Below are 72,089 nucleotides of genomic sequence, written 5' to 3' on the forward strand. Positions count from 1 at the left end.
GTGGGACTCCATCCTGGGTCTCCAGGATCACACCCTGGGCCAAAGGTGGCGCTAAACCGCTGAGCCACCAGGGCTGCACCCCCACGGCTGTTTTTAAGATACTTTTTTCCATTGTTACCTTTTGCTCAGGAGAAATGAAACTAGTCAGGAAAGACACTCTTACCAGGAAAGAAGCAGGAGATGGTCTTTGGACCTGAGCAGGAAGAAGCAATGTGTGGACATTATGAAAAACCTGCTTGCACACTCACTGGACAATAAGCAAATGCATAATCGATCTCCTCTATCCACTATTCTGAATATTTATAGATAAATCATAACACCTCTCATGAGCTCATGAATTTTGTAATACATTTCAATTAAATTGTTTCTTTAAACAGAAGTTCTGCCAAAAAAAAAAAAAAAACAGATTTCCAGGATCTGTCAGACCTAGTAGCAAGTCTTTACAAGACCAAATATTTATTAGTCAGTAATTACACAGGTTCATTTCGGTTGAAGATAACAATTGTGTTCATTTATTTAATAGCTATTTATGCATATTTAATATGAAAAACAATAAATGCTACTCTGTATTGTAGTAGTAATATTTATAAGTTTTAGTCATGTGTAGATTTAATAAATTCCTCTTCTCTTGTATGAGTTTCATTATGTCCCCAGGTTGAAGTCCTAACCCTCAGCCTTCAGAATGTGACCTCACTTAGAAATAGACTCATAGAAAATGAAATAGATAAAATGAAATCATTAGGATGGGTTGAAATCTCACTAATCTATAAGACTGGTGTCTTTATAAATAAGGAAAATTTGAATTTAATGACAAATACAAAGAGAAGACTATGTGAAGACACAGAGGAAAGGTGGCCATGTGACTAAAGTGATGTATCTAGAAGCCAAAGAATGCCAAGGATTACCAGCTATCATGAGAGACCAGAGGGGCAAGAGAGGATTCTCCCCTGGAGCAGTCTGAGAGAGCACGACACAACAGACACTTTGATCTTGGAATTCTAGTCTCCAGAACTGTGAGAAAATAAAATTCTGTTGTTTTAAGCCACTCAGTTTTTGGTACTTTGCTATGGTGGCCCTAGCAATCTGATACATTGTATTAGCAAGATCAGCTTGCTTCCATTTTTCTGTTCCATCTTTCTCTGATACAAGCCTGAGCTGGAATGTCCCTTCCTTGTTTCAGTCTTTCTTTAAATGAAGGAAAATGTGTCCTCCGAGCATCTCAGTCTAGTCACATCTTGTTTTATCTACCACTCCACAAAATGCACACAAGCAGCTCTCACCAAGTAATGCCAGTCTGTGTTTGCATACCCAGCGAACGAGCTTCAGTTAACGTTTCACATGTTGTCTCAAGCAGAATTTAAAATTATGTTTCTATTTCTTCTTTATATACTATCTTCTAAGTATTCTGTGATACCCTATTCCCCTGGGATTCCTCCTTGCTCCTGACCTCTCCTCATTTCAATTTCTTTTTTTTTTAAGATTTTATTTATTTATTCATGAGAGGCACCTAGAGAGAGGCAGAGACATAGCCAGAGGGAGAAACAGGCTCCCTCTGGGGAGCTTGATGTGGGACTTGATCCTAGGACCCCAGGATCACAACCTAGGCCGAAGACAGATGCTCAACCCCTGAGCCACCCAAGCATCCCTCCTCTTTTCAATTTCAGTACACACTCTCTGTTCCTGTCATATTATTCCATCTTCCTGCAGCTTTAGGCCTTTCTCTTCTCTCTTCGCACTCCTTCTTAGGGAATTGCCTTCATACATTTAGGATCAACATCTACTCTAAGAGATCCTATACTGACATATTCAACATCAATACCTTCTCTAAATTCCAGATTATCTAACTACCTATTCCATGTCAACATCTCAATTATATCCTTTCTTTCTTCCAAATTTTTACTTAAACTCTAGTTAGTCAACCTATAGTGTAATATGGGTTTCAGGAGTAGAATTTGGTGATTCATCACTTACATACAACACCTAGTGCTCATGACAAATGCTCTCCTTAATCCCATCCCCCATTGAGCTCATCGCCCTGCCCACATCCTTCCATCAACCCTCAGTTTGTTCTCTGTAGTTAGGAGTTTCTTGTGGTTTGCCTCTAAATATATCTACAGTTTATAATCTTTCCCTCAAAATATGGCCCTTCTCAGCACACCATCCAACTGAGTGCATAAAAACAGAAACCTGAGGGTGTCTGGGTGGCTCAGTCAGTTAAGCGGCTGCATTAAACTCAGGTGGTGATCTTGGGGTCCTAAGATTAAGTCCCCCATTTGGCTCCCTCTTCAACGGGGAACCTGCTTTTTGCTCTCCCTCTGCCTGCTGCTCCTCCATGCTTGTGCACTCTCTCTCTCTTTCTGTGTCAAATAAATAAATAAAATCTTTAAAAATAAAAAACAACCCAGAAACCTGGTTTGGCCTTAAGATTGGTTTTGTTCCTCATCTACCATTTTTAGTCCATTTAGTAGGAATAAACAGAAAAACTCAGCAGGTAACTGGCCAGCAGAACTCTATGCTGCGTGTATATTGCAGTCAATGTATTGTGCTTAGGGATCTAGAGAGCAAGGAAAAGTGTGAACCTAAGAGATGAAAAATCTTGGAATAAAGAGATAGTTGAAGAAGTAAAAGGAAGAAGTACATTCTCAAAACCGAAGCACTAATTAAAATAGTACACCCTTATTTTAAGAAAGTCTGATTGTTACTATTCATGATAAATCCCATTCACGTGTTTATTTCAATACACTTCCTTCCTGAAGCTTGAGTACTAGTCTATCATCTGTTGCCTTGCCCGTCCCTAAATTAGCTCACAACTCAAATACTTCCTTTTCCTTTTCCTCTTCCCATACTGTAGCCTAGGGTAATGGCTCCAAAACTCAAAATTTACCAGGTTACTCTGGGAACTCTAGCATTTTATTGGCTTTCAACTGCTGTTGAAATTTAAAGTGGAAATGCTTCCATGACGTTTAAGACATCTTATTTTCCAGCCTATTTTATACCCAGTCTATCCTTCCTTGGCCTCCAGTAACACTGTCTTCACATGTTTTAAAAACATAGCATGCTCACAAATCCAAAAGGTTTTCCCCCTTACCTATTAGCATTTTATCTAGGACTTCCTGGAAGGTTTCTCTTTCTCATGAATTCCACTTACTTTACATCTCAATTCGTGTGCCTTATGTTTAAAGCTGCATTAGCTAAATTAAGGAACAACATCGGATCCCCTCTACTTTATTGTATTATAAGTAACATACAACTCTCCACAGCCGTTTGTCAAATTTTGTCCAGTCGATATTTATTGAGCATCTATTATGTATCAGACATTGCTTTAAATCATAGGAATACAATAAGAATCCAAACAAGGAAAAACCCTTGTGCATGGGGCTTCAATTAAAGATGAGGAGACAGAAAACAAAATATAACATTTTAAAAGATACAAAGAAAAGCAAATCATTTGGACCAAGGAAAAAATGTTTTTTATATTTGTTGGTTAATTATTTTATTAGTATTTATGAATCTCACTAGAACATAAAGACCAGTTCATATACTGGCAAAAATGGTTACTGGCATTCAGCTGAGGTATTACCATAAAACAAGCAAACAACACTACAAACTAGCAAAGGATCATGGAGATCAAGGATACAAGTGTCACCTCAAAGGCAACTTTTACTACTAGGTCTGGAACAATTTGACCATCAAAGTAGAGTATACAAATCGAACAAAATGTGAAAATGAGAGTCTACAAAGATACAAATGCAAAAATGAATAAGTTGAAATTCTGATGTAGATGGGCTATTTATAAAATCTAAAAATACCTTCTGTCAAGCAAAAATCACAGCAAAAAACTATTACACAGGTATAGGCTTTATTCAAGGTTATGGCAATGAGGGACATAAGCCAGAACTCACTCTGAACCAAAATCTTCTGAAACAGGGCAGTAGGGTTTTTGCAGAGCTGGAGTGAGAGGGAGATCATACACCATCTGTCTATTCAACAACTGTACCCAGAGGGAAATTAAACTTTTTCAGGTCCTCATGCTAGGAGAATTTTACAACTTGGAGCTAGGTGCCCACTGCAGTTAGCCTCCTACCTTTTCATAGAAACTGAAAAACAGAGGTGCTACCTTTCTTGATGATTGCATTTCAAAAGAATGACTCTCTGGTCCTTAGGAGAAACACTTCTGGGTTGTAAAGACTCAGCAGTTTGAATCTCAAAGGAGCAGAGACAGAATTTCCAATTACAAGTTTCCTGAAGGAAATGTCCAAAAATGAGGAGGTCAGGGGCTCATCAATAGGAAGAACAAAACTTGTCTAAAATTTGGACAGGCAGAAGGGAATGTTAAAGCCATCCTGGTCCCTGTTCACAAAATACTAATTTTGTGAACAAAAAATCTGTACAGTGAAGTCTGATAGATGTCACATTAAGTAGTGAACAAAGTCAATAGCATCAACAATGGAATAAAAAAAATAAATGTATTTGCTGTCTGAAAGGAGGCAGTGAAAAGAACTTCTCACTCTTTCTGCCAAGGAGCAGTTAAATATAATCATGAGAAATAATCAGACAGATTCAGACGAGATTGGGCACATTCAGGGTGGTATGGCCATAGGCGATCAGACAGATTCAAATTGAAGAACATTTTGCAGAATAACTCACTTGTAGCATTCAGAAGTGTCAAGGCTGTGAATAACAAGGAAGGCTAAAGAACTCTTCTAGATGGAGGGACCTTAAAGAGACATAATAACGAAATGTAGAAGATGATTCTGAGCTAGATATTTTACTCTAGAGAATTTATATATATATATATATATATATATATATATATATATATATATATATATATATATATAATTGGCAAATCCTAAAAGGAGTCTGAGAATTAAATGGTAGCACTGTGTCAATGCTAGTGTGTTAATTTTGATTATTTAATTGTGATTCAGTAGGTGATTTTTTAAAAAAAATATTTTATTTATTTATTCATGAGATACACAGAGAAAGGCAGAGACATAGACAGAAGGAGAAGTAGGCTCCTCCCAGGGAGCCCCATGCAGGACTCGATCCCAGGGACTGTGATCACACCCTGAGCCAAAGGCAGATGCTCAACCACTGAGCTACCCAGGCATCCCCAGTAGGGGATTTTTTTGTAGAAAATATACACAAAAGTATCCACTAATACTTGAAATTTTATAATAAAATGTATCAATCTGGCAAGTAATTCTCAGAAGTTTCAGGAGAAAGTGCTTTTCCTCTATACCTGTAATCTTCTTAGAAGTTTGATAGTTTCTAAATTTAGATTAAAATTGTATAAAATCTAAAGCAAACCACATATTTAATGCTTTTTAGTCATAATCTCCAGTTTTAAGGTTTATATCAAAGAAATAAAAGGTGCTACTTTTTAAAAAGATATTCAGAATGTTTATTGCAGCATAGTTTATAGTAGGAAAACCTGAGAACAAAGTTAATGCTCATCAACAAAGCAGTAAAAAGATGTATAAATCCACACTATAATGCAATTCAGAATTATACAAAATTTGCATAGAATATTGTTACAAATTAAACAAGCACAGTACAGAAAAGTAGATATATTTGATCACATTTGTTGTAAAATAAAAATGAGTAAAAATCCTGAGTGCAAATGTATGGACTCACACTGAATTATATTACCTCATAAAACTTTGGAAGGACGTATTTTAGATTGTTTGGATGGGGTACTCTAAGGTTAGGACCAATGTAGATAATGGAGGGAAAATGGAGAAGATATTTGCTGTTTAATTGCAGTTCTATTTTTTTGGTAGTTTTAAATTCTTACTTGTTAAGATTAATATTAGAACCTAATAGGCAAAAACTTTGATCATTGCTTATTGATTGATTGACAAATCCATTTGAAAACACTGCTGCAGGTTTCAGAATAAATTTTGTTTTCGTTGGTGGCAGCACAGCTATCCTCTTTAGCTGGCCCCTTTATGATGAATCTGTAGAAGAAAGGGTAAATATATTGTTAATCATTGTTGCTGAAGACATCCATTTGTATTTTTAGCTAATACCCTCCATTAAAAGGCCATTCAGATTTCAGGGCATTTTCAAATCCCTTGATTCATTAAACATTACAATATCTCTGTAACTTAGTATTACTTAGTATTACTGCCTGTCATTGGCACAGAATTCCAAAAGATCCTATTTAGAAATGAAAGAGCTAAGAGTAAATCTGTGTCCATACCCCATTCTAGTCTTCTTTCCATTGTTCTATATGGTATAGTTTTTAAACAAATGCACAATATTATTGTTTTCAAGTCTTTTTTGCTTTGAAAACAAGACCAAAATATTCATCATTACTCCAGTAAAACATTAAAATTAATTTTCATCCTTTCACATTCTTTAGTTTCAAGAACTATTTCAGAGTTGATTTTGGTGAACTTAGGGGGAGGTGCTTTATGAACATAAGTTCTACAATAGACAGTAAATCAGACACTGTTTTTGGAAAGACTCACATATTTGAATCTAATGAAGAACCATCCACCCAGGTCCATGTCTTCTCCAGGGATGTAAAGTTAAGTCCAATCCACACGTAGTTTGATTGTTTTAGGTTTTTCTGTATAAAAGCCTAAAAAGTGAGTAATAAGCAACTAAGTGAAGATAATATTTTAATCATTCAGACATACTAAGTAAGATTTAGAATTTTTTGACAACTAGCATCCTACATGAACATTTTTAACTAATCAATTCATAACTTATTTGTGTACACTATATATTTATTACATACATACACATACATATATACCACTTGTAAATTGAATACAAGTATTCAGCCAAGGACTAACTAGCATGAGACAAGCAAGGCACTGACATTGAGCATAAAATGCAGGAGGGTGCTAAAAAACTCAGTAATCAAGATAAATGATAATTTAATTGAAATGTGGGAAGAAATTTGAGGAAAGCCATGTTTTTAAAAGAATTTATTCATTTATTTGCGAGAGAGAGAGAGAGAGGAGGGGCAGAAGGAGAAGGAAAGAGGGAACCCCAGGCAGACTCTGTGCTAAGTGCAAACTTGATGAGGGGGGCTTGATGTCAGGACCCTGAGATCATGACCTGAGCTGAAATCAAGAATCGGATGATTAACGGACTGAGCCGCCTAGGTGCCCCTTGAGGAAAGCCATTTTTAAAAAAATTCATTTAGCATAATGTTTTTTAAAAATTCAATTAATTAATTAATTAATTTCAATTAATTAATTAATTTCAATTAATTGAATTTAAAATTCAATTAATTAATTAATAATTAGTATTATTAGTTTCAAAGGTATAGTTTTTTCATTCATCAATCGTATATAATCCCCAGTGCTCATTACATCAAGTGCCCTCCTTAATGCTCATCACCCAGTTACCCCATCCCTCCACCCACCAGCCCTCCAGCAACCCTCAGTTTGTTTCCAATAGTTAAGAGTCTCATAGTTTGTCTCCCTCTCTGATTTCATCTTATTTTATTTTTCCCTCCCATCTATGATCCTCTGTTTTGTTTCTTAAATTCCACATATGAGTGAAATCATATGATAATCATCTTCAGGAAAACTATTTTCAACTGCACAAAGACTAATGTCATAACCCTGATACTAAACCACATACCATTTCAAGTTGGTCCTGAATGATTGGTAAATGAGATTTTCTTTCCAAACAATAGCCATAACTGTCACTCCAACTTTTCATCTCATTAGAGAACCAATAACACTTTTCTTGATATTTGAGCCATTCCGATGGGCACAACCCTGGGAAATGGAGGAAACAAAGAAAATTAAGTTACATATGTATTTCTGAAAATTGAATACTTCTGTGTTGTATAAATAAAGGTAGAGCAGTACAATAAAAATCACTCACAAGAAAGTGTTTTTGCTGTGATTTACAAGATGCCCAAATTACAAATGATAATTCATGAGAACTAAGAAATTAATTTAGTAAGATGAAGCAAAATTTAGACAAAAGGAGATTTGTTTTCCATGTCCAGATTTAATATAATTACTAAAATAACATGAACCATTTAAGCTGTATATTACATTAAGATTACCTGTGAGATTAAATATTATTTGTGCCATTCCCTTGGAATTTAACCTATAAAGGTTTTGAATTTCTCTCTATTTTATGTGCATAAATCTTTCCTTTATAACTCCCTTTTGATGTTAAATAATATTGAGAATAATAGTTTTTCAGTGTCTATATAATTTCAAGTTCAAGTTATTTGATTTTCTTAAATTAAACTGGGCTCTTCAATTGAAAATATCTGAGACTTTGGCATAATAGTGAGTGAAAATTAATTGTATGTATAAATATGAATTCAGGTCAGTATAATTATTCAAACTTACAGCCATTAAAATCTCTTTTTTATTGAAGTAAAATTCATATAACATAAATTCACCATTTGAACTACTTTAAAGTGCAAATGCCATGAATTTTTAGTACATCCACAGTGTGCAAACACAACTACTATCTAATTCCAAAATCTTTTCATCACTCCAAAATTATTCATTCTCTCCATCCCATTAAGTTTTGACAAAAATGTGAGTCTTCCAAATTTTTTCTTCTTTGTCAAAATTGTTTTTGCTATTCAGGATTTCTTTCAATTTCACATGAATTTTAGGATTGCCTTGTCCATTTCTGCAAAAAAAGAAGGCCATTGGAATTTTGATAGGAATTGCTTTGAATCTGCAGATCACTTTGATTAGTATTGCCACCTTAAACAAATCATGGTTATATACAAACAGGAATGCTATTCAGTCATAAAAAGGGAATAAAATGCTGATATATAATACAACATGGATGAACCTTGAAAATATTATGCTAAGTGAAAGAAACAAGACACAGAAAGTGAAATATTGGGAATCCCTGGGTGGCTCAGCAGTTTAGCGCCTAGCCTTTGGCCCAAGGCATGATCCTGGAGTCCCAGGATGAAGTCCCGCATCAGGTTCCCCGCATGGAGCCTGCTTCTCCCTCTGCCCATGTCACTGCCTCTCTCTCTGTGTCTCTCATGAATAAATAAATAAAATCTTTTTTAAAAAAAGTGAAATATTGTATGCGTCCGTCATATGAAAATCCAAAATAGGTAAATCCACGCAGACAGAAAGATTAGTTGCTGCTAAAAACTGGAGGAGAGGGAATGAGGAATTGCTTATTGAGAATAAGATTTCTTTTTGGATAATTAAAATGTTTTGGAACTAGATAGATACAGTGGTTGCATATTCAAATGTCGTGATGCCATTGAATTGTTTTATTTTAAGTGTTAACTTCATGCTCAATATATCCTCAATTTAAAAAGAAGGAAAAAAGCAATAGGAAATCAATATCTTACAATTTGGCATACAGTATTTAGATTCACTTTCATAAACGTTTAATGGTGTCTATATGATTCCATGTTTACATATCATAGCTTTCTTGCCTCTGAAAAAGTTCTATTGTAATATCCAACATACTGATGAATTTGCCAGAGTCTAAAATATACATTAAAATTACAGTATTTCAATTCGCTTGGGACCTGCACATGTAAAGCACATACATAATCCAAAAGAAAAGAGTATCAGTAAATAAACCATAATACATATGATATTTTCATACGTGATAAAAAGGACAACACAAATTAGTGGATGGGAGAAAATCCTTTTTTCAAAGAATTTATTTATTTATTTTTTATTTTTTATTTTTTTTATTTTTTATTTTTTATAGCAGGGGGGTGGGGAGGAACAAAGAGAGAGGGAGAGAGAATCTCCAGCAGAATCCCTCCTGAATGTGGAGCCCTACTCGGGGCTTGATCCCAGGACCCCAAGATCATGACCTAAGCTGAAATCCAGAGTCCTAGACCTAACTAACTGAGCCACCCAGGAGCCACCCAGGAGAAAATTCTTTGATAAATAATTATATAATACTCTGCACATTTCTCACATATACTATAAAACAAATGTTGAAAGCTCAACAAGTCAGGTGCTTTAAAGTTAAAGTAAAACAAAATTAGAAGTAGAAGGGATAGTTTCCGAAAATTTTGTATAATTGGAAGTTCTGAACTTAAAATCACCATGGATAGGTTGTTATATATAATTACCTTCATTCATTTGGTATTTCAAAACGATAAATTAGGGACAAAAAATAGTTGTTACACATTACCTTATAATCACAACTAACTTCCCATATTTATGTGTTTCTATTTGATGTTAAATTCCTGAAGGGAAGAGCCTATTTGTTATGTTCTTTTTCATACCTCTCTTCCCACTGCAAAAAATAATAATAATAAATTATATATATGTGAAATGTTGAATGAAAAGTAGATTTACATCAAATCTTTATTTGGTGATGTAATCTACTGCATACCTGTTAAGCATGATTTTTCAAACTTAGAAAGCCAAAACTATTAAAACTAGTATAGGGCCAAAGTCTTGAGATACCTGTATGGTCTGTAGCTTTTGAACTGCAAAGGCCTGTGTCCTTATGATTTATATTTCCTCTTGTGCCACTATTCATTTCCAGGTTTCCAATATCATCATGTTGGGTGATATTTGAATTCTTTCCTTCTTGGCATTTTAGCAATACTCCCTGAGAAACTTAAAAAACAGAATTATTTTAGCATTGAGTAAATATCTTCTCTCTGTGCAGGGCTCTAGACACAAATTCTTCACAATGATTCTGATGATTGGAACAAGAAACAACTGAAGGGATAACTAGAAAGTTTCTTTCTTATTTTCATGTTTATTTAATGAAAAATAATTTCAAATATTACATAATTAATTCATTTATAGAATATGTATTTGTTGAGGATCTGTTCTATGCCAGGCATTGGGCTAAGAACTGGTGACACAGTAGTAAATAAAGCAAAATTCCCCCTCTAAGGAAAGTATACATGCTCTTTCCATGCTTTCTTAATGTCGTGTTTTGCTGAAACCTATGACACTGTGCTTAGCCTGTTCTACCATAATTATTTATTTAATATCTATTTTTTTCATTAGAGATTTCTCACCATGATTATTCTTTTTTTATTGTTTTTTTTTTTTATTTTAAGAGTTTTTTTTCTTGGTTGGGAAATTTATAGTAATGTTGGGGTATAGTATATATATATATATATATATATATATATATATATATAGTATAAACTATATATATATAGTATAAACTAAATATAAACTTTATATTTATATATATAGTATATATATATATAGTATAAACTAAATATAAACTTTATATTTATATATATAGTATATATATATATAGTATAAACTAAATATAAACTATATATATAGTATAAACTAAATATAAACTTTTTTTAAATAAAAAAAGTTTTTTAAAAAATTTTTTAAAAATAATGGAATTCTATCTATTCACAGGTTTCTAAGAAATCCAAAAATAGGGTTTCCCAATACACATCGCACAGACATACACATAGGCACACACATTTTCTTCCTGTTAGACTGCATGCCATTTGAGAACAAGATACTTACCTGATTTGACTACATATTAAATACATTAATACAGAATATAATATACAGCTTTATATTAGTAGCTTCCTATTAAGCCTTTGTTAACAAAACAAATAATAAATAAATATGAAAAGACTCATAAGAAAATAGTAAATATTTTCTAATTTTTTTTAAGATCTTTTAACTTACCCAGTAAGGACAGGGAGATCAAAGACAAGAGCAGAATGCCATTTACTGTTCCAGATATTCCCAATAAGACTTTATACCAGTGCAACATCACAGAACAATCTGCGAGATTAATCACATGACTTCTCTTAGAAAAGTACATTTTCAAGAAGTGAAAGCAACTGTGATAATAGGATTGCATATATTATTAGTTTTGAATTTCAAAGGCTATTAGGCAATCAAAAGCTTAAAATCTAAATCAATAGAAAAATGCTTATCTATTTTATTTAGTAATGGATTAGAGCTATGATGCATGTTATACTGAATCTTAAGAAATTGCTAACATTTGACATAATTGACTAGTCAGATAAAGAATTTTAATGTATACACCTAATAACTCCCCAAGCATGCATACACACACACACACACACAGGCTCATGTGTCCATGTGCACTTACAGATACACACATATATATTCACACAAATATATATTTTCTAATTAATAATTCGCTTTAATGTAATATTCACAAGTCATTCAACCCATTTCATTTACTAAGGGTGTAATACAAATCAGAACTAAATATGACTCCTGATACCTGCTATTTTAACCTAAAAAAAAAATCCTAAAATTTTTTCTAACCCATGTAATAGTGATGCTGCAGCTTCTCTTTATATGGTAAACTCTTTAAGAGTGACTACTGTTTTATTTTTCATATGCCTACACTGCTCCATTTGAGTAAAAGCTCTGTATATAATGACAGGGTTTAAATTGTCAATTAGATTCAAATTTATGTCATACCTGAAGCTTTACCAAATATTAGCAAAACATTACTATTAGTGAAGGAAACTATTGGTAAAGGATGAATATTAGTATATGCCACTTAAATAGCTAGGAGTTGCACATTTATTATTTGTAGCTTCCTGAGCTCCTTTCCTGAACCAAAACACATTTTGGCTTCAGAGTGCCATCTACAATCTGAGTGTGAAAAAAAAGTTTACACAGAAAAACCATTACATTTTGTGGTCTTTCGGGTTAATAGCTCTACTTCCCAAAACAAAATTTTCCACCTCGTAAAAAACATATTTTAAAGTTTTTGACACGGTGAATTAAAAACTAGTACTAAAGATGCTATTTTTATGAATGATACAGAGGTGGACAACTGGCACCAAGTATTCATTTCAATTTTGTTAACTATAACTGTGTATTTTTCTTGAAAATGTCCTTAGGAAATTATGTGATTCAAAATGTTACTTAAAGGCAAATAATTGTTAGCCTTCGCCTTGATAAATGAGAGACAGACAAACAGAGAGCCAGAGAGACAGAAAGACAGGACAGAGGCAGAGAAAGAGAAAAGCACCAAAAAATAAAATAGTCCAAGAACAGTAAAGAGGAGAATGTTGGTAATTACTGTCCATATTCATATTAATATTAACCCATATTAAATCCATACTCATATTAATTCACATTAATTGAAAAAAAAACCTGAATTCCATACCTTTATGTTTAAGTTGAAATATTTGGCTAGAACTCCTTTTCTTCAATTGTAAATTCAATGTCATGTAACTTTCTTCGTCTTGCATCTTCAATGAATATATATGTGTATATGTGTATGTTCCTTTTTTTAAGTATAATATGTTATAAGAAAAATAATAAATCTGCTGCTGATCAGATCTAGTCCTCAAATTGTCCACTCAGGGTACAAACAAGTGTGTAGTTTCATCTACTGTGAAAACCTCAGAGGAAATGTTTTCTTTCTCTTTTTTAAAGTTTATTTCTCATGACCTAGATAACACATAATTTCTCAACTGTCCACCACATATTGAATTTAATATCAGATGTGGTTCTTTAAAAAAAAAAATACCGATTACCTCATAAAGTCAGGGTAATGGAAATTGTGCCCGTTTTAGAGTTGAGTTACATGATACATACATCCCTTTTGGTTTAGCCAAACTATGTGAGTTTTCAATTACACTTCCTAATACAGTGATATTTGATTTAATATAATAGCTTACAATTGCCTAACAGTTAAATTTCTTGATCCTAAAACAACATTGATTACAAATCATGCTAATAATTTAATAATACAATTTGAAGAAAAAAAAACCCTGGCAATTTTTGGCATTCTAAAGACACTTTAAATACAAAAAAAAAAAAAAAATTGGTTTGGGGGATGAGAATTTAGGAAAGAAACCATAGGGATGCCTGGGTGACTCAGTTGGTTAAGGGTCGGCCTTTAGCTCAGGTCATGATCTCAGGGTCTTGGGATGGAGCCTGACATCAGGCTCCCTGCCTAGTGGGGAGCCTATTCTCCCTCTCCCTCTGCCCCTCCCCACCGCTCATGTGCTCTTTCTCTTTCTCAAATGAATAAATAAAATCTTTTAAAAAAAGGAAAGAAATTCTATTTTTCAATGACCTTTCCTGGTATTTGAAGAAAATGCCCAATATTTACAAAACAGGATAGAAATTTCAGATCTTTTTTTTTTCTCAGCTTTGGTGAGGTCTACTTTACACACCATAAAATTCACTCATTAAAAGTAAATGATTGGAAGATTTTTAGCAAATATGCAGATGTGGATGATTTTTAGCAAATACACAGATGTGTACAAACGTCACCCAAATCCAGTTTGGGAACTTTCTTATCACTCTAAAAAGTTCCCTTATGCCCACTCTAAAAAGAGTAATACAATTCTGGAAATATCAATTTCAAAAGTTGAAAATTTTGACACATAAATCCCACATCTTTGGTAATGGTAGCAAATTGAGAACAGAAACCAAAGCTTTCTACTGGGAGACTTCCCTAGTGAGGCAGAAGATTGAGGAAAGAGCTGAGTAGAGTATGTACCTCTGACTGGAGCACGGCCAGTCCTGTTCTCATATAGGGGCCCGGGACCATTAACTCTGACTCCTGTCTCATTCCTCTGCTTTCCTGCCCCAAATCAGTAAGTGGAAGCCATCCATTAGGGCAAGGTTGTCTCCACAGGTCAATCTTCCAAGGCAAAGAATGAGATGTAAAAGGTGGACAGCAGAGCTGGAAGGGCAAAATCAGCCTTTTGAATTTAGTAGTGACTTAATGTTATGATATTTTCAGTTACACTAGCACTTTTTTGGCTAAAAATTCCTGTTATGCTACTGCTATACATTTTTCACCAAGAGTCTTTGACCTTTGGTGTATTTATCAATACAAAGTGACCTATCCTGTGAATGTCAGTCTGTTTCTTTCATCAGACACCCTGGAACTTATTACTTATTAAATGGGCACCTGTAAAATGATCCAGGACAACAAGGATGGAAGCTATACGTACTCAAATAAGGCCCTCCCCCATCGTGGCTGATTTTCCTAAAACCTCTGTGGAATGCCCAACCTGTCAAAGGCAGAGACCAAAGCAGAGCAAAGTTTCTGAGGGAAACCAGTCAACCACTTGATGGCAGATCTATTGCTTAAGCTTCTTCCATCATGTCCTGATAGTGTTTTGTGTTCATAAGAATAATCACGTATTTTAGGAGCAAATTTGACTTCTTTACCTGCAGTGCTTCTGCTAGCATCACCATTCACAAAATTATGGAATGTCTTCTTTGTTATCATGATTTTCCACACAACCTTGTGTTTGACATTTTGCAGAAAAGAAAGTTTAGTAATCAGTTCATGCCTAAATAATTTACTTATCCAAAAGTAACTTGCTGGGCAGAATGCTGAAATGACCTTGTGAAGGCACACTAGTGACAACTGCTGGAGCCATAGACAGAATGTACAGGTCTGTGAATCAAAGCATGGAGCTAGGACTCAAATTCAAAGTGTCCCCTCCCATTGTTACACCTAATAATCCACATGAAGAAATTGCTTCCTTTCCCCCACATTAGGGGAGAGGGGCTTACATTTTTTCAAGTTTTTATTTCAATTCCTGCTAGTGAACATACAGTGTAATAGTTTTAGGAGTACAATACAGTGATTCAACACTTCCATATAATATCCAGTGCTCATCACAAGTACATTCCTTAATCCCCATCACCTATTTCACCCAAGATCTTGTTTTTGTTGGGTTTAAGAGCTTCTGATACCTAAAGGAAGACTGTTCTAATAAGCAACATGATCAAGTTCCTGATGAACTGGAAGCTAAGACTTCCTTTTGTGCATTTTTGGCTTCTTAATCATTGGAACAAGAGACAGAGAACAGAATCACTGCAGTTGGGTTACTGGTACACAAGGTGGTTTAGGAGAACTATGCCTCAAACTCAGGAGACTTACAGAAGGAAGTTTTATTACCATTTCCCCTGACAGTTCTGGTAAATACAATGCTGGGCTAACACAATAAAGACATCACCAAGAACTTAAATCCTACAATAATGATAATCTGGGTCATTATATGAGCCAAATATGTTGTACAATTAAGATGAGAGATCAAAGGAAACGAAACATGAAATGGATATCAATCTATACCTTGTCTCCAGCACCTGGAATCGGGATGTCTGTTGATTGAGAAAAAGACCTCAAAAACATAAAAGGGCCAGAGAATTCCATTGTGGCTTAAATAAAACATCCTGAGTGTCCAAAGTTCTGTTGTCAAATCTTCTCTCAGAATCAGTGGAGTGACAATAAAATAAGTCAAATCCATAGCATGTTGAGAACTTTCTGTTACTTCCACAAATGCTTTTTGTATTTATTTTAATAACTGGGTTTCTAAATTTAAATTAGAATCTAGTATATTAGAAAATTTGTAGGCTTTGCCTTGCCAAGCTCACCTGAATGTACAATTTCTGTAATTCCTGTTATTTATAGTCAAAGTTTATAATGAAAATGTTTTTTTCAGTATTCTAGAAATATGTAAAAGCATCTGAATTGCCACATTCTAAGTTTATAATTATATTTATTAAAAATGTTGCAAAGATCTTAGAAATAATTGGTAAAGTAGAATTCATTAAAAGTAAAAATGGCTCTACTAAAGACACTGTCAAGAGAACAGAAGGCAAGCAACAGAGTAGAACATATTTGCAAGTCACATCTGAGAAAGCACTATCCAAAATATACAAAGAACTCTTAAAACTCAACAATGAAAAACAAAAGCCTTGATTAAGAGATGAGCTAAAGACCTTAACAGACACTTCACTAAAGATAATGTACAAATTGTTAGCAAGCATATGTAAAGCTCCACATCATATGTCATCAGAACAATGCAAATTTAAACAATGAGATGCCACTACAAACCTATTTGAATAGCCAAAATCCAGAACACCGAAAACACCAAATGCTGGCCACATTAGAAACTTTCCTAGTGGCTAATAGGATTGCAAAATGGTACTTTGGGAAGCAGTTTGAAAATTCCTTGCAAAACAAAATATATTCTTACCATTTAATCTAGCAATTTGGTCCCCTGATATTTACTCAAAGGAACTGAAAAATGTGTATCTACACAAAAGCCTGCATGCAGATGGTTATAGCAGCTCTATTTTTAATTGTCAAAACTTAGAAGCAACCAAGATGCCTTTTAGTAGATGAGTGGATAAATAAACTGTGGTACATGAAGACTATGGAATATTTCAGTACAAAAAATAAATGAGTATCAAACCATGAAAGACAGAGAAACTCTAAACTCAAATTACTATAAAACAGAAGCCAATCTGAAAAGACTACATACTGTATGATTCCACTATGACATTCTGGACAAGGCAAAATTATTGAGACACTGTAAAGATCAGTAATTGCAGGAGTAGAAGGAAGGATTAATAGGCAGAGTACAAGAGGATTTTTATTCTGTATAATACTGTAATGCTGCGTACAGGTCATATACATTTATCCAAACACACAGAATGTACGGAAATAAGAGTGAACCCTAATGTAATCACATCTTGGGTAATAATGATATGTCAGTGTATGTTCATCAATTTTAACAAATGTATCACTCTGGGCAGGCATTGATAATGGGAGATGCTTGCATGCATAGGGGAGATATAGGAAATATGTGTAACTTTCTCTTGATTTTGCTATGAACCTGAAACAGCTCTAAAAATATTGTCTTTAACAATTTTTAATCTAGCTTTTTTTAAAAGATTATTTATTTATTTATTCATAGAGACACAGAGAGAGAGAGAGAGAGAGACAGAGACACAGGCAGAGGGAGAAGCAGGCTCCATGCAGACAGCCTGACAGTGGGACTCGATCCTGGGTCTCCAGGATCACGCCCTGGGCTGCAGGCAGTACTAAACCACTGCACCACTGGGGCTGCCCTAATCTAGCTTTTTAAAATTAATTTTGAATCCAAGTAACCACAAATAGTTCCAACAACAATAGAAATCCCTCCTAGTGTACTACAAAACACTCACTGATTTAACCAAGGTAAACTAGGGCATTTTACCTATTATATCTACTAATTAGATACTTTAAATCGAGTTAAATACCCATAAATGGATGTACCATCAGGTTTTGAAAGGCTCCCAATACTAAGAAAGTCATCTGTTGCTGAAGCAAACTTCTTTCAAGCATCTGTATCAATTTCGCCTTTTGGGGCCAGTGAATCAATTGTAATGTCCTTTTAGCATGATACTTATTTGAACAATTGAAAACAACACATTTCTTCCCAGCCATCCCTTTCCTGATTCTCACCACATAGTCTCAGTTATGGAGATTTGCATTGATGTTACCTAAGATTTCTTCATTACATTAGCACAATCTTATATTGAACTTGGTCACTGAATTCCCCAAGTGCTTTTTCTGGCCTCGATAAATTAAGGTAATTCTCCCCACCCTGTAACTTTTTCAGTTTAGATATTAATACAAACTTAAAAGATTCATCTTGTCAGAGTCTTCATTTTCTCTGAATTGCAGGCTGTTTGGAGTGCATAACCCTGTTGTTCAGTGTGCTAGCTATCCATGTTGCATGCCATCTACAAATTTAAGTTAATTGAAGCATTATTAAAATGTGGGGCAAAATAAGATCAAAGAGAATACACTGGAATATAGTAAGTGATCTCTCTCCCAGCAAATAATGCCTAATCTGAGTAAAACTTATTTCATGCAGATTGGTAGTATGGTAGATTTTGTCAAATATCATGACTATTTTTCAAACACATTAGGGTTCAAACTACCAAGAATATGAGGTTATCTGGTATGACTTGTCTACTTTTTCGTATCATACACATGACTGTTTACTAAGACTTAGAGGGCTACATTTTTAATAATTCACTCTGACCATTGTTGCCCAAAGATCTTAGCTCCAAAACTATCTGATCCATTTTGTCTCATCTCCCGTAGAGAACTTGTTTAAAATCTATATATTGTGAATTTTCCAGCTCTCCTTCTGCTCTTGGTTTGTAATTTCATTCCTTTGCAGTCAGAAAAGACACTTAGTATGATTTCAGTCTTAACTGTAAGATTTGTTTTGTGACCTAACATGTAATCTGCCCTGGAGAATGTCCCATTTGTGCTTGGGAAGAATGTGTGTTCTGCTGCTGAGGGGAGTGCTTTCTGTATGTCTGTTAGGTCCATTTGTTCTACAATATGTTCGAGGCTATGGTCTTCCTTATTGATATTCTGTCTCATGTTCCATCTGTTGCTGAAAGTGGGGTAGTGAAATCTCCTACTATTGTGTTGCTGTTCTGGTTCTGCTTTCTATTTGTCAATGTTTATTTTATATATTTTTAAATATATATATAAACATACATATATGTTTTATATATATATATATCTGGTGTTGGGTGCATATATATTTATAACTGTTACATGTTCTCAATTAATTGATCCTTTTATTACTATATAATGTCCTTCTTTGTCTCTTGTGACAGTTTTTGTCTTAAAGTCTATTTTATCTGATATAAATATAGCCACCTCTGCTCTCTGTTATTTACCATTTGCATGAAATAGCTTTTTCTAACTTTTTACTTTCAGCTTTTGTGTCCTTATATCTAGAGTGAATTTATTCTAGAAAGCATACAGCTGGGTCTTGTGCTTTGATCATCCATTCAAACACTCAATGTCTTTTTCATTCTGGAGTTTAATTATTTACATTTAAAATAATTATTGATAGAGAAGGATTTACTATTGCTTTTTTTTCTTTTCTGTTAGTCTTATTCTTTTATCTGTATCTTTCTCTCTTGGATGTCTGCCTTTCTGTTTGGCTGGTTTTTTGCCCTGGTATGCTTTGAATTCTTTCTCTTTGTATGTGTGTTTGTAACTTCTATACATATTTTTTGTTGTCGCTTGAGGTTAATGTAAAACAAGTTATAGTTATAATAGTCTATTTTTTATGCCAGATATTAAAATTTACTGGAAAACTACATAAATTAAAGCATTATAGTATTGTGTAAGGATGATAGACCAATAGAAGAGAAAAAGGTCCCAGAAACAGGTGCACAGATATACAGACAATTATGACAAAAGTGGCTCTGCAGATCAGGAAAGGAAAGGCTGACTTTTCAACAAATGATGTTTGCACATTTGGTTATTCATATGTGAAGAAATGAGGGGAGGCAGATGAGGTAATTGGTGGAATAGATAAGAGGGACTAAGAGTGCATTTATTTTGATGAGCGCTGAAATGTATATAGATTGTTGAATCATTATGTTGTACACTTGAAACTAATATACACTTATGTTAATTATACTTGAATAAAAAACATCTATACAAATGCATAATATCAAACTACTTTATCTTTTTAAAGATTTTACTTATTCATGAGAGACAAAGAGAGAGAGAGAGAGAGAGAATGGCAGAGACACAGGCAGAGGGAGAAGCAGGCTCCATGCAGGAGCCCAGTGTGGGACTGGATCCCAGGACACCAAGATCATGCCCTGGCCAAAGGCAGGCGCTAAACCACTGAGCCACCCAGAGATCTCATCAAACTATTCTAAATTGAACTATTTTATTAAATATTCAAGAGAATCTATAAAATAACATTTTGAGTCATAAAGCTCTTTAAATTATTTGATACTGTATTTCACAGCTAAAATATGCAGCTAAAAAAAAGCTACTTCCTGATTTCCTGTAGCTTTTATTTATTTACTTTTGAAACCTTAGTGGAGGTTTCACTTACGGAACTGATTCATGCAAAGAACCACATTATGTCTTGAAGTTTTCCTACTGATCTTTTCAGATACAGGAATTGAATCAGGGATTTTGTTATGATTGAACTCAAATACATTCGTTAACCATACTGTAAATGTCCATTTACCTATTGATGGATATATCAATATACAGTCTATGTATCTATTTGACTTATATTAGAAATATAAGCAATATGCCTTAATATGTCTCTTCAAGCGTCATTTCCTCAAGATCTTCCTTAACAATGCAACCTAGAGTCACTCTGTTATTGTTACTTTCTTGATAGAATTTATATAAATACATTTATAGCAAAAGTGTCTTAAAATACAAGACTGTAGACTATCACAGAACTATCTTTTAAAAAAAAGTATGGGGGGCATCCCTGGGTGGCTCAGTGGTTTGGCTCTTGCCTTCAATCCAGGGCGTGATCCTGGGGCCCCAGGATTGAGTCCCACATCCGGCTCCCTGAGTGGAGCCTGCTTCTCCCTCTGCATCTCTGTCTCTCTCTGTCTCTGTCTCTCATGAATAAATAAATAAAATCTTAAAAAAATAAAAATAAAAATAAAAAAGTATGGGAACTTTTGCTGTAGATTTTATCATCTGTTTTTGCTTACATATCCTCAATGAATATATACCCTGTATTTATTTATTCGTGGTCTAATTATTTAAAAGAATAGTAAGCACATATTTTTTATTAGATAATTGTGATAGGTATTGCTAGGTACTGGGGAGTGAAGATATTGATTAAAGCTGGAACTGCCTCAAAGTATTCCCTATTTACAATACTGGCTAAGTTTAAGACTAGTGGAAAGGCATATAACTGAAAGTCTTGGAAGGCTATAAAAGTACATCTGATTTTACATGGGGGTACAAAAGATTGAATCAGTCTGAGGATTAAGAAGTTTTCCTGAGTATTGTCCACAATAGCAGTAATTCAAATACGAAGTGATTTTTAAATGTGATCCCCATGTACTATGCCATTAGAACTTATCACACTTTTGTGTCAGCTTAGGTTCATTTATTATTTTAGATTGTTATCTCATTTTAAAACTGAGGAAAAGGAACATACGAGAGATTAAGTTATTTTCCCAAGATAACCCAGGGAGGGTGAAAAATCCGAGGCTAGAACTCAGAGGCCTCAGGTTTGGTCTTTCCCCCTACACTTGCTTTCCCTGCAGTAACAAGTAATGCAATTGATACTACATTCTCTTAAACCCTACATCATAGTTCTCCAAGGCCACAAATGCACTGCTCTACAAATCAAATAACTGCCTAAATTCTACGTAAACAATGACCTCCAAAATGAAGAAATTTGTGCCTAATATTTGTACCTGTCTGGTATTACATAATAAAGGGCAATAGATGATATTACCTTTGAAAATCTTTGAAAAACTTCACATAATACAAAACTGAAAATCATATATGATAATGTAGTAAAACCTTATGGTTGAGCACTCACATAAAGTGGGAAAAAAATGTATTTCAGAAAAGAAAGCATGTTCTCTCTTTCTTGTTTCACTAGTATATCCAAGCCTTTTCTCTTTGTCAATAAACTCTGCATAGACTGTTTTCCCTGAAACAGCTTCTACTCTGCATGCATTCATTCGTTCAGTGTTAATTTAATAGCTAGAATGTTACAGATCTTAACAGTACAATAACTTAAGAATAATGACTAATAATTAAAGAAATACTAAAGAAAAAAAAGAAATACTAAAGATCAGTGATAGAGTTTCTACTGAGCTAATCTCTACTTTTTTTTTTTTTTTTTTTTTTTTTTTTTGCAGACCATAATAATTTATAAAACACATGAATTCGGAAAGAGTCCATGACTTTTACGTTTGTATTGCCAGCATCCACAAGTCACTGTCCTACTAGCTTGTGTCTAATAAGTGTCTGGCTACTGACTGGATAGGAAGGTAGGATTTGGGGATGGTACTCAGTTTGGGGATAGAAGCTGTTTGTAAGAAGAGCTGCACAAGAGGTCTGCACTTCTTCTCCACAGAGATTTTCTTCTGATCACATGTAGCAGGTCTTATTTAAAGCCTCGCACAGCCACTAGAGAGCACCAGTTGCCTAGCAGAACTGAAGGTCTGCCAGTGAGAATCCTTGATAGAATACTGAAAAAGATAGCCTGATGGCAGCCTTTCATAAGCAGTCTGCAGATCTCAAGCCTAGACAGTCATTTGGAACACAAACTCATTACGTGGTGTGGTCTCACTCACTGACTCATGCTTTCTTTTAATAAATCTATTATTTTAAAGCATACAAAAACAATCAAGTTACATTTGCTTAATATTTAATAATTATCTATATTGCTCTGGATGGTCATAGCACTCTGCACTGCCACATGCTATTTATTAAGATCTGCTTTCATTCACCTTGGCTGTTAGACTGGCATAATGAATTATTCTTTTAAAATTTAGTTATTAGGATTAACTTTCCACCAAAAAATTAAAATTCTGAATATTAAAGAAATTTAGATTTAGGATTTTTCTGTATTAAAATTGAATACTTCATGAGATATCTGAATACACATTTCAAGTTTATGAAAATAGTAACATCTAAAAATAGTAAACATCTATGCTATTGATTCATAATTCCATTAAAGTCAACTACTCTAAAACCAGTAATGAAATTGTAGTTTTTTTAAAAATTTTATTATACGAGAAATATGTATACCACCAATAAATTGTATTGGTTTATAAACATATTTACTTTCACAAATGCTAAATAATAATAGCTTAGAAAATTTTAAGTTGAAATACTCTCGGTGCCAACCTGCTTTGGACACCTTATACCAAATACCCTCCAACAGGCCTTACGACTCAAACGGTCCTATAAAATTAATTTTCTTTCTTTCTTTAAGGATTAAAAATTGGAATTAAGGAATTATATGTGAAGAATTTTGCCAAAGTCAGTCACACTAAAATCTATGTAAACCTTGGTTAAGATGTCACATTTCAAGGGCGCCAAAGTGGCTCAGGTGGTTAAGCGGCTGACTTTTGGTTTCAGCTCAGGTCATGATCTCAGAGTCCGGAGATCAAGCTTCTCATCTAGTTCCATGCTCAGTGCAGAGTCAGCTAGACAGATTCCCTCTCTATCTCTCTTTCCTCCTCTACTCCTCCCCCTTTGCAACCCCCCCCCACCCACTCATGCTCACATGCTCTCTCTCTCTCTAAAAAATAAATAAAATCTTTTTTGAAAAGTTCCATTTCAAAAATTCAAACAAATAAAAACATGTATTTTTTTTTTAATTTTCTGAGAAGTCACTGTCCTAAATGATGTTGACTTCCTGTTTTATCGTCTACTGAGAAAACAAAGTGGAACAAGCACTTTTAACATAGCTCAAGTTAACTAATGAAATTAATCTTATGGCTCATCTCATTACACCCAATTCCTTTTGCTCATGACATAATAGTCAAAAGACTGATGACCTGCCACCCACCTCCTCCATTCCCTGCCTTTGGAAACAGTGGCCTAATTGTAAACAGAAGCATTTAGGTCCACTAACCCAAACGGTGTGGTGGGAAATATTACCAAAGAAGGAAGAAAGAGAAGTTATTAGCAGAGGTCTGAAACCAGCCAACTCAGATAATATTTAAATATTTTGTATTGTTTTGAACTGAGATCAAAGGAGTAGTGAAAAAATAAACCTATGTTTAGTTCTAATTTATTCAGTATCCTGGAATTAGTCTACATTTTGTTTATTTATTGAAAAGGAAAAAGAAATTAGGACTGGAGACACATTTTGGCAATGAACTAAACACATATATGGAAGTACTTATTGGGGGAAATTAACAAAAGAAATATCACCAGCAAGTGAAATTTCAGTGCAGGCTTGTGAAAATAAGTCTACATAAATCCTTAATTGCCAAATCAGATCACTTAGGAAACTACTTATTATAGCTACAAATATGACTAAAAGAAAACCACCCAAGAAAGTCAATGTGAAACAAAGAACTTTTACACAAATTTCACATGGGAAGATTAACAGTGGTAGAATCAGGGGAAGTGCTATATGTAGTGAAGGTAGTTATTTTGATATTAATGGTATTACTAATACTAGTTCTCTAGCAGACAAAGGAAAAAAATGAGTATTGAATATAGAATATAGCAATAGATTAATAATGACTTTGACAGAAGTTCCTGCGTGGTCCAGTCAGTTAAGCACCTGCCTTGGGCTCAAGTCTTGATCTCAAGGTCCTGGGATCGAGCCTTGCATTGGGATTCTTACTCAGGGAGGAATCTACTTCTCTCTCTCCCTCTGCTCCTTCCCCATGCTTCTCTCTCTCTTTCTCTCTCTCTCTCTCTCTCCCCCCTTCCTCCCTCTCGCAAATAAGAAATCTTTGAAAAAAATAACAACCTTGGGAACATCAGAAAAAATGATTTTAGATTTATCGAGAAGAATACAGCAGAAGAGCCAAGATATCTTTCCTCCAAAGAAGCAATACTGTGGTGTGTTCAATTATTGGAATTAAATAATAAAAACAATAGCAACAATGATAAAAAAAAAAAAACATCTGGGTTTCAGCTGAATTTTAAATTTTGGAATAGTCTACGGCCATACCACCCTGAACGCGCCCGATCTCGTCTAAATTTTGGAATAATCTGACTGGATGTGAAGACAACATAGTCAGGTGGATCTACCTAAAACCCATATAAAAGGCAGTGTTATTCATCCTCACAGTATCTCAGCAGTCCACATACCACTGCCGCTTGAATTTTGCAAACTTAAATCATGATCAATGTTTGGAAGTTAACTGACACAAGACAAATCAATTTAATACAAACTGTATGAAAAATTTTGATTGCTGAGACTAGACTCCCTCTCAAGCTACTGTCAATTTCATCTGCCCAGGAAAAAAGAGGGAAGGGGAGAGCAGAATATTTTTCAGCAAGTTCAAGCTGGGTATATAATGAACCACTGAAAATGAGGTTTTTGAGAGCCACCAAGTCATGGTAACTTTCAAAGCAGAGTACAACTGAAAAGAATACATGGTGCCCAGGAGTTATAAGGCATCTGCATTTTATTTCTTGGAGCTGGTATCTGCACGCCAGCTCTGCAGTACCCGATTCTTTCCTGGGCACTTCTTTAGGTACAAATGCAAAGCCTAGAAGAAATCTGAACTATTCAGGGAAGTCCTTTCTGAATACTTTTTCTAGTATGACCATCTTCAATCTACTCACTTGTTCACTCACTATCATACACATACACCAATTTGTTCATTAATTCAACAAATAATGATTGAATGCCAATTATCTGCCTGTCAATGTTCTAGGCACTGGAAATACAGCAGTAAGCACAAGAAAACTGATACTGTCATGCCTCTTATATTCAAATAGATGGATGGTAATAAACACAATGAAACAAAACAAGTATATAACAATTTAGCAAGGTGTGTAAGTGTCCTGAAGAAAAATAGAGCAAGATCCAGGGCACCTGGGTGGTGCAGTCAGTTAAGTGAAACTCTTGGTTTCAGCTCAGGTCATGATCTCAGAGTCATGAAATTGAGCCCTGTGTCAGGCTCGATGCTCAGAAGGGACTCTACTTGAGATTCTCTCTATCCCTCTCCCTTAGCCCCTCCTCCCACTCATTCTCTCTCTCTCTCTCTCTCTCTCTCTCTCTTTCTCTCAAATAAATAAATAAATTGTTAAAAGAAAAATAGAGCAAGATACAATTATAAAAATAAAGGATTGCTTTTCAATTTCTGCAAGGGCAGAAGCAGAAAGATCCTTATTATAACTTATTATAATAGCAGACAAGAGTTTGTGTGAGCTTGAAACGTGATAGCAGTGAAAGTGAATTCTGTATGTATGATGGAAGAACCCAAGGACTTATAGATAGGTTCAATGTAGAGCTCAAGAAAAAGAAAAGAGACAGAGATAACTCAGTAGTTTTAGGCTCAGTTACTGGGATGAAAATAACACTAAATGAGATATGAAAAAAACTGGAGAATAATTTGGTATGAAGATTAGTTTTGAACATTTTAAGTTCATGGTACCTATTTGACATTGAAGTAGAGAGGATGAATAAACAGTTGATAGACATGGATGGAATGTGGCAAAGAGATCATGGCTAAAAAACATAGGTTATAGGACTATGGATAGCATTAATGCCAATGGGTTAGATGGGGTCACCTAAGAAGTTGATGTAGATAGAGTATGTGAGAAAACAAAAGGGGATAAAAAAAGTTCTGCAGAAGAGACAGAAGGGAAGTTCAGTGACCTGGGGGAGAGTTTCATGCAAGCCATAAGAGAAAATGAGAGAGAGGAAGAGAGAGCATAGGGTGTGGGGAGGGAAAGGAGTCTACGGAGGGAGGGGATAGGGAGGAAGGGAGAGGAAATGAAATCTACAAGGTTATATAACCTGTTGATAGGTTAAGTGGATGAGAACAGAATCAGTCATTGGTTTTACAAAATAAGGGTCATTAGTGATCATAACAGAGACAGTTTAAGGCGAAATACTATCAAAGCCTGTTAAAGTTGTATATACCTTTACAATGAGATGTTTCAAAATCGCTTTATGTTATTCCTTAGCTACATAGATCTATTCAGGTGCTATACAGGTATAATACAAACAGAAAAGTGTATTTAATCGTACAGGAAAAGCCAAATGGGGCACCTGGGTGGCTCAGTGGTTGAACATCTGCCTTTGGCTAAGGTCATGGTCCTGGGGTCCTGGGATCAAGTCCTGCATCGGGCTCCCTGTGGAGAGCCTGCTTCTCACTCTGCCTATGTCTCTGCCTCTCTCTCTGTGTGTCTCTCATGAATAAATAAATAAAATATTTTTTAAAAATAAATGCCCAAATGATATTAGTCAAGTCACAGAGCTGTGGCAGGGGACATCAATTTCACTAAGCCATGATGCAAAGGAGATCCTGCTGTCACTAAAAGAATTTTACAATCCCAGTTCACTTGATGTTCTTATAGACACAAACATTTCAAGAAAAATAATTTTTTTGCTTCACTGGATTTCTTAAGGTACATTGGGTTCTATATTTATACTCTGTTAATATTCTCATTTTATCTTCTTTAAAATTAATTCTTTGACATATATTTTGTGTTAGGGTTTTCTTATACTAATAAGAGTTGCAAATGATAACCTCAGTTGATCAGTTCTTTTTCTTGAACCTTAAATAAAATTATGAACTTCCAGTACCCCTAAAAAATACCCCTGAAATTTGTAACTTCTTGTTTCTAAGTAAGGAAGCTAAATTGACTTCCTATAAATTACGTAGCTTTTGTGGTGAAATAAAAGAAACATGTAAAGGAAACAGATGTGTAGGCGTTACATCCTTACTTAGTTGCAAATCAATTATGAGACTTTAATGAAAGTGAAAGGTGACTTTTCCTAAAACCTGGCCATTTGAAAAATTGTTCCAACATTGAAAGGAAGATTCTTAAACATATTATCTACAACTAGTTTCTCATTCAGCCCCTTTTCAAGGTTTATAATTAAATCTCTCCTTTTTACCATCTTATGTAATCATATCATTTTACAGTTGTATTTTTACAGGTAAAATTATTTACGTATGAGGCTTATATTTAAAATTAGGATGTAGACATCCAGGGCAAGAATCATGGCAGTCACCTTTTTCATTTATGGTTCTTATTTTTCTGTTCTTTATTGAGAAGCATGGAACACTAGAGGTTCACAGTTGAAAGTCTGGATAAAGATATCTCCTATTTTATTCATTAATTTAATATTGGATATGCTCTGTTGTACTTCTGGACACTAGGTACTCATTGATTTTGCCATTCAATCATTCAATTCAGTATACCTACCATTTAAGCCAATCAGTCATTTGGTCAAAGAAAAAAAATCATACATTTAAATAGGTATACAGCCTCAGCTATGATAGTCATAGATTTTGCCTTCACAACATCTCCCTCCCTATTCCTTTGGAAAAATCATTTGCTCACATAATATGGTCTTGGGAGATTGTCAGCCAGAGTATACCATTCCCGTGGTTAAAATGATTATTTAATAATAGACAAATGAAGCTGCAGTGAGATAAAATATGAATCTACACACTATGATCTCATTAAATAGAACCATTTTTGCTTTTCTTTGGTATGAGTCATTTTTATGTTTCTACAAATATGATAGGTTTCCTGCAAAATATTCATGTCCATGTATTTACTGAAGAGTCAAGGTATTCATTATAATCATCCCTCAAAAATGTCTGATTCAAGGAGGAGTTGAAAAAGCAGCTATTGTCAAGATATAGGTTGCAGAGAAATTCTGCATTTGCTCATTCCTTTGTAGTACTGCTCCTAGGGAGTAAAGGTTGTGTGTATCATTCAAAAAATAAACAGATCAAGGATGCAACTCTACTTTTTTGCTAAGATATATTCCTGATATTTCTTCATATTGTATTGAAGGTCCAGTTCCTCGAGAAACAGACCCTCAGATGGAGGTTTGCATACAAGATGTTAATTTGGGAGGTATTTCAAAATCAAAATCTGAGAAAGAGATACTTGTGCCTGGGCAAAGGAAAACTTTCAACTGTGACAGTCCCAACAAAAGCTTTAGCAGATCCCATAGGGAGCTGAGTGATTCCTTTAAATTTGCCCCCATAAGGGAGGAAGTCCAGGTTCTGTAGTCTCACATGAACCAGTCATTTGACTCAATCAATTCCAACAGAGAGTGTGAACTTGAGAAGGTGGTACTCTTTGGCTGAAAGCTATACCATAGAGAATTAGCTAAAGCCTTCAGATGCTAACTCTTGGGCAGCTGAAGGAATGGGTGCTTCAGTCCAGGGTAGGGATACACCGCTGCATCCGCTGCAAATGGAAAGTCACTTTCTAAATCAAAAGGTAGGGAAGACGGGCCTTTTTCTTGGCCAAACTCCTGTGTGGTATCTGGCTAGAACCATATAACCAAATGTCTATTAAAATACCTAGTTGAATATTTATTCTCCACCCTATTTAAGGCATACTGCCCAATGTTGTCTGAATCAAAACATGAGGACTACCCCTGACTCTGTCTCCCTCTCTTACCTCCTCTCCTTAAATTCTCTCATCCAGTCAATCAGATGATTTTTACTAATTGTGTCTTTAATTCCATGACTTTCCTTCATCTCTACTACCACCATACTATTCTTGATCACAATCACCTCTCTCTGGCAGTGGTTACTACAGCCACCCTCTGCTAGTCAGCCTGAGTGATCCTCCTGAAAGTGAATATCTAATCTCAGGTAGTCCTCAGTTCATAATACTTTAGAGACTTCCCACTATGGTTAGAATAACTCTAGATTATTTAACTGCATTTATCTGGTTCTTTGTTTTTTCCTTCACTCTCAAGTCCCACTTTACTCCAGACTCCTGAATTTCTATTAGTTCCTCTACTGGACTATCCTTCCTCTTATTTCTGAGACTTGCACTATTTGCTTCTATTTGAAAGCTTTTCTCCTGCCCTATTCACCTGGAAAATTTCTGCTCATTTCAACTCTTCATATTAATGTTACCTTTTACATAAAACTACCCTGGCACTAAAGCACATTCCTCAATATCTTCCTCTTTAGCTCTTTATGTTTTCTATCAAAATACAAAGCGTATGTCATCATAATTACATGTTTAATGGTCTGGCCAGACATCAGCAGGTGGAGTTAAGACCTCCAGAAAGCTACTCTTCAGGCAGCCCCAGTGGCTCAGTGGTTTAGCACCGCCTTCAGCCCAAGGCATGATCCTGGAGACCTGGATGAAGCCCCATGTAGGGCTCTCTCCATGGAGCCTGCTTCTCCCTCTGCCTGTGTCTCTGTCTTTCTCTCCGTGTGTCTCTCATGAATAAATAAATAAAAATATTTTAAAAATAAAAAAAAGAAAGCTACCTGTCACAAAATCAACACGAACATTAAGAAAAATTGTCAATAGCAACTTTCACAAGGTGCTGGAAATTAACCAAAGAGTTGCAAAAATCTAAAATAATTTATTCAAGAAATCGATGAATCTGAAAAAGAAGAGTGATGTTTGCAGCATTTTGATTTGCTCTTTTCCCATCCCCTTCTCGGTTTCACACTAATCTTGAAAACCAAGAGTCTCACAGCCACAGTAGCTGTGGAAAACAGTAGCTTAACAGTAACAGAAGGGGCAGAAAGAATTTGGAAGTTCTCAAACAAAAACTCTCAAAGTAGTCATTTGTTGAACTATCCGGCATCTTTCAGGAAATTCTTGCTTATAGGGTATGTCTTTATTTGACCTGAAATCATCAAACAGAGCTTGCTCAGTGCAAATAGATATTCTCCAAGGCAGAATTTTTCAAAATTTGTCAAAAAACATTGACCCCCGTTGCTGAACATTGTTGCTGCCCAAAGTGGCAGTAACAGTGGGGAAAGGAAAGATTGACAAAAATTATGAGGAAAATTTGGGGGATGAAGGGCTTTGAAAAGATCTAACATATTGCTAGGAATACAGAATGCTCTACACTTGTGCAGGGTAGTGTACATACCCAAGAAAGATCTAAGTAAGCCCTAAATTCTCATCTGACTGAACCTAAGTCTTTGCAAAAGCAGAGACTAAAGGCAAACATTTTAGACTAGCTGTTTCAACTATTTTCAAAGGACTAAAGCAAACATACTTAAAGATCTAAAAGGTATAGGAGAATGATGATTAGCTAGTTTCTTATTAGAAAACATGTAGGCAAGAGGACAATGGGTGACATATTCATAATCCAAAGTACTAAAAGAAATGTCCCTCAAGAATTCTATATTCATAAAAGGTATCTTTCTAAAATAAAAGAGAAAGACATTCCCAGATAAATAGAAATTAGGAGAATTTATTGCAATCAGACCTTCCCTACAAGAATGCTGAAGAGAGTCTTTCAGGTTGGAATGAAAAACGCTAGAAAGTAATTTGGATTCACATGAAAAAAATAAGACAATTGGTAAAGATAACTATATGAGTAAATATAAAAGGCAGCATAAATATATTTTTGGATCATAGACTAATTTTCTCCTGTCTTATTTTAAAGACAATTGCATAAGACAATAATAAAAGTTTGTGCTGTTGTATAATTTGTGCAGATGTTTAATGTACACAGATGTAACTTATATGATAACAATAGGACAAAGGGAAGGAGAGGGGACAGAGCTATAGAAAGGCAAAGTTTTTGTATACTACTGAAAGTAAATTTGTATTAACTGGAACTGGATTGTTATAAATTAGAATGTTAATCATAATCTTCAGGGCAAGCATTAAGAAAATAACTGAAGGGCAGCCCAGGTGGCTCAGCGGTTTGGTGCTGTCTTCGGCCCAGGGTGTGATCCTGGAGACCCAGGATCGAGTCCCACGTTGGGCTTCCTGCATGGAGCCTGCTTCTCCCTCTGCCTGGTTCTCTGCCTCTGTGTGTGTGTGTGTGTGTGTGTGTGTGTGTCTCATGAATAAATAAATAAAATTTAAAAAGAAAATAACTGAAAAAATATATAGCAAAGTGAAACAAAATTAATTGCACACTAGAAAATATTTATGTAAAACAAAAGACAAGAATGGAACAATAAAGGCACAATAAGACATACAAAAAACAAATAGCAAAATGGCAGACTGAAACCCTAATAAACCAGTTATTACATTAAATGTAACTAAATTTGGGATACCTGGGTGGCTCAGTGGTTGGGTGTCAGCCTTTGCCTCAGGGCGTGATCCCACAGTCTCGAGATCGAGTCCCACATCAGACTCCCTACATGGAGCCTGCTTCTCCCTCTGCCTCTGTCTCTACCTCTCTCTCTCTGTGTCTCTCATAAATAAATAAATAAAATAATAAAATATAATAAATAAATAAATGTAACTAAATTAATTAATAACACTATATTGTATATTTTAAAGTTGCTAAGAAAGCGGACCTTAAAAGTTCTCATCACAAGGAAAAATTGTAACTGTGTGGTGATAGAAGTTAACTCTATTTACAAGTAATGATCATTTTGCAATATATAAGTACATTAAGTATGGAATGATGTTATACATTGGAAATTAATATAACATCATATTTAAATTATATTTCAATAAAAATATCAATCCAGTAATAATAACTGGAGATTTCAGTACTTCAATTTCTGTAATAAATAAAACTAAACAGAAGAGCAATGAAACAATGGAAGATCTAAACAAAACTATAAGTCAACTAGACTTAATAAACATCCATAGAATACTTCACTTAACAAGAAGAATTCTTTTCAAGTGGACATAATATCTGTATTGGCCATATGTTCAGACAAAAAGACATTAAAACCAGTCTTAATCAATTTAAAATGACTAGAATAATATATGGTATGTCTGTGGACACAATGGAATGAAATTAGCAATTAATAACAAGAAATTTGGAAAATTCATAAATATGTATAAACACCCATAAATAACAATGGGTCAAAGATGAAATCACATGAAGAATTAGAAAATACTATGATATGTACAAAAATAAACATATAATGTACCATAAAAAACCTTATAGAATGCAATGAGAACAGTTCTTAGAGGAAAATGTATTGCCATAAACGCCTATATTTTAAAAAGGCGCTCAAAATCAATAATGTAGCCTTCTACTTTAACAAACTAGAAATAGGAAAGCAAACTAAACCAAAAGCAAGAAGATGCAAGGGAATAATAAAATTTGAGAGAAAATAAAGAATAGAAAGCAATATAGAAGAAGAGTGATACCACAATATTTGAGTGTTTGTTTTTTTTTTTAATCAACAAAATGTTAAAACTTTAGCTAGGATGACCAAGAGAAAAGAAAGAAGACTGAATTACTAATTGTCTGCCCTATTTGCTAGAATACACTCTCCTTAAAAGCACAAATATCATGATTGTTTCATCAGTTCTGTGTCTCCAGTACCTAGTTCAGTGTTTGGCATAAAGTAGCTGTCTGTTAAATATTTGTTAAATAAGCAAATGAATAAATGAATGAGTGCAACTCAGTGGAACAGAGCAACATTGCTAAGCTTACACATTACTAGCAGTCAATCTTCAAATTGCATCCAATTATGATTTCCAACCCATATTCTATCACTTGCATCACAAGATGTGTTAAGCCTCTCTATTTCAAGCTTTTACTAAGACAGATCTATTTTGTTTCCTTCTTATCTGATCTTGCTACTTCCCATCCTCTTCTTTAAATTCTATATCATATAAAACCTTTATGGTGTTGGACAATAACAGTTTAATTTTTTTCAAGTTACCTGATGTGGTTTTGAATTTCCTGTTAGGAGATTAAGATAAATGTAAGCCAGGAACATAAAGTTCCAGAGCTTGAATACAAAGATCAGTAACAAAGATTTCTTTTTAGCAAATCTTTTCAGTAATCATCGCAGGTTGTTAATGATTTTCTACCCAGTAGCTAATTTCCCTCTGCTTCTCTTCTAATACAAATTAAGAATCTCTTCAGACATTCACTCTTCCATGTGATCATGGTTTTTCAAGGGGCAATAAATACAGTCATTTAATTCAGAAGATGAGTTCCAATTGGTTCAATAATCATGATGATATGAATTCTTTGCCAGTACTTGGCCAATGAAAGACTAGTGAGGTGTAAAAGCCAACATTTCTTGAACACCAACTTCCAGCCATGTACTATTTTGTGTTTTACAATAAACTTTGCAACTTGCCTCATATGATAGTTACACTTATTTCCACTTTAAATTTCATATTATTTGGAGACAACTAGAATAACTTGAACTTAATTATTCTAGATTTGAAAACCTCTAATAAAGAAGAATTGGGCAGACTATCTAAAATAAACTGTCTCAGAAATATGTTGTATCTAGTCTAGAACTTTGAAATTACTAAAGGTTCTGGTACCTGTGCAAAAGCCCATGAGGAAATTATGCTGATAACTAGAATGTGATTTATCTCCAGGCAGGAAGAAGAGTAGGAAGCAAGAAGACTTGGAAAAGAAGGTTATTTCAAAGAATAGGATAATAGCAATAACCTGAATGCAGAAAGAATTTGAGCAGATGAAAGAAAACAGGAATGCTCATAAATTCTAGTAAACTCTCACTGACATATCACTTTCCCTGTATCCTAGCAGCATAAGCAAAATATTAGATATTAGAGAATGTATACATTACTCTTCTTCCTGGTTACTCTTGTGTCTGTATGTGATTCTTGGAACAGATACAGCCATTTTGTGGCCATTGGTGAAAATAATCCCAACTAATAAAAAAAATAGCAAAATAGATAGATGGCTCTTCTTGATCCTTGAACTACTGAAATTACCATCTCTGAACCCACCAGGTAATGTTTAAGCCATTTTGGGTCAAGTGATAATTATAGAACAGTGCACTTAACAACTTCAGAACACACATTGTTTTTAAATGCACATGGCATATTCACTAAGATACACTATGCTGGACAATAAATAAATCTCAGTATCTTCTCTGATCAAAGTGAAAAAAACCTATATTTGCAAATTTAACAACTTTCTTCTAGATAGATATAGGTCAAGTCATAAAGCAATTAGGAAATATTTTTAATTAAATAATAAAATAAATAATAATTGAGGAATAGATTTAAAGCAGTTTTTAGAGATAACTTTCTAACTTTAAATCAATCATTCATAATTTTTTGTATTAAATGCCAGATAATATATATTGTGGGTTTTGCTGGACATACAATTGCTGTCACAAAAACTCATATTTGCCTTTGTAGCTCAAAAGCAGCCATAGACAATATGTAAAAAAAAAGGGGGGGGGGACATGGCTGTATTTCCATAAAACCTCATTTACTAAACCAGGTATCAGATGGAATTTGGGCCAAAGGCTGCAGCTTGCCAACCTCTGCTTTGCATATGCTTATAGAGGAAGAAAATAATTCTATAATCAAAGACCTAAAGTACTACCTTAATGACTAGAAAAATAAAAGCAAATTTAATTCTCAGTGTGTAGAAATAAGAAAATTATAAAAAGTAAAAATAAGCAAAATAGAAAACAGAGACAATAATTAACAGAATAAAGCGTCATTTCTTTAAAAAAAAAGACAGTTCTCTAGTTAGACTAATTAAAAAAAACAGGTAGAGAAAAAGAAATGAAGAGAGAACAGAAATCATCAATATCATGAGTGAAAGAATTGTTACTACCTATTGTGACGACATTAAAAGGGTAATAAAAGCATACAATTATATAATATGCCAACAAATTCAACAACTTAAATGAAGTGGCCCAAAACTTGTTTGTTCTTCCTTCTAAAAAGATTGCTTTGGCTATTCAATGTCTTTTGTGGTTCCACAGAAATTTTAGAATTGTTTTTTCTATTTCTCTAAAAAACATCAGGAACTTTGAAAGAATTTGCATTGAAACTATAGATTGTTTTAGGCAGTAAAGACGTTCTAATAATAGTAATTCTTCCAATCCATGGGTACAAAATATCTTTCTATTTATTCAAGACTTCTTCAATTTTGGTGCCCTGGGTGGCTCAGTCAGTTAAGTGTTTGCCTTCAGCTCAGGTCATGATCCTGGGTGTCCTAGGATAGAGCCCCGGCTTGGCAGGAGGCCTGCTTCTCCCTCTGCTGCTCCCCCTTCTTGTGCTTTCTCACCCTTTCTCTACAAATAAATGAATCTTTTTTTTTAAGAGAGCAGGAGTGGCTATTTAATATTTAATAACAGATAAACTAGACTTATAAATTCAAAAAAATAATTACAAGAAATGAAGATAAAAGTTCACTAACCGGGATCCCTGGGTGGCGCAGCGGTTTGGCGCCTGCCTTTGGCCCAGGGCGCGATCCTGGAGACCCGGGATCAAATCCCACGTTGGGCTCCCGGTGCATGGAGCCTGCTTCTCCCTCTGCCTGTGTCTCTGCCTCTCTCTCTCTCTCTCTGTGTGACTATCATAAATAAATAAAAATTTAAAAAAAAGTTCACTAACCAAGAAGACACAACAATCTTAAATATGAATGCAGCAAAAACGGAGTTGTGAAATATGTGAAGCAAAAACTTATAGAAATGAAAAGAGATGAAAGCATATCTGCAATCAGTAGATGTTAACACTTCTCTATCAACAACCAATAGAATAAACATAAAGTAAATAATACTATAGAAAGACTCAATACCACCATCAGCCAACAAGATTTAATAGACACTTATATAACACTCAACCTAACAAGGGGTGGGGGGACATTCTTTTCAAAAGCCTGATAAACTTATATCAAGGTAGATTGTATTCAGGACAATTAAATAAACTTCAGTAAATTGAAAAGTATGGAAACAATACAGAGAATTTGCTCTGATGTCAATGAAATCAAACTAGAAATTGATAACAGAAAGACAATAAAAAAAATCTCCAGATACTTGTGAATGAAACAATACGTTTCCAAATTGGCTATGGATCAAATAGAAAGATTCAAGGAAAAGTGAGAAAAGATATTGGACTGAATAAAGAAATAAAGACATCAGTATTTGTGGGATATAGTAAAGGCAGTATAAGAGAAGAATTTATAGCACTAAATGTTTTTATTATAAGAGAGAGAAAGTCTGAAATAAATTATCTAAGCTTCCACCTCAAGAAATTGAAAAAGAACAAAAGAAACCCAGAGTAAGCAGAAGGAAGCACATAATAAATGTAAGATTAAAAGTTAATGAAATTGAAATCAGTAAAACAACATACATTCAATAAAAACAAAAGCTAAAACTTTTACCTCTGTAAAAGTCTCCACAAATATATGAAATGGTAAGCTGCAGACTGGAAGTAAATATTTGTAAACACATAACAAAAAAATGATCTAGGTTTGGGCAAAAGACACAGATATTTCATTGCAGAAGTCATATAGGTGGCAGCTAAGCACATGAAAAGAAGTCCAACATTATTAGCTCTTAGGAAAATATGAATTAAAATCACAATGAGATGCCTCCATATACCTGTAAGTATGGCCAATGGGAATCTACAATGCAATGCTAATGGGAACGTAAAATGGTACAGCCATGCTGAGAGTTGGACAGTTTCTTCTTCTTTTTCTTTATTTAAATTCAATTTTCCAACATATAGTATAACCCCCAGGGCTCATCACATCATGTGCCCTCCTTAATGCCCATCATCCAGTTACCCATCTACCCCCTGTCCTCCCCTCCAGCAACCCTCAGTTGTTTCCCAAAGTTAAGAGTCTCTCACGGTTTGTCTTCCTCACTAATATTTCTTGATTCAGTTTCCCGTCCTTCCTTAGGGTCCCTTGCACTATTTCTTATATTTCACGTATGAGTGACACCATATAATAATTGTCTATCTCTGATTGACTTATTTCACTCAGCATAATACTCTCCAGTTCCATCTGCATATATGTCAATGGTAGGTATCCATCCTTTCTGACGTCTGAGTAATATTCCATTGTATATATATATATATATATACCACTTCTTTATCCGCTCATCTGCAGAGGGACATCTCTGCTCCTCCCACAGTTTGGCTATTATGGACATTGCTGCTATGAACATTGGGGTGCAGGTGTCCAGTCATTTCACTACATCTGTATTTTTGGGGTAAATACTCAGTAGTGCAATTGCTAGGTCATAGGGTAGCTCTATTTTAAAATTCTTTAAAGATTTTATGTATTTATTCATAAGAGACACAGAGAGAGAGACAGAGAAACTAGAGGGAGAGGCAGGCTCCTCACAGGGAACCTGATGTGGGACTTGATCCTGTATCCCAGGATCACGCCCTGAGCTGAACAAAGGCAGACATGCAACCGCTGAACCACCCAGACGTTCCTATTTTTAACTTCTTCAGAAACCTCTGTACTCTTTTTCAAAGTGGCTGCAACATCTTGCATTACCATCAACAGTGTCAGAGGGTTCCCTTTTCTCCACATCCTCGCCTGTTTTGTTAATTTTAGCCATTCTTACTGGTGTAATGTATCTCATTGTGGTTTTGACTTCTATTTCCCTGATGGCAAGTGATGTGGAGCATTTTTTCATGTGCCTGTTGGCCATATGTAGATCTTTTTGGACAAATGTCTGTCTGTTTGCGTCCTCTGCCCATTTCTTGACTGGATTCTTTATTTTTTGGGTGTTGAGTTTGACAAGTTCTTTATAGATCTTGGATACTAGCCCTTTATCTGATATGTCATTTGCAAATATCTTCTCCCATACTGTGGGTCACCTTTTAGTTTTGTTGACTGTTTCCTTAGCTGTGCGGAAGCTTTTTATCTTGATGAAGTGTCAATAGTTCATTTTTGCTTTTGCATCCCTTGCCTTTAGAGATGTGTTTTGCAAGAAGTTGCTGCAGCTGAGTCAAAAGCGTTGCTGTCTCTGTTCTCCTCTAGGATTTTGCTGGATTCCTGTCTCACATTTAGGTCTTTCATCCATTTTGAGTCTATTTTTGTATGTGGTCTAAGACAATGGTCCAGTCTCAACTTCTGCATGTTGGGCTGTCCAATTTTCCCAACATCATTTACTAAAGATACTGTCTTTTTTCCATTGGATATTCTTTCCTGGCTTTGTCAATGAGGAGTTGACCATAAAGTTGAGGGTCCATTTCTGGCTTCTCTATTCTGTTCCACTGATCTATGTGTCTGTTTTTATGCCAGTATTATGCTATCTTGATGATTGCAGCTTTGTAGTATAGCTTGAAGTCAGGCATTGTGATGCCAGCAGCTTTGGTTTTCTTTTTCAACATTCCTCTAGCTTTTGGGGGTCTTTTATAATTCCATACAAGTCTTAAGATTATTTGTTCCAACTCTATGAAGAAAATCCATGGTATTTTGATACATATTGCATTGCTTCCCTGGGTAGCATAGACATTTTCACAATATTTATTCTTCCAATCCATGAGCATGAAATGTTTTTCCATATCTTTGTGTCTTCCTCAATTTGTTTCATAAGTGTTCTGTAGTTTTTAGAATATAGATCCTTTACCTCTTTGGTTAGGTTTATTCCTAGATATCTTATGGTTTTTGATGCAATTGAAAATGGGATCAATTCCTTAATTTCTCTTTCTTCCATCTCATTGTTAGTGTATAGAAATGCAACTGATTTCTGTGGATTTATTTTGTATTCAGCCACTTTATTGAATTGCTGTATGAGTTCTAGCAATCTTGGGGTGGAGGCTTTTGAGTTTTCCATATACAGTATCATGTCATATGCAAAGAGGGAGAGTTTGACTTCTTCTTTGCCAATTTGAATGCCTTTTATTTCTTTTTGTTGCCTGATTGCTGAGGCTAGGACTTCTAGTACTATGTTGAATAGCAGTGGTGAGAGTGGGCATCCCTGTTCTGTTCCTGATCTTAGGAGAAAAGCTCTCAGTTTTTCCCTATTGAGAATGAGATTGGCTCTGAGCTTTTTGTAGATGGCATTTATAATATTGAGGTATCTTTCCTCTAACCCTACACTGTGGAGAGTTTTATTCAAGAAAAGATACTGTATTTTGTCAAATACTTACTCTGTATCAGTTGAGAGGATCTTTCTTTTATTAATATGATGTATCATGTTGATTGATTTGTGAATGTCGAGCCACCATTGTATCCCAGGAATTAATCCCTCTTGGTTGTGGTGAAAAATCTTTTTAATTTACTGTTGTTTCCTATTGGCTAGTATCTTGGTGAGAATTTTTGCATCCACATTCATCAGGGATATTGGTCTGTAACTCTCTTTTTTGATGGGGTCTTTGTCTGATTTGGGGATCAATGTTGCTGTCCTCATAGAATAAGTCTGGAAGTTTTCTTTCAATTTCTATCTTCTGAAACAGCTTTAGTAGAATAGGTATTATTTTCTCTTTAAAGGTTTGGTACAATTCCTCTGGGAAGCCATCAGCCCTGGACTCTTGTATCTTGGGAGGTTTTTTAAAGATTTTTATTTATTTATTTGAGACAGAGAGAGACAGCACAAGCAGGAGGGAAGAGCAGAGGCAGAGGGAGAAGAAGACTCCCCACAGAGCAGGGAGCCCAATGTGGGACTCCATTCCAGGGTCCTGAGATCATGACCTGAGCCAAAGATGGAACCCCAACCAACTGAACCACCCACGCACCCCTCTTGGGAGGTTTTTATGACCTCTCTTTCCTTGCTGGTTATGAGCCTGTTAAGATTTTCTGTTTCTTCCTATTTCAGTTTTGGTAATTTATAGGTTTCCAGGAATGCATCCAGATAGCATAATTTGTTGGCATTTAGTTGCTTATAATACATTCTTAAAATCATTTGTATTTCCTTGATCTTGATTGTGATCTCTCCTCTTTCATCCATGATTTTATTAGTTTGGGTCTTTTCTCCTTTCTTTTTAATAAGTCTGGCTAGGGGTTATCTTTATTAATTCTTTCAAAGAACCAGCTCCCAGTTTCATTGATCTGTTCTACTGTTCTTCTGGTCTCTATTTCATTGAGTTGTGCTCTAATCTTTATTATTTCTCTTCTCCCACTTGGTTTGGGCTTTATTTGATATTCCTTCTCCAGATCCTTTACGTGTAAAGTTAGCTTGTGTTTTTGAAGGTTTTCTAATTGTTTGATAGAAGCATGTATTGAAATGTATTTCCCTCTTAGGACTGCCACTGCTGTGTCCCAAAGGTTTTGAACAGTTGTGCTTTTATTTTCATTAGTTTGCATGAATCTTTTAATTCTTCTCTAATTTCCTGGGTGATCTTTTTATCTTTTAATATGATGCTCTTTAACCTCCATGTGTTTCAGTTCCTTTCAAATTTCCTCTTGTGGTTGAATTCAGGTTTCAAAGCTTTGTGGTCTGAAAATATGCAGGGAATAACTTCAATCTTTTGGTACCAGTTGAGATATGATTTGTGATCTAGTATGTGGTCTATTCTGGAGAAAGTTACATGTGCAGTTGAGAGGGATGTGTATTCCATTGAATTAGGATGGAATGTTCTGTATATGTCCATGAAGTCCATCTGGTCCAGTGTCTCATTCAAAGAACTTGTTTCCTTTGTTTTTATGTTCTGCTTAGATGATCTGTCCGTTGCTGTGAGTGGGGTATTAAAGTCCCCTACCATTAAAGTATTATTATTTATGTGTTTATTTACTTTGGATATTAATTGGTTGATATAATTGGCCGCTCCTACATTAGGGGTATATATATTTATAATTGTTAAATCTTGTTGGATAGACCCTTCAAGTATGATATAGTGTCCCTCTTCAACTCTTACTTCAGTCTTTGGTTTAAAATGTAATTTATCTGATATGAGTATTGCTACCCCAGCTTTCTTTTGAAGTCCATTTGCATGGTCAATTGTTCTTACCCTCTCATGTTTAGTCTTTAGGTCTACAATGAGTCTCTTGTAGATAGCATATGGATGGGTCTTACTTTTTTTCCAGTCTGATATTCTGTGTATTTGACTGGAGCATTTAGCCCAATCATGTTCAGAGTAACTATGGAAAGATATGAATTTAGTGCTACTGTACTACCTGTCCTTGTTTCTACAGATTGTCTCTGTTTCTGTGTGCTCACTCTTCACTTACAGGATCTCCTTTTAATATTTCTTGCAGGGCTGGTTTGGCGGTCACATATTCTTTCAGTTTCTGCCTATCCTGGAAGCTCTTTATCTCTCTTTCTATTCTGAATGAGAGCCTTACTGGATAGAGTTTGCTTGGCTGCATGCTCTTCTCATTTAGTATCCTGAATATATCCTGCCAGCCCTTTCTGGCCTGCCAGGTCTCTGTGGAGATGTCTTCTGTTAATCTAATATTTCTCCCTCTGTATGTTAGGAATCGCTTGTCTCAAGCTGCTATCAGGATTTTCTAGTTAACTGTGAAATTCACAAGTTTCACTATTACGTGTTGTGGTATGGATCTATTTTTATCTATTTTGGGAGGGATCCTCCCTATTTCTTAGATATGAATGCTGTTTCCTTCCCCAGATTAGGGAAGTTCTCAGCAATGATTTGTTCAAATATACCTTCTGCCTCTCTCTCTCTCTGTCTCTCAATCTCTGTCTCTGTCTCTGTCTCTCTGTCTCTCTCTCTATATATATATCTATATATCTATATATATCTATATTTCTATATCTATATATCTATATCTATATCTATATATATATATATAGAGAGAGAGAGACAGAGATTGAGATATCTATATATCTATATATATCTATATATCTATATCTATATACCTATATATCTATATATCTATATATCTATATATCTATATATCTATATCTATATATATAGAGAGAGAGAGACAGAGACAGAGATTGAGAGACAGAGAGAGAGAGGCAGAAGGTATATTTGAACAAATCATTGCTGAGAACTTCCCTAATCTGGGGAAGGAATATATATATATATATATATATATATATATCCTCAGAAATTCCAACAATATGGATGTTATTTTTTTTTCCAAACTATTGCTTATCTCTCAGAGCCTTTCCACATGGGCTCTTAGTTGTTTTTCTCTTTTCCTCAGATTCCTTCCTTTTCATCAACTTGTCTTCTAGGTCACCCACTCTCTCTTCTATTACATTTACCCTCACTGTTAGAACATCCAGTTTAGACTGCATTTGAGGTAGAATACTTTTTAGTTTGGACTGATTAGATCTCATTTCTGCAGTAAGAGATTCTCTAGAGTTTTTTATGCTTTTTTTCAAGCCCAACTATTAACTTTATAATTGTTATCCTGAACTCCATCTCCGACATCTTACTTAAATCTATAGCCTTTAGATCTGTGGCAGAGAGTATTCTGGTTCTTTCTTTTGTGGTGAATTCCTCCATCTAGTCATTTTGTCCAGTGCAGAATCACTGTAGGAGTGAGCAGCCTGAAAAATATCAACCATGACCAAAGCAAAGTACACACTAGACACTTCTGAAAAGATTTGGAATGAGAAAAAAAGACAAAGTCAAAGAAAAGGAAAAATAGAGGAAAAAAATGGGGACGGAGGTAGAGGAATAAGGGGGAAGAGGAAGAATATAACTTCACAAAGTGACTAAAACAGGGTGATCCACTTGGTCCTGAGTGTATTTTGATCTGTTTGTTGAAAGATATTAAATTCCAAAATTATAAAATAAGCAAAACATATATACAAAAATAAATTTGAATAAATTGAAAGGTAGCCAAAAATGAAGAATATATCTATAACATGTAATTGTAAAATATGAAAGTTAAAAAAGGACTTAAAAATAGAGTTAATAAAATAAGAAACTAGGTGAAACAGGAAAATATTTAAAAATTGGCAAATTTTGAACTGAAAGATAAATTATAAGAGAATAAAACCTCCAGTTCTATATATTATTTTCCCTCAGTCCTGGAGTTTTCCTGTCCTGCTTGGTCAGTAAACTTGCTGTTCCCCTGTTCTTCTAGCTGGTTTTCTGGGGGAGGGGCTTCCTGCACTGATTGATTCTCAGGTGTCTGTGTCTGGGTGAAGTTGCTCCGCCCCTTGCCAGGGTCGAGGGCTCAGTAACCTGTTTGCTTGGTGAGGCTTCCTGGAGGCCTTCAGCACCTCTTTAGAGAGTGAAAGGAAAAATGGCCACACCCATATTTCTAGCCCTGGAGCTGAGAGATCCTGGCCTGTGCCAAACTATGCAGACTCCTATGGTGCCCACCACCCAGATCCCCAGATCCTCCCTTGGGAGCAGGCAGGGGTACACTGATTTGTGCAATTTGTAGGGCCTGAGTGGAGAGAGATTTCCTCTGTGCCTGCACCCGCTCCACCCCTCCCAGTGAAAGTGGAGGATCACCCCATTTCTGTTTCTGTCTCTCCCTAGCATGGAGAACATTCACCTGATGGAGTATGCCCCTGCTCTGCCTCTCCCAGAGGAAGGCAAAAGGTTGCTTGCTCCAGTCCTTTGTAGGGACCCAGCATCAATAGTGGTCACCAGATCTGGCCACAGCTCCAGGGTTATGGCAAAACAAGCTGACCCTGCTCCCGGGCTCACTGACCTAAACCTATTTCCCCGCTCCAATGCTTGAGAACTCTGCTGGCTCAGGCACCCCTGTTTTTTCTGTGCCTCTGGGAATATGGAGACCCCACTGTCCCACCTGCAATTCTGCTTTATTTCAACATTCAGTGCCTTTCAGGCAGGGAAGTCTTACAGAAGCAGATTTCTAAAGGTTCTGATTTTGAGCTCCAGAGCTGTATCACTTTCCTGCAGCTGGCTTTACAAAGGCTTCCCCCCTTCCCACCATTTATCTTCCAATATACCCCCCATTTCTCTTCTCTGCCTTCTTATCTTGCCAAAAGTGTTCACTTTTCTATTTGTAGAGTTTCAGCCATTCATTCCTTACATCTCTGTTTGAATTAATAGGTGTTCACTATGATTTGAGAGTTATCTAGCCAAATTAAAGTGACCAGATGAAACAAGGATCCCTACTCTTCTGCCATCTTGTATCCTCCCGAGTTGGACAGTTTCTTAATAAACCAACATCCAACTACCAAACCACCCATTAATTGCATTTCTGGACATTTATTCCAGAGAAATTAAAACTTAATTTCTTACAAGGATGTATACACAAATATTCATAACAATTTTATTCATAGCAGCCCCCAATCTGGTAATAAACGAAATGTCTTTTGAAGAGTGAATGGTTAATCTGTGGTACATCCATACCCTTCAAGGCTATTTAGCAATAAAGAAGAAACTATTGATCCTTGCAACTACTTGGATCAATACACAGAGAATTATGCTGAGTGAAAGAAAAAAAAAGCCAATCTCCAAGTGTTACATACTGTATGATTCCATTCACATAACATTCTTGAAAAGACAAAATCCTAGAAACGAAGAATAGGCTAATGGTTACCAGGGGCTTATGGACCAGGGCAAGGGCAGATAGAGATGAGGGAAAGATGGGAGGGAAATGCATTTGCCTCTAAAACATCAAAAAGATTCATATTGTAATAGATTTGCTCTGTATCTTAACTGCATAGATGTCAATATCCTGGTTGTGATATTGTATTATAATTTTTCAAAATGTTGCCATTGGGATGAATTGATTAAAGCATTTGAATCTAAAATTATCTCAAAATTTAAGAAACTAATAAAAAATTTTTACTCTTCAATATTTATGTTTATTTTTTATACGTATTTATTTTTTCTCACTGCATTACTACATCATATATCATTTCTGATTTCACAGGAAAGCTTTCTCAATTATTTATCCTTAAGTATGATATATTTATAAACACCCTTCTTCTATAGTCTATTAAATTAAGGAAGTTTATATAATTATTAGTATGGTACAAACATCAATCATGAATTTATGGTTGAATTTATCAAATACTTTATTTTACATTTTTTGAGGTTTTTTTTCCTTTTAAATTGTTAATGTCATAAATTTGGTTTATTATTTTTTGAATGAGAAAATGGCATTTTTTCTGAAGTAAAACCAATATTGTGTGGTCTATTACTTAACATATTGTTGAGTTCAATTTTCTAAACTTATTTTTTTTTAATTATTCATTTATCTTGAAGAGTAAAATTGGCTGGTCAGGTTTTGATTACAGTGTTTTACTGACCTGATCTTTTTATCTTCTTTGAAAGAATTTGTAATTTCTTATTTCTTCCTTATCTGTTTGGTACATTGGAAAATTAAATTATCTGGACATGGAGTTTTTGTTGGTTTGTTCTCTTATTTCATTTCTTTCCCAAAAGGATATATTTAGTTATGGAATCAATTTTAAACATTTTAAACATTTCTCCTTGCTTTAAACATTTCTTCTCGTTTCAATTTTAGAAGAGGTGCTTGTCTGGGATGTGTTCATTTTACTTACATTGTCAAGTATACTAGCCTAAAATTATTCATAATATGGTATTACAATTTTTTATGTCTGCCTTGACCTCTCCTACTTTTGGCAAATTCCCTTTTAGGGGCTCCATTTTTCTTTCCTAATATCTTGCCCTAGCAAAGACCAATCAAATCCATCAGAAATATTCTAATGCGTTAGCTGTGCCTGGGTGGCTCAGTCAGTTAAGCTACCAACTCTTGGTTTTGGCTCAGGTCATGATCTCGTTGGTCATGAGATTGAGCCCTGAATAGGACTCCGCACTCACCAGAGAGTCTGCCTGAAGATCCCCTTCCTCTGCCCCAACCCCCACTCGTGTATTCTCTCTCTCTCTCTCTCTCTCTCTCTCTCTCTTAAATATATAAATAAATCCTTTAAAAAATATATTTTAACGCATCTAAACTTCAGGGGTGTCTGAGTGGCTCAATCAGTTAAGCATCTGCCTTTGGCCCAGGTCATGATCTCAGGACCCTAGTATCAAGCCCCACATGGGGCTCCCTGCTCAGCAGGGAGTCTGCTTCCCCCTCTCCCTTTACCCCTCTCCCACCCTCTTCCCACTTGTACTCTCTGCTCCCTCTCTCTATAATGAAAAAAAGTCTTAAACTTCAAATTGATTGGGCAGAAGAATGGTACTAATTCCTGAATGTCTTCTACCTGCAGGTTTTTCTCAGTGTGTAAGTAGGTGCAAAGAGATCAACAGGAGGTATGATAAGCAGTTCTGTTTAGATTCATTGTGTATTTATCAAGATTCAAATACAATGGATACGTTTTATTATTTATTGTTTTTAATGTGGTTTCTTCTTTTTAAATATTTATTTATTTATTTGAGATTGAGAGTGAGAAAAGTAGGGGTAGGGGCAGAGGAAGAGCATCCCCGGCCGATTTCCCACTGAGCAGGGACTTGAGTCTTGATCTCAGGACCCCAAGATCACAACCTGAGCCAAAATCAAGAGTCAGTCACTCAAATGACTGAGCCATCCAGGCATTCCCAATAGACACACTTTAAATCACTTAGTGCCTTGGGTCCTGGTCTGCCTAAAATTTCTATATATGTTACATTTGCCATTTCCACACTACTGCATTTGTGAATGTTCTCCCCAAATGTTTCCTACATGTAAGAAGCCTGGGATTAATGTCTGTAAAGTACCAAGGTATGTCTGTATAGTCTTTTACATCTTTTGCTTTCAGAAATAGTCAAATTTTTCAGAGTCCAAGTTGATGTATACATGAACATTGTATTTAATCTTCATTGTCTCAAGTCAGGGAGAAGAAATATAACAGCTCATACTTTCCAAACCAACTCATTTCTGGTTTTTAGGAGATATTCCACTGAAGAGGAAAGTTAGAAAGTTCAAAGAGTGAATTCAAAGAGGAGAGAAGATTGGAAAGTGTTTAGAGCTGGAAATTCCCCCACTTACTCATGCTTACCTGTATTGACCCTTTACAGTAAGCAATTAGAAAGCACAGGCGCACCTGTGATTTAAAAATAAATTTTACTAATCTGCATAATTTATACTAATTTGAGACAAAACATTAAAAGCTGAAGTTTTGATTCCCAAGATTAAAAGCCATTCAGAAACCTAATTCACCCATTGAAAGAAAAAAGAAGCTTCAGAAAAAAAGTGATGAACATTTTGTCTCCGGAAATTGTCTTAGGTCGGAAGTTTGTGGTCCCTGTGAACATGTGCTACTAAAAGCATCCTGCTGAGCTGCTGTCTGATAAGGACTGTATATCCTGTCTTCTCTGTATCACTTTGCATCTAGCTCATATTACTTCATTTCCTTTCTGGGACCTTGCCCCGGATTCTTCATATAAGGTCAAACATGACCAAGACATGAACTGACTTCTGGTGTCCTGTGTGTCTTCTTCCAACTTTGTCCAGAGACTAATCTCTAAGTCTGTTTTCTCAAATGAACTATGAACCATTAATAATCTCTGCCCTGTGGATATTCTTTAATTTTTTGATATGTTACATATGAAATAAGATGTAAAACATCTCTGGAAAGAATGAAAAGCTGTATGTACATTGTTATGTGTATTTTACAAGGAAATTGAAAAAAGTTTAGTTGCACTAGTTTTGTTTTTTTAGTTTTCTTCATGGTTAGCTTTCTTTTGCTTTGCTTTAGAGAATTGAATCCATCCACACAGAAATCTTGCTTTCATATTTATTTATTCTTTTTTAAAGATTTTTTTAATTTATTTATTCATAGAGACACAGAGAGAGAGGACGGCAGAGACACAGGCAGAGGGAGAAGCAGGCTCCACGCAGGGAGCCCGATGTGGGACTTGATCCTGGGTCTCCAGGACCACGCCCTGGACTGAAGGTGGCGTAAACCGCTCAGCCACATCGGGCTCCCTGCGTGGAGTGTGCTTCTCCCTCTGCTTGTGTCTCTGTTTCTCTCTTTCTTTCTCTGTGCGTCTCTCATGAATAAATAAATAAATCTTAAAAAAAAAAAAAAAAAAGAACGGTGCTGGGCAAATCCTATTCACGGTTCTTTCACTGCTTTACATGAATCTCACTAGATTGCATTTTCAAATTTACAGATTTCTTACACTTAAAAAAATAATTGCGGAAGCAGAGGAGGATTAGTGGGAAAATATTCATTTTTCAGTGAAGTTCAGGTTATTGTAAAGGACTTGAATAGCAGGAGGTCCAGTGGATGCCTAGAAGGCCTGCTGATGACATGTTCATGGTAATTTCACCGGTTCTTGTTTGTGGAAGCTGCCAACTCCAACCAATACAAATGTTGATTTCAACAGAATACTTTCGCCGCTCTCATAAAAACAGAGAAAAATGATTTCAGAAAAAGGCAACAGATTTTGGTTAATGTCATAATGTTTACAGATATTTCTTTTCTTGTTTAAAAAAAGATTTATGTATTTATTTGAGAGAGAGAGAGAACATGAGTAGGAGGGGCAGAGGAAGAGAGAGAATCTCAAGCAGAATCCGTGCTGAGCATGGAGTGCCACACAGGGCTGGATTTCAAGACCCCTGAGATCATGGCTGGAGCCTAAATCAAGAGTTGGACATGTAACTGACTGTGCCATCAAGGCACTACCAGATATTTATTTTCTTAAAATAAGATCTTGTTATCATTTTCTGTACCCAATGGCCTGTGTATATAATAAATATTACATACATAGCATATATAATAGATGTCACATATATATGCATGTGTTTATAAATATAAACATATATAAATGCATACACATAATATTCACTCTCTTGATTATGGCTGAAGAAGCAAGAAAACTTGAGTGTATAGGGAAATGTCTTAGTGTCATGAGTGCTGTCAGAGGGAGACCTAAGAGATGGCAGTCTCCTCTGTCTGCATCCAAAAGTCGCATAACATCATATCAGCAAGAATGCTGTAACTTCTCAGTTTTACTTATGACATCAAATGAAAAACTTTCCCTTCTATGACTTACGTCAAACTGATTCTTTTATATCTCATTAAATGCCCAATATATACCAAACACCATAGTAGCTAATTTTCTAATTTATAATATTTTCTTCACAAAACCTTATAAGTTGGATGCTAATATTTTTAATTTACAGATAACAAAGCCAAAGCTCAGTGGAGGAGTGTGTGTTTCCCGAAGTGGCACAGTTAACAAACGCTTGAGCTGATATCCACAGACATTCTGTCATGTATCTAACCTATAAATATTTAGTGAACTCCTATGTTTTAGGCACTATTATATACTAGAGACTCATTGTTGAATAAGTTGGCCATGCCCCTGCTCTTAAAGATATTACTTTCTAGTAAGGGAAATAAATAATAATAATGATGATTTTTTTGAGAGAGAGAGAATGTGAGCAGAGAGGGGCAGAAGGAGAAGGAGAGAATCTTAAACAGGCTTCCCACTGGGCATGGAGCCCGATGGGGGCTCCATCTCCCGACCCTGAGACTATGATCTGAACCAAAATCAATAGTCAGACATTTAACCTTAACCAACTAAGCCATCCAAAGGCCCCAATAATGATTATTTTTTAAACTACTTACATATACATTTATATACATCTAATGAGCTACAAAATTTCAGATGAGAATATGTTTAAGAAAAGAAGAGAGTGAGGTAATAAATTGTGGCAAATTGGAGATAATGTAAATAGGGGATTGAGGAAGGTCTAATTGAGAAGGTGACATGTGAGGTAATATGAATAAGAAGAAAGTGTCAGGGCACCTGGGTGACTCAGTGGTTGAGCATCTGCCTTTGGCTCAGGTCATGATCCCAGGGTCCTGGGATCAAGTCCCACATCAGCTCCTGCACAGAGCCTATTTCTCCCTCTGCCTAGGTATCTGCCTCTTTCTCTCTGTGTCTCTCATGAATAAATAAATAAAATCTTTAAAAAAAAAAAGAAAAGGAAGTGTCAAACATGAAAAATCTGAAAGCATAGAGAACAAGAGCAAGGACACACTCCATAAAATTAAGATAAGCTTAAATTTTTCAGGGAACAGAAAAAAGGTCAGTGTAGCTGACTTACAGGGAGTAAGAGGGAGAATTGTGAGAGATGACTATTTATCTGTAAAATCTATACTGTTTTTATAATGCTCACCAGGCAAACTGTTCTGGAATATTCAAATTTCAAAAATGGTTGGTGACCAACTAAGCAAGTTAGATTTTCACAGTAATACAAGAGTCATCAAAAGGGAAAAGTCACATTAGTAAGTTGTAAAACTGGACCATGATTTCTATGGTAGTCCAATGAGCTGTTGAAAACTGCTGTGAATGGGGAAAACACACATGGCAAGGATTATCAGTGTGTGTAAAGATATTTTCTTTCTCTTTCTACACCACAGACTTGGAAAAGTTCAAATACTGTTGCAGATTTATAGCTATTTTATTATCCTGTTACCATACCCCCAGGACCAGGTTCTTGAGTCTCAAGGTCATAGAAATGAGCACTGAACTCCAGACAAAGAAAGCATGTAGAGTCTATTAGAGATAGCGTATATACAAGGGAGCAACAAGAAGGAGGAATGTCACTTCCCAAAGGGGTAGTGTGTGAGGCTTATAAAGGCTCTCTTCCAAAGGTTGAGGGGCTGGGAGTGGGGAAGCATCCATTTAGTCCAATGGTCGTTATCTTGTGGTCATTACTTTTCAGTGAACATGAGACAATCACAGTATGGCATGGTCAACATTCTTCTAGGGTTCCTGGAAGGTAGAAATACTTGTGCAAGTAGACTTTAAATTGTTACTTCTAATTTTGCACAACCATTAATCCCTAACAGCTATTATCTCTCATTTATTTGTTTTCCCAGAAGGAGGTATTTGTCGCTAAGAGTATGGAAGCTTTTAATCTCAGACTTTTGCTTCAGACCAGTGGCTTTATAGGAATTAAGTCCCTTTTGCTTTTCCTATACTGTCTCAATCCCATGAATTTTTCACAATATAATCTGTGTAATTAGTATCAGAGTGTGGACATTAATCCAGATCTTCCAAGTTAAAAAGAATAAACAGAGATCTGATCTCAGTTGCTTTCTTCCAAAGAAACTAGCAAAAGTATCAGCTATTTAAGTACTCAACTTGACCCTTCCATCACTCATCTGCAATATTCAAATATGCACTTGCTATCCAGGGGCAGACTACAATCCCACACACATCCTTGAGTAGTACTCTATATCTTAGAACTTTTCTGTTTTTCATACATATTCTTTCACTAGTTCATATTTATTTATTCATGCATTTAACAAGTATGTACTGTCTGTATTGAGTACATACTAGATTCCAATTACTACATCAGGTGTTCAAAACACAGAAGAGACAAGCCAGAAGAAGTTCTTGCCCCCACACAGCTTAAAGTCGAGTAAGGAAAGTAGATGATGAACAATGGTATGATATTAGGTATCACCAAGTGATATAAAGAAAGACAAAGGCATATGGTGGCATAGAGCATGAGGTTCTGTTTACACATAGAAGGTTAGTGAAGACCTTTCTGTGTAGATCACAGTTGAATACTGAATAAAATGAGTTGAAGTGAATAAAATGAGAGCAAGACTTGCAAGTAGATGGAAAAAGAGCATTTTAGAGAAAATGCAAAGATTCTGTAGTGGGAGTAAGCTTGTCATTTTTGTGATATAGCAGAGGTTACCACTGGAGAGGATACTGACTAATAGGGAAAATGGCAGAAGAGGCAGCTAGGGGCCAGATCACGGACCTTCTCAACTATCAGAAGGTCTCTGGATTTTATGGTAATTTTGATAAGAAATCTTTAAGGGGGAGGAGATGAACATCTCACCAAAGTGATATGACATAATTATAAAACAACCCTTTTGCTGTTATGTGGAAAACATAGGAAAAATGACTGAAAAAAATGGAGCAGAAGTGAAGAGAGCCCTTAAGACCAACATGTCCCTCTTCATGTCTGAACTTAATAAGTAAATATGATGGCCCAACTAAGCTACAGCAGATTATAGTTCCCAACCCACCTAGAGATAACACTTCCACAAAGGCTTTACTCTGAAAGCACGTTGTCTCTATAAAAGTGATATTAATGATAAAAATTCTGGCAGCAAGATGGGTAACTAGAGTGGTGTTTCACTCCCCTCCTTAAATCACCACACACAGAAATTCTGCCTTCATAGCTCAGCGGGATAGTATTGATACCATGGTGATATATTTTTTATAATAACCATACTCCAAATGTCTGACACCTCAGAGACACAGGAAAATCAATATCTAATATAGGGGAAATTTAGAGTAAATAAAACATTAGAGGAAATAAGGGAAATCTAAATGACAGTAAAATATGACCAAAAAATTGACAGGAGATAAATGAAACAGATAATTTAAGATAAACAATTTTAGAACATAGAAAGGAAGTTCCAGACCACAAGGTTTCTATTTCCTTGAAGCAAATATGTGCTAAATGATACCTTAAAAGAACTACTCCCCAGGGAAATGTTGAATGATACCCTTCTGGCAGCCAATTTATAGATTCCTAAGTAAAATTCTTCCAGAGTGGAGAAAGATTCATGAGGACAGAGATCTTAAAATTCCTGTTTAACAATAAATCTTCTAGCCCCTTGGGGCACCCGGTTGGCTTAGTTAGTTAAGTGTCTTACTTCTGCTCAGGTCATGATCTCAGAGTCCTGGGACTGAGCCCCAGATGGGGGGGAGGGGTCCCTGCTCAGCAGGGATCCTGCTTCTCCCTCTCCTCCTCTTCTCTCTCCCTCTCTCTCTCTCTCTCTCTCAAATATACAAATAAAAATCTTTTTTAAAAAGTCCTCTGGCACCAAGCAGTGTCCTGTCCATAGTGCATGCTCAATAAATATTAGTTGATAATTTTAAAAATGAGTGAGATTTCAAGGGAAATATTATTCTCCAATTACTTACACCTCAAAGATAGGAATCCTTAACTTTTAATTCTTTGTGTAATTATGCTGCCTTCTAAACTATTTGTGTTTTTCACAAATTTCGATATAGATGTCTCAGATTCTGGGAAAATCCAGCTTGTCTCTTCATTCTACACGTACAGTTGTGAGAAAGCACATTTCAGACAACAGGGAAAACCCGCAGCTTACCACAATAACACATTGTAAATCGGGCCGATGGAGCATACATTAAAGAGAACTGATGTAGTTGAGTGGTTAGGAGGCAAGAGGAAGGGGGTGGAGACAATATAACTGAATATAAATGCTGAGATATCTCACAGAGTCAGAGACTGAACAAGAGCTCCAGCAGAGACTTGTGCTGTAGATTGGCTTGACCTGGGATTAACCAGGGAATCTTGACTAGAACAATGATGAATTCTGAAGATGGTTGCATAACAGAGAATAGCTCCTTGCATCCGGAGAGAGGACAACAAAGTAAGTCAGACCTTATTTGTCATATACTGGTAACAAAGCGGTCTCCCCCTACACCCCCCGCTGCCCTGCTCCACTCTCTCTCTCTTTCTCTTTCAACTATCTGTCTTCTATCTATCTATCATCTGATATATAACAGTAGTTTAAAAAATAAGTCTTTGTCTTTAGAAACACTTGATTACATTTTACTTTAGTGCAGGTAAAGGAGAATATGGGGATAAGTAAATACCTATCTATGAAAAGATAGGATACCTGAGACATGGGAGGAAGCCACAAATATGGATTTCTGAAGATCTTTAGATATCTCTTTCTTTGTTTCAGTTTATATCACATCAATTCTTCAGATTTAATTAGAAAACTCCCTGCACTGGCCCAGGGCATTCGCCGCCATTTTCCGTATCCATCCGTACATGCTCCAGAAAGCATCTGCCTCTTTTTAGAACAATTCTGTTTTCCCCATAACCAAGTACATTCTTTACTGCCTTCACCTTGTGTCTCTGAATGCTTTCTGTTTGCTTCATCTTGTGTTCTCATGACAGCATCCTCCAGTTGCCGAGAATGAAAATTGCTTCCAATTTTTGAGAGAATAGCCATACATATATCTGAACACTTACCAGTTCAGGGGTAATTTCTGAGGAGAATGTCAGGAAAATTATTGAAAGTACAAACTTCTGCTTCTGTACTCTCCACGGAACTTTTCATTTCATCATTCCATTTCACCCTTTAAATCACTGGCTTCAAATTCTACGAGAATCATACATGGTTCTTCCTTTCTTTTGTTTTCATCAAAATTCATCAAAATATGATCATCTTAGCTACTTACCTTTCCTCTCTTCTCTTCATCTGTTCTGTCCACAGACTTATTTCCTATTACTTGAATGCTCCCATTGTTTATCCTATAATGCGCTTCTGTGAGGTTTTCTTGATTTGTTCCATTTATCAATCTTCTTCTCTAATTGAGGTATTCCAAAACACTTGTATATAGGAGAGACAGTTTACTTACAAGCAAAGTTATCCAGTGATAAAGCGATATGTTATGAACAGCAGAGCTGAACAATCTGGAGGAAGGAATTGTTTTCTGAGTGTATTTCCATTAGACTGGTTTATGCTAAAAAGACATCAATCTTTTCTGATAAACCCATCTTTCACCTAAGAACACAAAATCTAGTGTGGATAACAAGTGCAAGCCACACAGATTTCTGGTAGCTAGGTAACCATACTTCTATGGCCCAGTTGAGCTGCTGAAAAGAAGAAATGTATATAATAATAAAACAACTCAATAAGTAAAAAGCATAGTTAAAAGAAGAAGGACCTAATTCAGTAATCCTCAACTTTTTCTGAGCTCATCCAATATTCTGTTGAATGTTTAGTTTATGCTGCCCTTGTGGTTGCTTTATTAGTATAAACAATCCTTGGGCATCACCTTTGGATGACTCAATATATAATTGTGGATTTATTTTCAGTTTCTTCAGTAATGAACAAGGCCCATAATCAGAGCGGAAGTATGCTGTTGGGGGAGTGTTTTGTCACCTAGGTGATATTTCAAACTGTGAGTAACAATAGCCCTCACTAATGGAAAACAAATGTACAGTCTGAGAATCATCTCCAGTTTGCCCACTGGGTAAACCAATAGACTGAGGTGGCTCTGAGTCCATGAACTATCTGGATGAGTTAGTGTTTGCTGAGGAAATAGAACTGGTACTGCACTGAGTCTAAGCAGCATGATTGACCCTCACATGGAGAGAAGTGAAACTAGACAGACAGCCCTGAACTTGCTACACTATCTACAAAGGGCTGCTTCCGGTGATAGTTGTATACTGGTGAGAAAAGGAAGATTTGCTTTGAGAAGCTGCAAGAAAAAGAACTGTTCAGAAGCAAAGTAAAGTCTTCTCTTGCAAAACCAGAATGCAGACCTAGGCTGGGAAAAACAATTCCTAGAAGCAAAAACTGATTTGATAACCAGTAAAGAGTGCAATTTTTTTGCGCTCTCTTTGTTCAGTTTAACTTTAGAGAAATGTTTCAAGGAACAGAAATACAAGAATATGTTTGCATTTGAGGCCATTTTGCATGGTAAATCCTAATATCATTCATGGCCTTTTACATTTCAATTTTTGAGAACATAATAAGGAACTATATATGTCTTGTGAGGACAAATTTTTAAAAATCTTGAGAGCTCATCCTAACAAAATCAAATTCAGACTGGTCACAAAATCCCCTTCCCTCCTTCACCATTATTTATTTGTATTCTAAATCAGATATTCTTCTCGTTTTTTATAAACAAAGAATCATCATTCACATCATATTCATATTCCACAAAAAATATTTCTTATTGGTGAAATCAAATTTTTACTTTGTTTCAGCATTATATGGAAGGTAAATGAAATAACTTTCGCCTAACATTTGTTGTTTAATATTGTTATATTTCTTCTATCATTTTAACTTCTCTTGAAAAATTCAAATATTTAACTTTTCATTCATATATCATTTTTAATTGAGGTATAATTTACATATAATGGATGCATAAATCATAAGTATGCAGTTATGAATTATAAGAACTCCAATCAACATTTGAAATTTTGAAAGTTCCCTGTGTTTCTTTCTGGTCAAATTACTTTTCCTACACACTTAAAAGCAATTACTTTTCTGATTTCTGTCACCATAGTTTAGTTCAAATATTCTTTCTTTTTTTTTTGAGTATTGTTAACACATATAGTTACAATATTTTCAAGTGTACAACATAGAAATGCTACATCCCCTTATGTTATGCTATGCTCACCACAAGTGTCACTACTGTCATTTTACAACACTACTATAGTATCACTGACTATAATCCCTATGCAACGCCTTTCATCCCTGTGATTTATTCATTCCGTAACGGGAAGCCTGTATCTTCCATCCTCCTTCACCCATACTCCCATCCTCCTCCCCTGTGGCAACAATCATTTTGTTCTCTGTATTTGTAGGTCTGATTCTGTTTGTTGTTTGTTCCTTCATTGTTTTTGTTTTTAGATTCCACATGTGAACAAAATCATATGGTATTTATTTGCCTTTCTCAGTCTGACAAATTTCACTTATTTTTTGGCTATTCTTGAATGTCATATAAATGGAAATATATAGCATATAGTGTAGCTGCATTATCTTTACTCAACTTTTTTTTTGAGATTCATGCATTTTGTTGCATTTATTAGTTTTTTTAATTGCTAAACAGTGATCAGATTACCATAATTTGTTTGTCCTTATTCTTGTTGGTGGATATGTGGGTTATGTCTAAGATTTGTGTCTTAAGAATAAAGCTGCTATGAACATTCTTGTTTTATACAAGTCAAATTGCTGGAACGTAGGATAGGTATATATTTAATTGTATAAAAAAGGCTTTTTCAAATTATTTTTCTATATTACTCTCCCATGAGTAGTATATGAAAATTTCAATTGCTTCATATCTGTAACAACTTTACCCCCAAAAAATCAATCTTTTTAAAAATTTTCTGTCATGCTAGTTGTAGCTATTTATATATCAATTCAGTATTTTTTAATTCATTATCCACATCTATTGCCTATATGTCATCTCTCTTACTACAGAGTGCTTAAAGTATTGTGCTTAGGTTGTCCCATTTTATATGTCTTCTAGGATAATCAGATATTTAATAAATGTTCTTGTGATTCAAACAATAAAATTATGATATATTTAGAATTTTTGTAGCTGCTAAGTGCATGGATTGAGGAGATATTTTATGATCTCATTATTATTTCTGGATTGTTTCACTATCTTAATTCACTCAATACTTGGGGGTAATTAACATAAATTTAATATAAGAACATAAGGAGGCATTAAAGTGTAAATGCCTCAGAAGAATATCGAATGTCTCTTTCTTACTTCTACAGTCGGCTTGAATTCATTATCAACTTTCTCTCTTCAGATCAGGCTGCCAGCCCTCATTTTGCAACACAGCATGAAGGATCCCTTCAAGTTCCTATCCCATGTGCTGTTGTGAATGTGGTCCTCATCACTGTTTTAATCATAGCTCTCATTGCTTTATCAGGTGAGTCTGTACTTCATGAGTTCATTTAGTCTCTACTGTTAGCATTCATGTCCAGCTGAAATCAACAGGGATTACTTGGTCTAATTAGTGAGAAATTCTGATTAATTTTGAATAATCCCAATTTTTATACATGGTTGATTTCTTTAAAAATACTAAATATAATTCCATATTCCTTAAATGATCAATGCAGTACTTTCTGAGTTCTCCAGCGCTTCTTTACAAGTATTGAAAATGTCTGTGTTTTATAAATTATTGTAGAAGAAAATTACATTTGAGCAGATTTTATACTCTGAAATGAAAGGGGCTGATTTGGATTCTAAATAAATAATCATTTAATTAGGGGAAAAATGTGGGCTTCACATTCATTGTTAACAGAAAAAAAAAATATTATCTAAGCTATAGATTAATCAGGATTTGATTAGTCTTTTGTCTTTTATCTCCAAGGCCACAAATGGTGGTTTTGAATAATTTAAAATATATCTAGAATCTCCCAAAGAGTTGATTATGATATGTTTTTCAAAACATACAGCAATACCAAGATATATTTGTGTTTAAAAACATGAAATTTTATGATTTTATAAAACATCTTCAGCCAGAGATCTTTCCATATTCTGAATTACTTCCCTGCAAATTATTCTGTCCTTTATCTCCCAATATAGTGTTATACTGCTTGCATTTGAATTTATAATGCTCTGTCCCCTGTCTAGTCCAAAGACTACTTGAAAGATTTTCTATTTCCCCATCTCTTTCCGATATAATGGCCCAAGAAATTCCCTCTTATTTCTTATATCCTAACAATAATGATTAGGCACAACAAGAAATTAGATAAGGTGAGAGCCTGCCTTCTTGCTCTTCCCAGAATTTGCTCCTTATCTTTCATCCTTGGCATTGTCACCTAACACTGCACAGCATCCCCTGAACTAATTTGCACACTGTGTGTATTTAGTTTCTTTTGTTACTAAAACTAATCACTTTCCTGTTCACAGTGGGCCAATACAATTGTCCAGATCCAGATATGTCCCTAGTGCCACCAAATAGCCATGTTTATTCATGCTCTGATGATTGGATTGGATACCAGAGGAAATGCTACTTTATTTCTACTGAAATGAAGAACTGGACACTGGCCCAAAAATTTTGCTACAAACAGGGTGCTACTCTTGCGTTCATTGATTCTGAAAAGGACATGGTAAGATAGTATTCCAAAACAATTTCATAAAAATATTGCTATTTTTTAATATAGATAATCTGTGATTTCTTTCTGTTTCCTTCTGAGTTAAGACATTATGCCTATCTCCCTTGCAGGAAAATTTAGTCACAAAAAGCCATATGATCAGTCTGAGGTCACAATCAGGGTTCAATTTAATCTTGTAAATTTGATTTGATCATTTAAGATCAAAGGCCAAAAATCCAAATGAACTGCTCCTAAATAGAGCTAATAAGTGATCAGCTTAGCTATCATTTCTTAAACTGCAGCTTCTGAGAAATAGGATTGATTTATATAATTAATATTTAAATTATTTATAATATAATATAATATAATTAATTATATACTCACCCAGAAGGGTTGTTTAACATGCATCTCCTTTGTGCTTTCCTCAAGATTTTTTTAAAACGATATGTGGGTAGAGTTAAACATTGGATTGGTCTGAAAAATGAAGATGGTCAGACATGGAAATGGTCAAATGGCAGAGAATTTAGCAACTGGTAAGTTTCAAGATGTGTCTTTATCTTCCCCAGAATGGCAGGTCAGGGAAGCCATTTTCCTTTCAAAGCACTATTGTATATGATGGTTGTGCCCTTGATGAGCAGAGCTTTACCAATCTGTTTTGTATGCTTATGCTCTTTCAAATTTTTTAAAGAAGGGTTTTGATATTGGGTTTTTTAAAGAAGGGTTTGATATTTTGATATTGCCATTTTTTTTCTTTTTATCTACTTGGAAGTCATACAATAAATGCTTCTAGTAATTTTATCTCAGCGCATTTTAGTGTGAATAATAGTTTCAGAAATATTCCAGAAATAGTTATTATGATGCAAAAAGAAAAATCCAACATTTCCAATCTCATATATATTTCTCCTGAGAGGCTGATTTTTTAGAAAAATTCCTTTTTACTCTTTCCCAGTTCTCATCCCCACAGAGATGCAGCATAAAATATCTAATAGCAAATTAGAAGCTTCTATGAACCTAATAGAAAGCTTGTCCCAAAATCGGAAATGTTGACTTTAATTTTATTACCTGTAATCGATTTACATTTTAACATTTGAAGGATATTTTATGTCCTGAAATTTAGTGTTAACCTTACCACCTGAAAACTCAGAATTGAATAAATTTCTAGCTGTCTAAATAGTTTTATGATAATTACTGATATGGAAAATAAATTCAAGTTGCTAGAAAAGAAATTTTTAATATGTGTCTTATGGTACTATACATGTAAATTGGCTTCAGGAGCTGTAAGCCCTCTAAAATTGTATGTATGATGGTTGATTGTGTATACTTTCTGAAAATTGTTTCTCCAGGGGTTTGTTAACTCAGAAGTAACCCAAGAGTCACTCCTCTGGTGGTATGCCAACCAAATAAATGGAACTCTTTCCCTTAGATTTGTATCTTCCTTCCACATATCCTTTCTTTCCATTCTCACCTACTGATTAGTAGTATCAACAAATTAGTTTATGGTTACTTGACCAGCTGACTTGCTTCATTATCACTTATTAAGCAAAACATTCAGAGGCTACCATTGCAAAGTTCATTCTAATGTAACTGAATGGAAATGATGAACAGAAAAGAATTCTAAATTTATTTATTGTCTGACAGGCTCAACCTTACTGGATTTGAGAACTGTACATTTATGAATAGTACAGAGGTCAGCAGTACAGCGTGTGAAAATAATTTACACTGGATATGTAGCAAATCCTCCAAATAAGGAGGAAACATATTTGCTTACAGACTATTATAATATGGAACTCAAAGAAATTTGTGTTGATGGATGTCGCTCTATGGTCAGATATTTTCCACAAAGACTGTGAAAAAAATATGTCTTATTTTGGAAACCTTCAAAACAAGACTATGGGAAAAAAGGAAGAGAATTTCCGGGAATATCTGCATTGTGGAACACTCCTGCCAGGAGCTGAAAAAGTCACAGGTTGACTGCTCATTACATCCAAGGAGAAGATGCACTTTATATTTCATAGAACTTAGAAATAATAAAATAACTAGGCTTAAAGGTATTATTTATTGTTGAATGACTACCAAAACTGAGTGTGTATTTGCACTGTTTGAAGATGTTAAATGGTGATATTAAAAACCGAATGTAAACATTAAAAAGTTTAACTGGTAGCATGGACATTTAGTGCTTCTTTATGTAGCATTTTACGGAGATACAGACAAAAGCAAAAGATATAAGGAATATTTGTGAAACAGATAAAAATATTTGAAAATGTGCAATATGTGATGTTGTAAATTCCTGTCAGGAAAACTTCTGTTCAAACTTGGAGTAATAATAGTCTTATCTGACTATCAATGTGTACCTTTTTCAATCAATTCTATCATGTGCAATGCTTCTTATGAAGTATTTTCTGAGTGCAATAGTGTTTCTCTGTCTTTTGTATTCAGTGCCATTATAGGCTGATTTTATGTGTGTTAAAATAAAAGAATCAACAAAATGGTTTCTAAGAAGTGTTCATTCCTTCAAAATACACTAAAAATTACATAACACACTAGAAATCAGAAAACAGAATACTATAGCATTTTTTAAACTTATCTGTACTAAAACCTTATCTTTAAAACAGTTGGTGCTTTTTGAATCATTTTCATATGTGTTTCCAAAGGGCTATACTTTTTTTCTGTATGGCAGATGCTAGTAAATATTCTAATTGACTTGGAAGGAATATATGTCATTTAAAAAAATTTTGACTCTACTATTTTCTTCCTTTCTGTAATGATTCACCCCCCTTATACTAAAGAGGCATAGAGAAACTAGGAGACCCCTAGATGCATTTTGAGAGGTTGTGTTTATAAAGCTCATCTTCTTTCCAATAAAAAAATAGCAGGTCCTCATAACTGATGCTCTGAAAGCATCTTGTTCAATTCTGAAGTGCCAGACTTATTTTAGCTATTTACACAGAGTAATCCATGACGAAGAAACAAGGTGCTACGTTAATCTCTAGAACTTCAGTCAGGAAAAATTCGGTTCCCTTCACAATTATTCTATGAATGTGTTTCACAATATTCTTCCCTGAAAGCTAAAGTATATTTCACATTATTCTTTTCCAAATGCTTCTCTGAATGCTATTCTGATATCTCTATATTATTATCATTAGTATGGCATATTGAAAAGAAATGTTGATTCCAGATATTGCTTAGTGATAAAAAATATAGAGGTTTCCTCATCTCTGTGTCCTTCAATTCCCACAGCTGTAACATGAAACAAATGGCCTTCAGACTCTAGTATCCTATCATGAATGACAACAATGTGCTCCTGAGTCACGTTAGAAAGCAATGTCTTGTGATTCATGTGTTATGAAATGTGTAAGTGGAAAGTGTCGCTAAAGGCCGGAAAACAAGAGAAATATTGCCTGTTTCATCTCTGCCATTCCCTATTTGCCCAGCTGTTTTAGTTAGCATTAGTTAGAAATTTACTCAAAATTGGGTAGAAATTAAATTAGTTAATATATGGAAATGAACTTAGAATAGAACCTGGCTCAAAGTGACATGTTAACTTTTAGTGATGATTCTTATAAATGGGAACATTATGTCATTAAATTTCTAGTATTGGCATAAAGCAGCATTTTTACACGATATGTGTATTTCTACATAGCCTTGTCTTTCTTTTTGAAGGGGCTATTTGTAAAACAAACAATAAAGTAAACAATTATATTATGGTAGTGATGAAGTATATAGTAGGAAAAGTGTAGTGTGCTGTGGAAGTATATTCCAGATATATCACTTGATTTGCTCCTATGTTCAAGCTTTGGCTAATTTTTAAATTGTTGAATTTTAGGCTATATTCACCTTAGATAATTATGTTAATATGTAGTGAAGGTAACTACCAGTTACCTGTATTTTATTTGGCTTTTACAATATAATGGCAATTCCCTCCTCTGAAAAAGGTAACAGTTCAACTGGTTATTTCACATAAATATAGGGATTCGATAAAATTAGAAATATTTTTAAAATGATTGAATGCCATTGAAATATTAGATCCTGCAATGAATATTGAATTGATTCAAAATTTTTGTGATAGTAATACAGAAATTTTCTTTCTAATCTTGTTCCCAGTTTTCATAATTTTGACTGGATTTTAATACATGAAAATCTATCATAGCTGAGATTAAAATGCTAATAAAATTCTAGAGAAACCTTTGGAATACAGTTTTTAAATACTGATCAAAAACCCTAAAAAGATTCCATGTTTCTTTTGATGTGACACTTTTGGGAGGAGGATGGAGGACTTTCCAGGAATAATCTCTGATGTTCAAGACATAATCACAAAAATGTTTATTAAAGAGTTATTTTTACTGGTGATAAATTGGAAATCACTTAATGGTCCAAAATTAAAGATTTGGTTAAGTGAGTATGATTCTACCACATGATGAAATAATATGGCAACAATGAAAGATAACAATAAAAGAGAATATTAGGTATATAGGGGAATATGCACACTATTATTATTAAGCCAGGCAAAATAATACAGCCAGTAAGCCTCCATCCTTTCAAATATTAAATAGAAATACATATGCTTTGAGTTTTTATATGCTTAAAGAGAGAAAATCACAAACGTAAACACCATGGTTTTCCCTGAGGAATAGGAGTAAAGATAACATTTCTTTTCTTCTTTATGTTTCTTTATAGTTTCAAGGTATTGTATAAGAAAAAAAATTTATATTTTAAATAAGCCTAAATATGGTATCATTAAAGTAGTAATCTTATTATTTAAAGTCCAACTCTATTTTCTGGTGACCATTCATAAATATGAACAATTAATTTGCTTTGAAACAGACCCATAAATACAGAAAACAAACTGATGGTTGCTGAAGAGAGGGGATGGTGGGGTGGGCAAAACAGGAGAAGGAGAGTAGGGGCTACCGGCTTCCAGTTACGGAATGGACAAGTCACCAGGATGGAAGGCGCCGCACAGGGGATGCAGTCAATGGTATTGTGCTAGCACTGTGTGGTGACAGATGGTAGCTACACTTGTGGTGAGCAGAGCATAACGTATTGAGTTGTCAAATCACTATGTTGTACACCCAAAACTAATGTAACCTTCTGCATCAACTATACGTCAATAAAGGAAAGAAATAAAATAAGCTGTGTTTCAAGAATCTCCTCTACCCTGAAGGAATGTCAAATTCCCCCAATGTTATGGGCATTCGCAAGCTGCAGTGTCATCTAGTGGCTGGATAAAATTACTGCCGTTTTGTTTCATTTTGTTTCTTGGTCCAAAAGACGTGTTTAACCTGAAAAAAAAATGTAGTTTTGTTTTCCTTTTTAAACACAGTTTAAAGCGCGTGGGTAGTATAATCAAGTTTATGTATTTTCTTATAAAGATATCACATCTAATTCTGCTCCAAGTACAAACCAAGGACATGATCTACAGGGCAAATGATAATACCTAACATGTATCTTTATGGTTTAGTTTGTTTCTTGTTCCAGATTTATTTGAGGTATAAATAGTATACAAAAAAAAAAAAAACCTGCACATGATTAATCGATACAATTTGGTGAGTTCAGTCCATGCATATACTCATGCTACCATCACCACAATCAAGGTGATAAACCTATCCATCACCTCCCAAAGTTACCTTGTGTTCTCTTGGGTTTTGTTCGTGTTTCAAGATTACAACAAAAGATCTAACCTCTTAATGAATTCAGTAAAGTTCTACGATACAAAAATCAACATACAAATATCTCTTGCATTTCTATACACCCACAACAAACAAAAAGAAATTTAAAAAAAAACCCAGTTCCAAAAATAATATAAAACTTGGAAATAAACCTAACCAAAGTGGACAACTTAAACATTGAAAATTTGAAAACACTGATGAAAGAAATTATAGTACATACTAATATATTCTGTATTCATGGATTGGAAGAATTAATGTTGTCAAAAGGTCCATACAACCCAAAACAATCTACAAGTTCAGTGTAATCCTTATCAAAATCCTAAAGACATATTGTACAGAAATAGAAGAAAAAAATCCTAAAATTTGTGTGGAACCACAGAAGACCCCAAATAGGCAAAGTAATCTTGAGCAAGAACAAAGCTTGATGCTTCACACTTCCTGCTTTCAAAATATATTATAAAGCCTCAGTAATCAAAACAGTATGGTGCTGGCATGAAAATTGACAGATAGACCAATAGAACTAAATAGAGAGCCCAGGGAGGGGAAAAGAACCACGCATATACAGTCAAATGATCTTTGGTATCGAGAATACACAGTGGACAAAGAATAGTCTCTTGAATAAATAGTATTGGAAAAACTGGATAGCCACATCCCTAGGAATGAAATGGAATCCTTATTTTTCACCATACATTAAAAGTTAGTTCAGAATAGATTAAAGAATTTGAAGTAAGATCCAAAACTATAAAAATAAAAAAAAAGGCAGAGGAAAATCTTCTTGACATTGGTCTCCATAATGATTTCTCAAATGACACCAAAAGCACAGGCAGCAAAAGGAAAAACAGGTTAAGTTCGAGATTGCATCAAAAAAGATGCTTCTGCACATCAGAGGTAATGGCACGATACAAAGGCAACCTCTGAATGAGAGAAAATGTCTACATACCATCTATCTAGATAAACAGTTAATTTGCAAATTACATAAAAATTCTTAAAATTCAATAGCAAAAAAAATAATAGTAATAACATAATTTTAAAATGGGCAAAAGACTTAAATAGACATTTCTCCAAAGAAGAATGCACTTTTTTTTAAGTAGCTCATTGTAAAAAGACATGAAAAAGATGTCTTGGTTCTTCTGTGTGTGTGGTAATGATGCTTGGTTTCAGTAATGCCTCCTTCTCAGATTCATGAATAAGAGCAGTAGTAGCACTATCCTCTCAACAACACCTTTTACATTTTTTTCTAGTTATGAAAGGAAATGTCTATAAAGAATAACAACATTTCCTGCAAAGAAGAACTTAAACCCTGATAAGATTTCACCCACCATGTTTCTCAATATCTTTTATGGTACATGATAAATCTAATTAAAACAATACACGTAAAAATGCTTGTACATGTGTTAGGCAAAAGGTACAAATATACTAAAGCACTTTGTGTATGCTAAAGCCTATACTATTAAAACATACTTCAAAACTTCTAGTTTTTGAAACCTGAAGGTCACATTTTTCTTGACATATACTATTATAAATAATATAACATCAGTATGCTATTAATATTTAACATACCAATGTACTGAATATTAACATATTGTATATTTTACATATTACTTAATATATCCTATTTTATATATGTTATATGTGTTTAATAACTTGCAATGAACACAGGACTGTATTACTTAATATTAATTAAATATATTTAATAATTTGCAGCCAACATACAGAAAACTGCACAAGACATAAATGTAAGTTTAATGATTTTTTACAAGGCAAATATCTATGAAACCTCTACCCAAATCAAAAAGCAGAACATTCCTGGCACCAAAAAAGACACCCTTTTGTCCTTTCTTTATCTCTACCCCTTTCATTATCCCAAGAAAAACAGAGATATTTGTTTTTATAATTTCTAAAATTGATGTTTGAGGTTTGTTTTTGAAGCTCTTATTAATGGAAATAGGTAATAAGTGTTCTTCTGTGTCTAGTTTCCTTCAACATATCTAAAGCTCATAGCCAACAACAAGTGGGTGAGTTTTATGCATGCTGTTATATGTAGCTATAATTACTTTTCATTACTATCTGGTGTTTTCTTGCATGAATAGGGAATATCGATAGATATGGGTTGTTTCCTGTTTTCTACTCTTGATGAGGAAAAAAATTTCTTTCTACCCTTCTAAGTTCCTTGATTGATCTATTAATCAAATTAACATAAAAATGTAACAGCAGAAAAATTTAATCACGAACGCACAGGGGCCCTACAAGAGTATGAGACTCAAGGACAAGCCAGGTAATTGATATTTACAAGTCCTCTTGTGCTAAAAGATGGGATAGGAGCCTGGGTGCTTCACAGGGATGGAGAGTGATTCAGAGGACAATGAGAAGAGCAGGTAATTGGTAATTAGATGTTTGGCCTGCCATACAAATAAGTTATTCAGGTAAAAAGGTTATCTCTTAGGAATGGCTCTCTTTCTGAGCCAGGCATCCTGTCTAAATATTTTTTGGTAGTTTAAGGGAGAAGTAAAAGTATTCTTGAGGCAGCTGGAGTCTTGATTGCCTTGAGCTCAAAATAGCTCACTTTCCAAAGTGGCACATTTTAGAGAGAATTGTTCTGAACCCTTTCACTAGTATTTAAATAATTCTATGATTGGTATTCTAGGACCTTTCCTTTAGGCATATGTATGTACTAATTTCTGTTGGCCATATCTCTGCATCATCCTAGATATAATAATCCTAAATAAATTTTCAAAGTAATTTTATCAATTTACATTCCAGATTAACAGTATATCATTTCTGTAACTCTCTACACCTTGCCAAAATGTAACAGCTCAAACTTTTAATTTTTAGTTATTTTAGTATATATATATATACATATATATATATATATAGATAGATAGATAGATAGATAGATAGATAGATAGATAGAGGGGGAGTATCTACTTGTATTTTAAACAATTTGCATTTCTTTTATTATTACTGAGGTGGAGCACGTTTTCATAGGTTTATTTTCCATTTGGCTATTATGTGTTGTGCCCCTTCAAGTCTCTTGAATATTTTTCTTCCAGTATTTTTATTATTGATTCATAGCTTTTTAGATAGATAGATAGATAGATAGATAGATAGATAGATAGATAGATTCCTTTATCAATTGCATGCATTGCTGTGTCTTCCTCTCTGTGACTTTCCCGGTCATTCTATTATGGTTTCTTTTGAGAAATAGGAGTCCCTAATTTCAGGATAATACAGTCTATGTATTTGTTTCTTATTTCTGTACTTTTATCTTTCTAAAGAAACATTTTCTTACTCTGAAACTGTGTGTTTTTCTATTATCTTCCAGAAGACTTTATGATCATTCATATTTCATATTTCATTCATATTTGCATGTATAATTCATCTGGAATGAGTTTTTTTGTGTGAGATATAAGGTATGGGGTCAAGTTCTACTTTTTCTCAAACGAGTGTCTAGTTGTGCCAACATCATTTGGGGAAGTCTTTCTCCATTGCTCTCCAGAGCCACTGTGGTCGTAAATCAACTGTTCATGAAGCATGGTCATTTCCTACACTATCCATTCTGCTTCATTGATATATTTGTCTATTACTCTGCCAAACTATATTGTCTTAGTTACTGTCACTTTATAATGATCCTTGATACTTAGTAGAGCAACTTTCCCTCCTTTATTGTCCTTTATGAGTATCTTGATCATTCCTGACTCATCATTTTTCCAAATAAATTTTAGACTTATCTTCACAATTTTCACAAGAAACCTGCTGAGCTGATTGAATGAATTGATAAACCAAGTTGGCAAAAATTGACATCTTTATTAAGTCTTTTAATCCCTGCTTATGATTTAATTCTCCTTTTATTTTAGTCCTCCTTAATTCTGATTATCTTGTGTATTTATTTCAGAGAGAGAGAGAGCACAAGCATGAGTAGGGAGAAGGGCAGAGGGAAAGGGAGAAGTAGACTCCCCGCTGAGCAGGGAGCCAGACATGGGGCTCGATCCCAGGATCCCAGGATCCCAGGATCCCAGGATCATGACCTGAGCTGAAGGCAGTCACTTAACTGACTGAGCCACCCAGGCGCCCCTTATTGCAACACTTTAAATTCAGCTTTCTTACTAACCCTCCTTGATGATGTAAAGCCCCACTCCATTCCCCATGATCGCCTTTCAACTACAGATATGGTCTCAAAGAAAGTCAAGACTGACCAGCCAGTCTCATGGACAGTCGAGACTTCACTTTTGTGGTGGCTCCTGTAAATGAAATTTCCAGGGAAACATAATAGCTGATTATGCCATACTTTCTCCACATAAAACATTGGTGGCATGTTCTTTGCCCACTGTAAAAATCAGCCCAAATGGCTAAATGCATAGGTCTTACTAGAGCTTGCACATTAGTGGAAGGGAAAATTGTTACTAATTACATCAGACTACAAATATGTTTTTGGAGTCTGCCCTACTATTGACACCATTTGGAAATCCCATGAATTCTTAGCTTCTGCAGATACTCCACTGTTAATGGGCATATAATAGCTAACCTATTACAAGCTGTAGACCTCCCTTCTAAAATTGCCATACTACAGAACTGATGTTGTATCTTTAGAAAGTGATAAGACTAACAGATCTGCTTAGGTATACAGCCCAACATGGACCACCTTATCCTTTCTCTACCCAAGCTTTTTTTTTTAAATTTTATTTATTTATTCATGAGAGACACAGAGATAGAGGTAGAGACATAGGCAGAGGAAGAAGCAGGCTCCCTTCAGGAAGCCTGATACGGGACTCAATTCTAGGACCCTGGGATCACTACCTGAGCCAAAGGCAGACACTCAACCACTGAGCCACCCAGGTACCCCCTTCTACCCAAGTTTTTTAAAGATTTTATTTATTTATTCATGAGAGACGCACAGAGAGAGAGGCAGAGACATAGGTAGAGGGAGAAGCAGGCTGCATGCAGGGAGCCTGATGTGGGAATCCATCCTAAGTCTCCAAGATAATGACCTGAAGGAAAGGCAGATGCTTAACTGCTGAACCACCCAGGCATCCCTACCCAAGTTTTAACCCTATTATTATCCCTGACTGCTATTATGAGTCAAACAGATGCCCCCAAATCTTTAAAAGGACACTGGGATACAAGAGTGCCAAACAATTTACCAGGTGGGTTACCTCTTGAACCATATAGACTTTCTCTAGCTATGCCCCTATACCAATCCTTTTATTTTTTTTTTCAATTTTTTGGCTTACATTTACTTCCCACCAAATGAAATATATATGCAAACAGGGGGTAGTCAAGGAATTAAAGGACAATTGTTTTTGCTCTGGCACCCACAGAATTTCTGACCAAATTATTTCTCAATGTACTACTTATAAATCTCACCAAATTTCTAGAAGAAATCTGCTTACCCCAGGAAGTTCTTCTAGGCCCATAATCCCCTTTGTGAAACTTCACATAGATTTTATAGATTTGCCCCCAGCCTTAGGCTATTGTTACCACTTGGTCATTGTTTGCATGTTTAATGGGTGGAATGATGCTATCCAACATGACAACAGCAGTAAAGAAATCAGTAACTGAGCTGAGTCTTCAGTTCAGCATTTCTTTATGGATTGAGTCAGACCGAGAAATTCATTTTACTTGCTTAAAAGACTTTGGGTTACTCATTAAAATTTCATATCTCCTATCATCCTCAATCATCAGGGCAAGTGGAATATAAAATCCAGACATAAAAAAGATGTTAGGAAGATTTGCCAAGTTACTGGACTTAAATGGCCAGAAGCATTGTCTTTGGCCTTTAGTAAGATCTGGAATATTCTGGGGAACCTGGGTGGCTCAGTTGGTTAAGTGTCTGCCTTTTGCTCAGGTCACGGTCCTAGGGTCCTGGGATCCAGTCCAGCCTGCATCAGGCTCCCTGCCTCGCAGGAAGACTGCTTCTCCCTTTCCCTCTGCTCCGTCCCAGATCTTGCTCTCTCTCTCTCTCTCTCTCTCTCTCAAATAAATAAATAATCTTAAGAAAAATGAAAAGTTAAAAAAAAAGACCTAGAATATTCCAAATAGTAGAGATAGATTGACCCCTTCTGAAATAATGTTTGGTCATCCAAAGCCTACTGGCATCTCTAAACTTTTCATCCAAGGACTAAATGAATGATATGATGCTATATACAAGCACTAGTATAGTTGAAGAATATTGTCAACAGGTAAAATAAGCATAGCCTCCACCAAACAATGAACTTTGCCACCCCTTTTGACCAGGAAAGTGGGTATATATCAAGTTCTTTAGAAGAAAACACATTCTATCTATTGCTTCAGTTGGAGGGACCCTATAGGTACGGCTGTCCACCTACACTAGGATCAAAATAAAGAAAACTTCTCCTGGATTCATGCAAGCCATGCCAAGATAGACCCAGATCATCACTCCCAAGACAACTGGAGACAAGCCCTACAAGTGACCTGAAAATAAGAATTTCTAGGGCCAAGTTTCAGGCTTCAAAAGAAGACGACACCATGATATAGACAGCTTTTCCTAAGATCACGGATCAGAAACTTCTCTTTCATCTACCCCCTCTTTTCCCTTAAGACTCCTTGATATTAAAAACAAATAAAAACCCAACTTTTTAAAAATACTTTTTCACATTTTTAAATCATTTAATAGAAGGCTGACTAGAGAGTGTTGTCTCTATTCTACTTCCCATAGATTTCTACTATGGGCTTTTTTTCATCCTATGTTTTGCTTTTACTAATGCTTTCTTTTTCAACAGGTCAGGCATAGACCAAACACCCCTTACACCAGTTTACCAAACCCTGGCCATGTTAACTACTTGTCTGACAGTAGGCTGTGTTAACATCTAGCTAGTGCAAAAAGAATCTGGACCGTTCTTTGTTCTTGCAGCTGGAAACAACTGGTAGACTAAGTGCAGAAGATAGAAGGACAGAAAGGTATGCTATCCACAGCCAGAAGAAATGCTGAAAATGGCATCCGCAAACGTGGCAACGAGTTGAAAAACAACTCTACCATAGAGGTTTGCCAAATCGCCAAATGTTTTACATATCCATCCTGTACAGCATGGGCTGCTTACCTTGTTAGATTGGCCAGTACCACAGGCTATATTTGAGTGGACCAAAATCTGGATTTATCTGGCTGGTTGACAAAAACAAGTTTGCCAGCTGCCAG

General features: G+C 35.1%; 3 protein-coding genes across 4 annotated transcripts in view; 2 read left to right on the top strand and 1 right to left on the bottom strand.

Moving 5' to 3' along the window:
• Positions 1-1,045, top strand: part of CLEC2B (C-type lectin domain family 2 member B) — a 22,319-nt gene extending 21,274 nt beyond the window's left edge. The window contains exon 6 of the mRNA XM_025995606.2: positions 1-1,045. This exon is cut by the window's left edge and continues 1,773 nt beyond it. The gene's annotated coding sequence lies outside the window, so the exon portion shown is untranslated.
• Positions 1,046-5,383: 4,338 nt separating this feature from the next.
• On the bottom strand, positions 5,384-13,333 carry KLRF1 (killer cell lectin like receptor F1). Its single transcript, XM_025995557.2, has 6 exons — positions 13,093-13,333; positions 11,622-11,720; positions 10,407-10,562; positions 7,609-7,748; positions 6,480-6,592; positions 5,384-5,963 (listed from the first exon to the last, which is right to left on the bottom strand). The coding sequence occupies exons 1-6, from the start codon at positions 13,175-13,177 to the stop codon at positions 5,843-5,845; spliced, it is 714 nt and encodes a 237-aa protein (XP_025851342.1). The 5' UTR covers positions 13,178-13,333; the 3' UTR covers positions 5,384-5,842.
• Positions 13,334-53,915: 40,582 nt separating this feature from the next.
• On the top strand, positions 53,916-61,759 carry CD69 (CD69 molecule). 2 transcript variants are annotated; one of them, XM_072766045.1, is made up of 5 exons: positions 53,916-54,065; positions 55,526-58,102; positions 59,089-59,288; positions 59,703-59,806; positions 60,912-61,759. In XM_072766045.1, the coding sequence occupies exons 2-5, from the start codon at positions 57,922-57,924 to the stop codon at positions 61,018-61,020; spliced, it is 594 nt and encodes a 197-aa protein (XP_072622146.1). In that variant the 5' UTR covers positions 53,916-54,065; positions 55,526-57,921; the 3' UTR covers positions 61,021-61,759. The 2 variants fall into 2 exon arrangements, with proteins under 2 accessions (XP_072622146.1, XP_025851018.1); XM_025995233.2 differs by having other exon boundaries at positions 57,980-58,102.
• The last annotated feature ends 10,330 nt before the right edge of the window (positions 61,760-72,089 follow it).

The sequence above is a fragment of the Vulpes vulpes genome, chromosome 8 (assembly GCF_048418805.1).
Source record: "Vulpes vulpes isolate BD-2025 chromosome 8, VulVul3, whole genome shotgun sequence".
In the NCBI taxonomy this organism is placed as follows: Eukaryota; Metazoa; Chordata; class Mammalia; order Carnivora; family Canidae; genus Vulpes; species Vulpes vulpes.

What these genes read in the sequence shown, in the direction of transcription:
- CD69 (XM_025995233.2), top strand. Translation starts at nt 53,999, where the DNA reads ATGATGAATTCTGAAGATGGTTGCATAACAGAGAATAGCTCCTTGCAT. An exon ending in TCCGGAGAGAGGACAACAAA is followed by an intron (nt 54,066 to 57,979) that starts GTAAGTCAGACC and finishes TTCTCTCTTCAG; the next exon opens with ATCAGGCTGCCAGCCCTCAT. An exon ending in TTGATTCTGAAAAGGACATG is followed by an intron (nt 59,289 to 59,702) that starts GTAAGATAGTAT and finishes GCTTTCCTCAAG; the next exon opens with ATTTTTTTAAAACGATATGT.
- KLRF1 (XM_025995557.2), bottom strand. Translation starts at nt 13,177, where the DNA reads ATGCAAGACGAAGAAAGTTACATGACATTGAATTTACAATTGAAGAAA. An exon ending in AAAAGCTACAGACCATACAG is followed by an intron (nt 7,749 to 10,406) that starts GTATCTCAAGAC and finishes TCCATTTCCCAG; the next exon opens with GGTTGTGCCCATCGGAATGG. An exon ending in TCTTCATTAGATTCAAATAT is followed by an intron (nt 5,964 to 6,479) that starts GTGAGTCTTTCC and finishes TTTCTTCTACAG; the next exon opens with ATTCATCATAAAGGGGCCAG.